Source organism: Copadichromis virginalis, linkage group LG18 (genome assembly GCF_057382275.1).
Source record: "Copadichromis virginalis isolate Kocher_CV1m ecotype Utaka linkage group LG18, C_Virginalis_male_GT1.1, whole genome shotgun sequence".
Taxonomy (NCBI): Eukaryota; Metazoa; Chordata; class Actinopteri; order Cichliformes; family Cichlidae; genus Copadichromis; species Copadichromis virginalis.
Genome location: NC_140635.1, coordinates 9,086,678 through 9,152,441, shown reverse-complemented (window position 1 = coordinate 9,152,441; position 65,764 = coordinate 9,086,678). Strand labels below are relative to the sequence as shown.

The window sequence follows — 65,764 nt, the reverse complement described above, 5'->3', positions numbered from 1 at the left end:
CATAGGTATAAATAGCTCTAACACTTTACTCCAGCCTGGCGTCCACACATGTGGACATCACATTTTGGGTTATTTAGACCAAAATACTAAATCTTGATCAACAAGTGCCTGATATACAGTTATGAGGACATTATACTGCAACTGTTCTATCGAAATTTCAAATTAATGTCCTCATATGTGGCTCTCATTTTTCTCAGAAACAAAAATTAGGTAAAAAAAAAACAAAACCTGGTAATTCTTTCTTTTTACATTCATCGGGTTCCAATCGGCCCAAATATCAAAGAGAAATTAAAAATGCATGCCATGGAAGATTTCGGGTCTTAGGGGGTTAAAATGACCAGACCCCTCCGGCCTGTTTTCCAGGCCACTAAATTAAACCCAGTCAATTACCAATTGAACAGAATAAAAACCTACGAGGTCCACTAATAGTCCAAAAGTCCAAATCTTTAATAGAAAAGACAGGCAGAACTCAAACAAACAATAATCCAAACGAGGAGCATATATACACACTGGAAAGTAAATAATTATAAGTTATTAAATCAGACTAATTAAATACAGTAAAACTAATAAGGGAAGACGAACACACGGGAAATAAAATTAACAGTGTAAACATACCAAAACTCAAAATAAAACAGGAAAGCTACTACAAACCGAGTGTGACACAATTACATTCATATTGAAACATATGTGATAATTTTCTTTCTTTGTAGCATTTTTAAGATATGTGTTAGAACAGTCATTATGCTGTTTGGATTAGGAACCAATCATTTTTGCCAAATAGTTAACACAAACTTAGAACAACAATGAACAATTTTCAAGATTCTGATTTACAGAACAAACAAAAGTCACAAAAGGTTTCATTATTTAAGAGACAAGATCAAGTTTTTCACACAGGAATGAAATGACAGAATCCAGTGCAGCGGGGCCAAAGGTGTGTGTCAGCAAACTGAAGGTTGAGGAATCAGTCAGCTCATGTTTAAGATTGTGTTGGATTTTGAGAAGAGTCTGTCTGTTATTAGAAAGTAAGATTAACAATGTTACACCAATAACCCAAATACGGGGAAATGACAAATAATACCAAAAAAGATACAACTTTCATATTGTTTTACTAACTTACTTTGTCATATCAGCACTTGAATGGTCGATGCCTTTACAGACCATGTCTGTTGTGACATCGCAGGCCAATCTTCCGGCAAACCCGAGGGCTAGCTCCCCAGCCTCCTCTTCACTCAGAACACTAAACACTGTTACTTTAGTTTTGGCCTTCTTAGGCCTGTCAAGAATCATTGCGGGCAGTTTGGCTTTACGGCCCTAAAAAAGAAAAAGTGCAAACACCAAAAGAGCAGAGAGAGACACACACATGCGCACAAAGTTAAATGCTTTTGTTTACATGGTGTAATTGTGTATATGTTGCAGCAAATGCACAATTTCCAGCCACATTGTCACTTCATTGATACGAGTAACCCGGATTTATTTCAGGTGACATCAAAATCACGAAATGTATACCTACCCCAATCAAACCTCTGAAAACATGAACTGACATGTTCTCTGCGTTGATTCTGCGCTTGATCTCGTCTTCTGTTATTGTGTAGGTTTTCTTTTTTGAGCTTGGTACAGATAAGCGACCATGCACTCTGTAAACTGTACTAGTTCCTTCTGAATCAGTTTGGAATTCTGTATCTGCATCGATCCTGTCAACATCATCAGCAGCAGCATTATCTGTACTCAGACTTGTGCCGTATACTTCTGCTTCTTTTTCGTTGTCTTCAGTCTGTGTACCTTCATCTCTTTCAGTCTGTGTACCTTCATCTCTGACTGTCAGTCTTCCTATCTCACTGTTACTTGTCGATTTGCTGCAGATGTTCTCTCCCTTAGGAACTTTTCCTTTGTCATTCGCTGCCTGATGCTTTCCCTGATGACATTCTTCACTGGCTACTTCTATTGCTCCTCCTGTATAGCCACCCACTATGCTGCACAACTCCTTTCCCTCTGCTGTGCTGCACTGTGCTGTTACATAAAGAAGAATGATATAAACAGCACTATATCAATTTAATTGTGAAGAGAAATCCCCACAATACGACACAGTTATGTCTAAAATAGTTTTGTGTAAAAACTGGATCTTGAAACGTCCACTTTAATTACACAGTCCTGGTGTGCAAAGGCAAAATTACGAAAAAAAATTTCACTTTAAACATTTTTGGACATTGTTTAGTTATATTGTGACTTACTCTCACAGAAGATACAGATGCCACAAACAGACTTTGAACAACGCATGTGCTTGTATGCACCACATTTCTGGCACTGCACCTGTGAATTAAAAAAAAAAAAAAAAAGAAGAAGAAATAAACAAACAAAAAACAAATGAACAAAGTCCATTAAATAAACAATCTATATGGCTAAGGACATGTCATAGTGTACCCGGTCTTTGGCTGCAATCACACACCAGCACTGACTGCACTTCCTAGTTCGATCTGCAAAATATAATTTGTTTAAGTACAAGTTACATTTTCCAATGTTAGAGAAAAAGAAGGCAGCTAATTTTATCTTTACCTATTGAGGAAAATAAGTAGTGGCAAAGTCGGGACCTGAGCTTTGTGATTTCAGTGTTGTACTCCTCCACTTGTGTTTTACCGTCAATGAGAGATTGGGCAAACTAATAATTGACGAAGAAGAAAAAAAAAAAAAAAGAACAAAAAGAATTAGATTAACAAAGAAATGTTTGTTTGTTTTTAACCCCCCCCCCCCCCCCCCCCCCGAGAAAAAAAAAACAAAACAGAGCAACCAAAGCAAAGCATTACTGCTGAAATGGTTCAATCTACAAAAAAAATTGAGATTTTACCATCCTGCCTCTAAGGCTTTAAAAACTGAATAGGCAAAAATGTAAACATTACTTATATAGGTTAAAGCTATAGTTTTCAGTACCATTATGACATGCACTCCACATGAGTTCCCATCCTGTTGATGTGGGTGGCTCACATGTGACAAGGTCCACTCTCCAGCGCAGCCTCTTGCTGAAGCAAATGAGCTGAGAGATCGCAGTTATTACAAATAAAAAGCATATAGAGAAATCAATAACCACGTTCGGTAATGATTTCAATTAAATTAAATATGTTATGTTAAATATGTTAATTAATTACCTCCAGTTTTTCAACACCGCACTTTTTCTGACCTCCGACTCGCCAAATGAATTCATATAGACTATGGTCCTCTTGGGTATGTCACAAAACTGTTTTGTAAAAAGATGGATATGGTAGGCTTGGGCCTTGAGCTTTCCTAATGAGGGACACTGAAAAGTATCATGCACTAGAGAGAGTGCAAAATCTGTGCAACTTACAAACAAGGTCCAGTGGCTGCCGTTTTCCAGACAGGCTCCAATCAATTTCTCATACATCTGAAAGATGTTTTTCTGGAAATAAAAATAATGTGACAAGTATGTTTTTCTGTCAAGAATGACACTGCAAAACTGCAAAAGCTTGTCAGGTGAGACTTGTAATTAATTCTGCAGATACACAAACATATAGAAAGTGTCATTTTTGGTTTACATTAATTAATTTCTATAGTGTGTACAAAACAAATCAAGACCACAGACTCAACACGCACCACTCAATTTTTGGTGTTCTTTATCAGTTGGCCAAGACAGAAATGTTTTAATCTGTGTGCATTGCTTTTGAACAAGTCTTTACACAGAAAAGGTTTCAGAAAGGTATTTTTCAGGTTCTTCTGACAAGGCTTCAATTTTGGAAAATGCTGTTTGTTTATAGTGGCAACTTATAAACCCTTTGTGATAAGAACATAGTTACCACAGTCCAAGTCATACCTTCAAAAAGTATGCACTTTGTGCTCTTGTGGACCCATCCAAAATTTTTCCAGTGATTTGGCTTGGTATTGGATAAATGTGAGGGAAATTCTATAAAAATAACATAAATACACCTATGTTTTCAAATACATTACAAAAAACGTAAACATGCTATGTCACTCCTTTGTCCCACACGCCATCAAACTGTTTAACTCCTCTCTGGAGGGGAGAGGGAGGGGAAACAGGAGGACAAAGGAGGGGGGAACAACTAAGCTGTAGTGCCTCTTCACCTCACTGTGCAATACCTTTTGTGCAATACTTTTGTAAATAGTCAACAGTGCAATAGACTCAATACTTGAAATGTGCAATTCACTTGTATTTTTATTTTTATTCCTATTTATTATATTTATCCCCTTCGTATATTTTATTTATATTGTCTCTGTATTTATATATATATGTGTGTGTGTATAACTCTGTAACTTCTGTCGGTGCTGTGCTTTTTTGGAAATCGAATTTCCCAGAGGAACCCACCCGAGGGATTAATAAAGTTCTATCTTATCTTATTATGATCAAACAAGCTTTTCAACATACCTCACACTGCAAATAGATTAGGCCATCTATTACCTTATAAAACAAATAAATAAATACATATAAATAAAAACAGAACTAAGGAATACGATTCATTAAGTAAATTGTACAATAAAGTGTATTTAAAGCAGAATTTAACATTAGTTTTATGACAACATAAAAGGATTTTTATGTCAAGAGGTACCTCATCTGAAATGTTAGTCTGGTCAAACAGGGATTTCAAACTTGAAATACCAATAGAGTTTGGTCCAGCTACTCCCACAAGGTAATCTGTGAGAAAGCATATGCTGTAGTCAACAGATATCATTTTCTTTTTGCATGCTGCAACCATCATCCATTTCAGTCTTCTAGGAGCTTTGTCTGGTTGTAGTTCTTTTTTCTCCTCCTCATCTATTAATTAAATTGTTTTCTGACCTTCCTAACTGTTTCCGACCTGTCTTCCCAATGTGATGTTTAAGCAATATATGTATGGTCAGAAGGGGGTGAAATTTTCATTGCAGTTGTACGTGTAACATTGCATGTGATAATAAAAGGCTTGATTGGTTGATTATTCAACATGAGTTGACATTTACCTGACATTGTGAAGGAGTCACAGTTTCTGTAAGGGTGTAAGAACATAACATGTGGATTTGTTACACTTCTTTTTCACAAGTTAATAACAATCAATAATTTTCATTCCATTATTTACAAGCTATCAAACGATGTCCCAGGGACAACATCTACACGATGTCCCAGGGACAACATTTACACGATGTCCCAGGGACAACATTTACACGATGTCCCAGGGACAACATCTACACGATGTCCCAGGGACAACATCTACACGATGTCCCAGGGCAAATTCTACATGATGTCCCAGGGACAACATTTACACAATGTCCCAGGGACAACATTTACGCGATGTCCCAGGGACAACATCTACACGATGTCCCAGGGCAAATTCTACATGATGTCCCAGGGACAACATTTACACAATGTCCCAGGGACAACATTTACGCGATGTACCAGGACAAATTTGTAAATTTCTGGATTACTGTTAATCTCCATAGAATCAAGAACTCGTGTCCAGTTTCACAGCTATGGACCAGTTAATTATGTTTCCAGGTGATAGTTTGATTCATAGATTCAGCACACAACCATAAGTCTAGGCCTTTTAGTCCAGATTCTCTTCACTTATGTTTGTAAAATGATCAGGGAAGCTACTGCAATTTTGCCTGACCCAACCCCCGGGCCACGAAACACCCAAAAAGTTGGGGAACGCTGGTCTAGAGAACACTGGTTAGCTAATGCTGTCGTCAAGTAGCCTATCGCTAGCAAACAAACAGCAAGCCAAGTGAGGAACATATGTATAATGCTTACCATTTATTAAAGGAAAGTATCCTAAATTGACTTCAAATTCGGCGGACAGGCGAATTGACTTCAAATTCGGCGGACAGGCGGCGGTTTTTCGCTTCTTCACTTGTATTTCGAAATAATCGAAGGCGGGTATTTCGAAGTCGCAAAGGAATTACGTCACAAGAAGGTGATTGGTCACTTGCAATGTTGAACCTGGAACAACATTAATTATGATGATGTGGGAACAATGCTGACACGAGGAAATCAGATCGTCCTTATTTTACCACTAGTTGACCTTTTAATGATGGAAGGCTTACCAGCCACATTTGAAACACTGTCCTCTGGATTAACACCATCATCAACACCAATATTTTAAATGCAAATGTTCGCAACCAGATAACCATTCACTCACTTCATAAATAAACTCATCATAACACATTGTTTTTGCTTTAAACCATGTTTCATGCTTTTCATTTTCATCATCTGGTAACACACAGATCAAAGAACCATGAATAGTTCTTGCTTCATTACACAAAGCAACAGAATCATTAGTTGAGGCTTGAACCATATAGATATAGATACTATTATCTATATCTAGTGATGTACTTACAATATAGATATTATTTTCATATACTCTCTTGTAGATGATTAGCTTTATTTAATTTAGCTTTTCTATCACATTGCAGTCTGTCCAGTTTCTCTGCAAGTGCTTTAGCAGTTATTTTCTGCGGGTCGCTTGGCTCGATAGTTCAAACGTTTGAATTTGGATATGGTAAGGATTTGTAGAAGAACAGAATGTGCCTTTGGTTTTCGGTTAAACATTTGCAACTCTGGTATAGATAAATGTGATATATTAACCTTGACACACTCCAATCCTTGCTATCCAAAAAGACTGTGTGGAAGAAAAAAATACAAATGAAAATTTCCCTTTAACGTTTTGTTTTAATGTTCAGTTTCATGCAGTTTGGTAATTTTAATTTCTCTTACCAAAACCATGATAATTTCATTTTCTATTCTAGATTTTCTAGTGCTGTCAGCGTTAGTCTCGTTAAAATCACGTTAACGCCATAACCGCATTAACTCGGCAAATCTCCGTTAGCGAGTTAATGCGGGTCGCCCGCTGCATGGGGCTGCATGGCGTCAACGCGTTACCGCAGTTAGCTCGGCCCAATAGATTTCATCTCATGATCTTACGTGATGTTACTAAATTACCAAGCCTTAAACTTGTAAATTCTAGATGGATGGATTTAAATTAAAGGTTTTTTATGTTTAATACAATTATTCCCTGGATTAGACAGTTTAATTCTTCTTTCTAGCTGTTTCAAAGCATGAACAACTACTTAAATGTTCAAGTTTCCACTTCATGTTAACGCTTAAATATTCTTTTACTCTCATTAAACCTAAATACATTCCTATAGAATGACAAGATCAGGAGAGATGACCGAAACCAAGGACATGAATGTACAGACAAAAGGAATCAAAAAAGGAATCCCCTCTCTCATGATACGTGAACAAGACCCTGAGATACATAAACTCTTTCACCTGGGTCAGCAACTCATCCCTAACTCGGAGTGGGCGCTCCACTTTTTTCTAGCTGAGGAACATGGCCTCAGACTTGGGGGTGCTGATTCTCATAAAAATCCTCCCTAGGGGTCCTCCCACCAAAGACTGCCTCAGTGCCCAGACTCATATACCTCATCCCCAGACTCTATTTCCTCTACAGAAGAAGTGTTAGTGTGATTGAGGAGGTCCTTGACGTATAAACTGACAACGGTCTCTAGTCTTGTCAGCCGAGGATCTTTATGGTCATGGTCGGCCTCCAGATCTGCTCCGTCTTTCTTTGCCAGCCTCCTGGTCAGCCCTCTTAACTGCTGTGTCTCTGCCGCTAGCCTCCTGAACTCTCACTTCTTTGTTTTGGATTTTTTTTTCTTAAATATGGTCCTTCTTTCCCTGTCAGTACTCTTACTGGAGCATTTTGGGTCACCTGAAGGTGTTTCAGGGAATTTTTACGACAGCCTGATAATAATGAATTACAGTAGTTCTGCCTAGAAGTAATAATGCATAAACTAGTTTTTCAACATCACTCTTAAACAGGATGTTTCTAATTTGAGAGATTTTGCACAAATGAAAGAAAGCAGTCCTACATATTTGTAGTCAGAAGAGAGTCAGACACACGAAAAAAGCTCTAGTCAGAAATGCATAAGAACAGGGGTCTCAAACTCAATTTAGCTGGGGGCCGCTGGAGGCAGAGTCTGGGTGAGGCTGGGCCGCATTAGGTTTTCCACAAGAAAGGCATGGTTAAAAAATTCCAATCTTCGCAAATCTCTTTATTTTTTTTTTTAACACAAAATATGAAAAATAAATAAGCAAATTAAGAATTAATAAGAAAATTAATCAATCTGTAATACAGATTGATATAGACTCAATACTTGAAATGTGCAATTCACTTGTATTTTTATTTTTATTCCTATTTATTCTATTTATCCCCTTCGTATATTTTATTTATATTGTCTCTGTATTTATATATATGTGTGTGTGTATAACTCTGTAACTTCTGTCGGTGCTGTGCTTTTTTGGAAATCGAATTTCCCAGAGGAACCCACCCGAGGGATTAATAAAGTTCTATCTTATCTTATCTCTCTTATCTTACATAAATAAAACAATAATAAGATATTTTTAGTCAGTGAACTTGTGTTTTTTTCAGTCTTCTATATCTGCTGTATTTAGATTGAAATGTCTGTATTAACAGTTCTATAACCTTCTTCTGAACATGAATGGAACACTGTAGAAAATGAACTGTTCTTCTGAACATGGCTTCTCTTGCCTACTCCTTGCTGCTAGAGACCTGGCAGGGTTTCCTCTCGCATAGCCGAGCCAGATTTGGCCTGAGGGAGGAAGCAGTTGCGACCCTCAGTATGTCTTGAAGATGATCATCCGTAAGTCTGGACCTGTACTTGGACTTATTGAAGTTCAAAGTGGAGAAGAGCTTTTCGCACAAGTATGTGCTACCAAAAAGGCACATGGTCCGCTTGAACATTCGGGAAAGCCGAGGGAAACTAGGGCTCAATTCTCTCAAAAATTGTCCAAGCTTTTCTGCTTTTCCACTCACCTCCCTGAACTTCGCTTTGAGTTCAGAGTTGCACTGCAGCTCAATGAGCTCCATTTGAAGCACAGAAGGGGCATCTTGCACATCAAAGGAGAAGAGGTCCGCAAAAATTTGAAAGGTGGCTCTGTGTGTCTTGAAGTCAGCAAATCTGTGATCAAATTCCTCCTGTAGCCTCAAAATGACATCAACATACTTGTCAGCACTGAATGGTGTGCCTGCATCCACGAGTGCCTTGCATGCTGGGAAATGGCAAAGGTTTGTCTGAGAGAGCTGAGCTTTCCAGAGCGCAAGTTTTGTGGAGAATGCTCTCACGTTGTCATAGGCAGCACTGACAAGTTGCCCCTGGCCTTGTAACTTCTTGTTCAGTACATTAAGCTCATGTGTTATATCAACAAGAAAAGCTAAGTCCATGAGCAATTTGGGATCAGTTAGCACAGGAACACTTACTCCATCCTTCTCCATGAAGGCACTATATTGTTTGGTATAAGAAATATTACATGGTTAATTCTTTTTCTGTTAATGGAGCTTCTAGCTCTTATCTGTACATCTGTCAAATGTAGTACATTTATATTATTAATATTAAACTTACTCCTTCAGTTTATAAATATGCTTACGATCCCCAGCCAAAATATCCCTAAATTTTTCTTAACCACTTATCCAATTCACTTAACACTTACCCAATAATTAAGGGGGCTGGAGCCTATCCTGTCCGACATTTAGAGAGAGGCAGGGTACACCCCAGAAAAGCTGCCAGTCAATATTTAATTAGACAAAATAATTCCTGATATTAAAGCACAAAAAGACACAGAATCACATCTACAACCAATTTAGAGCACCATCTATCCCAAACTTCATGTTGCTTCGCTGTGGGAGGAAGATAGAGTACCTGGAGAGCACCTGTTGGAGGTTATTACTAGGTGAAATGAATATATATGTTGGGGAAAGGACATGGCCACTACCAGTAGTCCTGTGGGGGTGGTCTTTTATCTGTGATCTATTATTGAGTGTTTGTTGTGTGATCCTGGACCAGTTCTTGACCTTACCCCCTTTGTCCCAGGGCCTGTTTTATAAAAAAAAATATATATATATATATAAAAATATTATAACTGACCATAAAACTCAACAAAGCTAGTCACCTCAAAGTAACTTTGGCAAGAAGACGAATTAAACAGGAAGCCGGGAACAAAACCTGACATACTGGTAACTACCTCCAACAAATCCAACATGTTCTATTGAATATGTTACTAAGTAGTAAGGTGGTCATCTCTTAATACCAGAAAAGCTGCAATTTTCAAATCACTATGTGCTTTGATGATTACATAAATGTGGAAATGAGGAACAGTTTCAGACAGATGCAGCATGAGGGGAGGAGTCAAACAAAAACTTAAGGTGTGTTGAAGAAAACCTGCCAGCCATTTAGGTAGCCCTCTATGTATAACACAAAACGTGGAATTTCCCTCATCTCACGATTAACAAATTCCGCATCTTTTCTTAACGTGGTTTCTGGAAAAAGCCCTGGACTCTCCAACAACTTTTTGTTTATTTTCCGGCAAGCTTCTGTTAATGCTTCTTGTAAGTACTTCTAAAATTTTCTTCTATTTCTGGTTCTGCCCTTAAATCCTGATGTTGGATACTGTGTTATAATCTTATTGTAGTCATATTGTAGTCTCATTGTAGTCAATGTGCGATTTCCCAGGCTTTTCAGCATTTATTAAACAAAAGGTTGTTATTACGGCGACCGTGGCTCAGGGGGTTGGGAAGCGTATCTGTGGTGTTGGCCAGAGGGGCCAACACCAGTAGGCGGCCTCGCTTCTGTCAGTCTGCCCCAGGGCAGCTGTGGCTGGCTACAACCGTAGCTTGCCTCCACCAGTGAGAATGCGAGAGTGAATGAATAGTGGCATTGGGTGCCTTGAAAAGCGCTACATAAATCCAATCCATCATTATTATTATTATCTTCAAGCAGTTTCCTTTTTTCTACATAAAAAAACACATACTGAAATTTCTAAGGTACTGTAGACAATGAAAAACATTGAATTTTTTGTTTAACTGTTCAGTTTTAATTTAGTTGTTTTTCTATTACTTAATTACTTTGATGTAGTATGATTGCAGATAAAGCTTTAAAACTTAAGAAAATACAATTAAAAGTCTGAATTTTGTGCACGCATTCACATTTTCCAAAGCCATGCAGTGGAGAGGAAGAGAGAGAGGGGAAGGGGGGTTGGGGGGCTATAATCGGTACCGAGCAGCTCTGCGTTTGTTTGCAGTTCAGGCTCTTATTGTGAAGGGATTAGTGATAACTTCCTGTTCACAAATATCCCTTTTTCACATCTGGGATCAAGTTTCTTGTGATCATGTATGTATGCATAACAGTCTGACCCAAATATCCACAGTTTTGAGAGATCTGGTCTTTTCCCTGTTAACATCTGATACGGTGTACTTTTAGTCCTGTTACTGTAGCATCTGTTGCGGGTGTGTGCTGCATTTTGGATGGCGTAAGGCCATAATTCTTTTGGCAGCTCTTTTTCTAGTAAAAGACACCTCCCCATTTCAAAGAGAGTTCTCCATTGCCTCTCAGCTGTGCCATTCTGATGGGGAGAATATGGCGCAGATGTCTCATGCTTTATACCCTTTTCCCTTAAAAGAGACTGGAAGGAACTGCTTGTGAACTCGGTGCCATTATCCGATCTAATGCACTTAACACTGCCGTATGGTGCACAGTCAGCTAGAAACTTTGCTGTGGCCTCTGTGGTGTCACTTTTCTGTTTTAGAAAGTAAACTGACACTGCCCCTGAAAAATCATCTGTAAATAATATAGCATATTTATGACCACTTTGGCCACTAGGTTCAATGGGGCCCGCTAGATCAGTGTGCACCAACTGTAATGGGTCACTCGCTTTTGGGTCGCTTTGTCTGTTTCTGTTGTTAGTGAATTTCCCTTCTGTACACACATTACAATCTAACATGCCACTGCCTGTGATTTTCATGCCATCTACAACATCGGGTAGCTTTAACACATCACTAACATTACAATGTCCTAAAATTTCGTGCCATGTTTTCACATCACAAGCCAGATTAACAGTATCACAGGACATCATGTCATTGTATGATGTTTCATTGTTTACCGTTTTCAAATAGTAGAGTCTGTTGTATTCTTCGATGGAGAAGACTGTCCCATCTTTGTTCACCAGTTCATTCTGTCCCTTCTTGAAGATCACCTGTGCTCCATAGTTTGTAGCTGCCTTCACTGAAAATATGCTCTGAGGGTAGGATGGGATGAACAGGGCGTCTCTCAGTGTGATGGTGGTACAGTGTCCTTGTATGTCCCGTAGAGAGACGTTGGCATCTCCCCTCTTGAGTGCGACGTTGTTTGTCCTGGATCCATCAGCGAGCTCCATGTAGTGTTTCTCAGGATCAAAAGTCTCATCAAACTTTATGAACTTGTTCTTCTCTGTAATGATGTGTGAAGTAGCACCACAGTCCACCATTAGTCCTTCTCTTATTATGTCAGTAGGCAGAAGTCTTTGACTAACTTTAAATACAAAAGTCTGCTCTTCTTTCTTGTCCTCTTGTTTTACTACAGTTAGTTTCGCATCATCTCTGTATTTGGTTTTTCTTCTACATGTCTCATCACTGTGTGTCGAGCTTCTATGGTAGCTACACCACTTAGGTGTTCCCTTTTGGCGACAATCTTTTACAAAATGTCCTCGGTTTCCACATCCATGGCAGGTGATTGATGTTAAATCAACCTTCATCACATTATCCGCTTTTACTTTGTTGTCGAATTTCTCGGTTTCCTCATAACTTCGTAGGTTGCTTTTGAACTGTGTGAATGTTAAATCTTCACTGCTTTGAGTTGTGTGAATAGCAAATGGCTTGTAAGCTTCAGGAAGCCCCTTTAGAATCATAGCAATAATAAGTCCATCACTGATGACTTCTTTTGCATTTCTTAGGGAGGTCACTGCTTTTTCAGCCCGGATAATATAATCTGTCACTGTCTCATCTGGTTTCTTCTGTAAAGACGTCAGCTCTGTGTACAGTGCGATGATTCTGGGCTTGCCTTTACTATCGTAGTGGTCACGTAGTATTTTTAAAGCTTTTCTTCCATCGTCAGTCGCATCTCTCATTACCAGTGAAAGGCTTTTATCATCAAGAAACTGTATCAGTTCAGCGTAGCATTCAGCGTTCTTCTCTGCATCTGGGTTAGTGGCTGATAATATAGTGTCCTTTAGACCAATGATCCGCATGTGGCCGAGAAACTTTGCCTCCCAAAGTTCGTAACTGTTTTCGTCTCCGTTGAACACTAACCTCTGCCATCTTCCTCCTGTTGTGTCACGCCTGGGCCCATAACCTGTTGAGCTCGAAGAGTTTTCTTCTTCTTCGGCCATGTTCTCTTAATAATGCACACACTTGGTGGTTGATTACTTTTCCCGTTTCTTTTATTGTTAACAACACAGGAGGGGAAAACCATACATTACTTCAGCAGTTCGCGCTTCGGAACAACAGGAACAGGAAGTGAAGTAGTCTATAATCACCAAAATAAAATCCTTTTCAAAATAAAATGACAATCAGAAAACTTCTTTCACAACATAAAATAAATTAATATATTTACTCATGAGAACACAAATCTAACAGTATGCCTCCACATTTGGAGGGTTAAGCGTCAGGTAAAGCTTTTGTTTTCAGGCTTAAGTCGTATGTTTAATGCTTAAATGTACTAGTTAGTGAAGCCAAAGTCTACGAAGCTTTTCTTGTACTCTGTCTTCCCTTGATCCTCGACAAAAGTCTAGGTGGTGAGGCTTCAGGCTTTTACAGAAATGTAAAAATATTTCCTGCTCTTTTACCCTTGGTGGGGGGAAGAAAAGATTTTTAGCTAGCGCTAATGCTTCTGTAGTTCTGTTACTGCAGGTCTGAGAGGGTTAGGGAAGTAGGAAGGAAGGCATCAAAATAAAAGCGCACAGGACCCTTGAAACTTGACAGTTCTGTTGAGCCAAACAAAGCTGGAAGACGTATATCACATCGTCGTTTACATCCACTTTGGATGCTAGAGTTGGAGTGAAATACAATAGGACTCTTTAACTTTACCACAAGGCCAGTGTGTACTCTAAAAGGCTAAAGTTCACAGCACCTCTTAGAGTAATAAAAATAACGTGTGCAGTAGCACTATTTTGTTTATTTTTCTATAGGGCAAAGTCTAAACGTGTAACTTAAAGGAAAGTTGCTGAAGACATGGCTTCCCAAATCAGGCTGAGGCTGCTCCCGAGTGCCAGGTGTCTGTTTGATGAGCCTATTCAGGTGAAGGTGGCCGGGCTGAGGTCGAGGCAGGTGGTCTCCCTGAGAGCCAGCTCAACCGACGACAAGGGAACTGTGTTCAGCTCTGCGGCCACCTACAGAGCCAATGGCAACGGGGAGATTGACTTGAAGAGAGACCCCTCACTCAGTGGGAGCTACGTTGGGGTTGAACCGATGGGTCTGCTTTGGTCAATGACACCGGACTCTTTGCATAAAAGACTTCAGAAGACAAATGCCCTTAATCCATCCATGGTAAAGTTCTCAGTGCACGAGGAGGCAGGTGAGGGCCGGATTCTGGCAGAGGCGACTAATGAGAGGATTCTAATGGGAGATGGGGTCATTCGGGTCCCCATCAAAGAGGGGAACATTCGAGGAGTCCTGTTTACTCCTCCAGGTTTGTCAGCATCATTTAGGAAAAAAAGTACATACTTGAAAATGTCCTAGTTACAGTTACTCATAATTTTAGCTCCATACAAAAATATGCTTGCTTTGCATGTATGTTTCATTCCAGGCAGGGGTCCCTTCCCAGCTGTGTTAGATTTGTACACTTTTGGTGGAGGTCTGTCAGAGAAAAGAGCCTCTCTGTTGGCCAGCAGAGGATTTTTGGTTCTGACTGTTGCCCTGTATGGCCACGATGACCTGCCTAAAAACATTAAGGAGATCCACCTGGATTATTTGGAAGAAGCTGTCGAGTTTCTAAAAAAACTAACTAAGGTGAGTTAATTTATTCTGGAAGACTCATAGTTGTTGAAGACAACTTTGATGGCTGTTCATTGACATGTTTTTCCACAGGGTTCCAGTAAAAAAGTTGGTGTAATATCCCTTTCCAAAAGTGGAGATCTTGCCTTATCAGTTGCTTCTTACCTACCAGATGTTGAGGCCACAGTGTGGATCAATGGCTGCTCTGCCAATGTAGTTTTCCCTCTCTACTATAAGAAAAGACAAATACATTCTGCATTAATGTTTGATTTAAAGAAAGTGATTCCCACTGAGTCAGGGGCCTTCAACACCAAATACGCTTTAAACAATCCTCTGGCGGAGGAGAACAAGGGCAGCCTGATTCCCATTGAACGAGCCAAAGGACATTTCCTCTTTGTGGCCTCTGAGGATGACCTTCAATGGGACAGCAAGGCTTACGTGGATGAGATGGTGGAGAGACTGAAGCGTCACGGGAAGGAGAAGTTTGAGAGTGTGTCATACCCTGGAGCTGGACACTACTTAGAGCCACCTTATGGACCCTACTGCCCTTCCAGCTTCCATGGGGTTTTAGGCAAGCCAGCCTTGTGGGGAGGTGAGCCCAAGTCCCACGCAGCAGCTGAGGTCCACATGTGGAAGAAGATCCAAGATTTCCTCAGAAATCATCTGAGCTCTGATGCTGCACAGAATAGGGCCAAGTTCTAGTTTCAAACTAGACAATGAATAACAAAAATTAAAGTCACGACTGCCATAAAACTGTGATAATCATGTCTGACCTGTTAAATGTGTTGATTAATGATTCACTATTTTAAACATTTAAAGTCTGTAATTTATCACAACAGGTAGAACGGGATCCTCCTTACCCTCAAGGTATAGCTATAATTTTGTGTTAATACTCCATAGTGTCATGTAAATGCTTGTAAGTTTTCTGTTTTCATCATTAAAGTTGGTAAAATTTGAAAAAGGTTTATTTGTATAAAACTTAAAAAGCGTATCCTGAATTCTTGACACGATGTAGATTCAGTCCTTCTGTCACACTGAGGTACTTTGATGTTGCGAGACGATCCAGTTGTCACAGGGTGATGTTGCTGCAGACTTTGTCTCATGTCTATTAAAATATCTATTAAAATTAAAGTTACTTTTGCTGCTGGACACTCTAAAGTCAACTTATTAATTCATCAAAACCAAAAAGACAAGACGTATTGACTGCCGTTTAACTCTAGAATAAATGTTCTTAAGTGTTGATTTCTGATGTATTATTTAATGTAATGAAAGATTGTGATTTATCATAAACTGGCATCTGTGGCTCACAAATTACCTTGAGGCATACTGACACATCCCATCTTCACACAGCAAACTAGACAGACTGGTGCCTATAACAAGCTAATGTTAACTGAATTTTGTTTTTCCTTAAAATTGTTGTTGCAACTGTTACAATAGACGTGTATTCAAAGGCAACAAATTTGGTCTTGTGTTTGTTGTTCATGGTTTCTCAATGAACTCCCAAACCAGTGGAACACGCCTGTGTCTCTCTTAGTCCTTGTTCTACCAGACGACCCTCCAGAAAAGGAAGTTCTGCTAATAGGGGATTGTGAACTTGGTGTTTCCTCTTTAATATTACGCAGTCTTTGCCTCCCATTATAAGATAGTTTGGGATGAACTATTGTGAAATGGTACTATATGAATGAAACAAGTGAGCCTGTCAGTCTTCACTACTGCCACAAGATGGCAGTATAAGCCTCTAAATAAACAGTCGTGCTCTGGCTAGTGCTCCCACACAGAAAGAAACAGAATCACATCTACAACGAATTTAGAGCATCATCTATCCCAACCTGCATGGTGCTGGACTGTGGGAGGAAGACCGAGTGTTGGAGATTACTGTTAAGTGAACAGAGTTTTGGGCAACATTACACTAAAGTCTTGAAAAAATATAATAACTCACCATAAAACTCAACCAAACTAATCACCTCAAAGCAACTTTGGCAGAGCGGAAGAGGAATTTAAACAAGAAATGGGAAGCGGGGAACAAAACCTGACGTACTAGTACCTACCTCAACCTCATTTTTCACCTCTGAGATGGGAGATAACATGCTTGCTACAGTGCAGGGAGTTCATGAAGACTGCAGAACCTTCATCTGCCTGTTTGATTTATTAAGCAGCATTGTTGAAAAGCTCCTTCTCTATCTCTCCTGTTCTTTGTGTTTCTGTATCTGACTGCTCCCTTTCTGTCATTTCAGCTCAGTGGAGCTCACGTCAGCTTCTGGCCTTTGAAAGGCATTATACCTGCACTAAGGGATGTATGTTCTGTGGGAACTTGAGATTGACTTTATGCTTCTGTGTTTATGAGTAAATGATGATTAATTCATTTGTGTATAGCCATTCAAATTTAAACTGCATGCAGATACCAGCAGATACCAGAACTGTAACTGAGATGTTAAAAGTATTTCACAAGTACAAGGTATAAAACATACAGGCTTTAGAGACAAGCAGAATAGGTGATCAGAGAAGTTAAGGCTGGGTTCTGAACACTATCCAATGTCCACTTGACATTAACTTTCTGTTGTTAATGGTGAGCTGTTTGTTGTGGCCCATTGTGGAGCCAAAACAGACAGGAGGCAGGTCATGATGCTCCAAAAGACTTTATCAGGGGTGAAGTTTTCAGGACTCCGTGAAACCTCACTGAATACTAGAGTTAACTCAAAACAACCCATAAAAACTGCTGGGGTTGAATTCTTTGCTGAATAATTGTATTGTTTTGGTGCTATTTAAAGAAGATTTAATCAAACTAAATGGAACTAAATAACATAAGATTTGAAGAGGTTAATCCTACTCTAGTCCAACATTTGTACTTTTGTTTATGTCACATTAAAAAACATTGAATTTGGAAAACATTTCCATTTCTGCAAAATCAGTTACACCTAAAAAATCTCACTGAATTAATTGAAGGTGATTTAAAGGATCTGGAGCAAGCTGGGGTATTTTACCTGGATATTAATACCCCTGGTTTTTGGCCTCTAACAATAACTTTTTGGGATTTTCCCTGTTTTTTTCCCTCTCACTCACTCTCTCTCAGTCCTTCTGTCCCTTTCATTCTTCTGTGACGCTTCCTTGTGGGTCCACCTGTGGATGGAGTTTCCTTTTCCTGTAGTTTCTCTCTCATCATCTAATCGCTTGTGGTATTTAATGAAGGACTGGAGCTGCTGCTCTCCCTTGGATTGTTGTTAACATCATGTTGGTAATTTGTGACGCTGAGAATTCAGTGAATAGTTTAAAAGATCGGCTTATAAAGTTCAAAGTTTCATTGACACAAACAAGCTTTCGGTCAGATTAGCAGCTGATTTCTTTCTTCAAGAAGTCCCCCGTACAGTAACAATTACAAATAATACTGTCTGTTTCAGGTGTTCACCTTTTTCTTCCAACTGATTAAAAAACAGTAAGAACGAGAATGGTTTTGGGCCAAGCTGCTGATCTGGTGAACCTTACAAGCCTGCCATGTCTGCACTGTGTATTATTAGGCCATGTTCATGTAGTCTGCACCGTGTAATTATCTCAGCAGGCTGCTGACAAGAGGAGCCAAGATCTCTGTCCCATGTGGTGCAGATGTATTTATTTTTAAGACTGTGTTGTATCTTTAGGACTTTAGTAACAAAGGACAGAGACAAAGACTGTTTTAAAGTCAGTTGAAGAAAACTTGAAAGCCAAAATTCTTCTTAGACTATTCTTACACTTTGCTCAATAATGCATCACATGATATCGGCTCCCCTTTCTTCACTATTTCATGCTGCTAGCTGCAAGCTTCTTTTTATTTATTTAGTCCATCTGGAAGCCATAATGAGATATTATCCAGTGTTTGAACCGTTTCAAAGTGTTGATTGCACTTTAAAAGCACATTTACTGGGTTTACAATAATGAAATCACTCAAATTTTTTGAGAAAGAGCTACAAATTTGAACCTAGAGGAAATGTGTGAAATAATTTGAAAGGTCCACTCTGTTTCTAAACATAATGGTAAATGGTCTGTATTTGTATAGTGCTTTACTTAGTCCCTATGGACCCCAAAGCACTTTACACTACATTCAGTCATTCACCCATTCACACACACATTCACACACTGGTGATGGCAAGCTACATTGTAGCCACAGCTGCCCTGGGGCGCACTGACAGAGGCGAGGCTGCCGGACACAGGCGCCACCGGGCCCTCTGACCACCACCAGTAGGCAACGGGTGAAGTGTCTTCCCAAGGACACAACGACCAAGACTGTCGGAGCCGGGGCTCAAACCGGCAACCTTCCGATTACAAGACGAACTCTTGAGCCACGATCGCACCCTACATTATGTTATTAATAAATCTTATTGATTGTAGCTGTAAGAGGTCAGTAAATAATTTTTATATATATATATATCTGTAGCACATGTCTCATACTATAATTTTTTTATGAAACTGGCAAAACAATCAAAAACCACAATCTGAGAGCTGCCTTGCTCTTGGAGCTTTCACGGGAAACTAAATCCTAGCAATAGTGATTGCGATTTGATTAACTGCAATGACTGGTGTAGAAAATTCCTTAGTTCTTGTACACTTTTTGTGTAGTTCTTGATTTTATCAACACACAAAGGAAAAAGTTGGTCTCCAAAGTCAAACAACTTTTGATTTACGCAAGAGCGCTTTTCTTTAGTCTTTGTCTCATTCCTTGCACAGTGCATCCAAAACAAGCAGAGCCACCATATCATCTCCTTTTAATTCATCTAAAAAGGACACGAGGAAACAGTGATTGTAGAAACATTTATTCAAATCCCTCTGCGGCCCTTGTGTTTGGCAGTGGTCCTCGGGCTCTTGCCAACATGCAGACAGCGAACGTGTTGGCCTGCTTTTGAAAACAGATGATCAAAGATTTCCACGTTTCTGGTAAAAGTATAACAATTACATGTTTATCCCACACATTTTGTGCTTTACATTGTTCCCAGTGAGGCCTGAATAGGCATAGACATCATGTCAGATTCTGTGTTGCAACACTACTGCATGGAAATCTGTATTTTCATAGTTTTTAGGAAAAAAAAATACATTTAATGTTTGGTATATGATACCGTACCGTGTATATTTATGTAGATTTTAAAAAAAAAAGCCCCCTGGCTTAACAGTGCAGTGGTTACACTGCATCAAGAGGGAGCAATAGGTTAACATCATGGGTGTTACTATTTCTGTTTTGAGAGTAATGCCTCCTGCAGGATTTGAAAAACTCTGTAAAACAATAGATAACTAATGAAAAGCTGAGATGTTCTATTAGGAATTTTCTGAGAGGCTTAAATGGGCTTTTTATTGTTAGTGTGTTCAAAACCATTATGAAATCCACTTGACTTTTTTTTGGTTGCTCAAACAAAAGTAAATGAAGTCATCAAACAAAGGAAAAGAACAAACTAACACTACTCAATCAAAACTTAAAACAATACACATTTAGTGTTGCACTTGCACAAGCTTGAGCAACATCCTAAAGCTTTTTTCTTTCATTTTTGTGCCATAATTGTGGTTTAAGATGGAGTACAATAAAAAAAAGCCATCTAAAAGGAGCTTTTAACATCATCTGTACACATGTAGAATTTAAAGACTTGCATATTTGCTTGTGCATATACTGTGCAGCAGTGGTGCTGCACATCATCATTGCAGAGATCAGTCATGATGTGACCCAAATATCTAACTTTAGGCACCACATTTAAAACCTAAAGCTTCCTGAGTGTCAAGCAGAGTGGACCAGTGATTTGTACTGAATATCAAAGCAACAAGGTTCTGAGTCTCAACCCAGTTTGTGTGTGCATGTTCTTTGCCTTTCTGGCTTCTTTGGACAGCCCAAAAACATGCATGCAATTAGGTTAATTAGTCATGCTAAATTGACTGTAGGTGTGAATGTGAGTGTGAATGGATGTGTTGCCCTGTGAGAGATTGGCAACCTGTCCATGGTGGAACCCAGCTTTCCCTATGACAGGTGGCATAGGCTCCCCCCGCCCCCTGTGACCCGGAATTAGGTAAGTGGAAGTAAATGAATGGATAGATTTCCCAAACAGAATGGATGAAAGATTTGTTTCCAATCCTTTGTAGTTAAGCAATCAATACTAAACTCTTTTTAGCATTGATGTAATAAATAATAAACTTGAATTAAAACATGTTATTTCACTCTATCACTCATACTTAAAAATAACAATGAAAAACAAACAAACAGAAAAACAGCCTGGTGTAAGCAGTGCGTTAGCAAGAGGATGTAGTTATCACCCAATGCTTCCAAGCTTGGTAAGCAAACTATATCAATACAATATATTGGTGTAACAAACTAAATACTTGAACATCACACACTAGAATTGGAGCACAAAGTTCTTGGACTAGCTGATGATTTGCATTTTTAAATAATACAAAACTTACCCAGTTACGTGGCTGAGAGGTCAATTTCGGTGAGGCCCACTAAAACAGTACTGACCTAGTTTCCACGCACCTGTCACTAAATGTGGCTACATCCACTTGCACACAATTTAAATGGGTAAGTTATATAAAATTCCACCCTGCATGAAGCTGTTACAAGTAGAAAATTAGCCATAGATACAAAAAACGGCTTTGGTCCAAGCTGTAAACAAGTGTATTCCTACTGCTGAGAGTTACTCACTTCTTTGGATATAGCCTCAGGTGCCCGTTAAAAGAATGGCAGTTTTTGGCATACTTTTCAGCCTCAGAGCACAAAAATCAGTTTATGTAAAGTTTACATCTACATCAGTATGAATTCAGCTTAAAGCCTTTTCATTTAGCTTGATATAGTGATTGAACTATAACTAGATTCTAGACCCTCACTTTCACCTTGTCAGTACATTTTTGCTGTTGTTATGATTATTTACATACTCCCACCGTCCATCTGTCACATCACAAGTAAAATAAATTAATGGGACATAAAGGCTTTTAGATGATTGTAAGTAACAGATCAGCAGAGTGAAGCTTTATTTCACATTCAGATGTTAGTGCAGAAATGATCATGGATTACAAATTAGTAAAAGTGTTCAAATGTCTGGAGGTTTAGGTTGACCTTTTATGCAGTTTTGTGCTTTTCTTCCATGTCTTATTGCCATAAACTGTAACATTTGGTGGAATGATGTGATAACTTTATCTGCATAAATTCTGTGCAAGAAAAATTGCAAACTACATTCAAATAAAACTGTTTGTGTGGACAAGATAACAAAAATCTGGTGACAGTTAAGAGAGAAAAGCTCAAGGGGAGAGAGAATACAGGGTTTATGTCATATAATGAAGCTGAATAATCAGCTGTTTTGAATTTGTGTTGTTAAATAAATTTGGAAAGGGATAAAAATCCTCAGGGGCAGTAAGATACCAGAATCCTTGCTTTTCACTTATTTTGGCAGCTTTTGTGTTGCGAGTCAGTCACGAGCGTCTCACCTGTACAGTGAGGAGCTTCTCTGGAGTACATCTCCTATAAAAAATTAAACAGGACTTTTCTGAATAAGCAGACAGTGACTTAAGATGAATTTTTAAATGGATTACGAAGTGCGCCCCAGGGTGGCTGTGGCTACGATGTAGTTTGCCATTACCGGTGTGTGAATGTGAATGGGTGGATGACTGGTTGTGTAAAGCGCTTTGGGGTCCTTAGGGACTAGTAAAGCGCTATACAAATACAGGCCATTTACTATTTTAATGGAAACATACATTTCCAGAAAAATGTTGATATATTTTTTTTCTTTGCTAATTTGAAAAATCTCTTGAGTCCTTGAATCTATATACAGCTGTCATGGTCTCGGTGTCTTAAGAGCTCATTTTGTCAAATGATTTATGTTCTCGCTGTGACCCTGGATTACATAAGCAGAAGAAGATGGATGGATTCATGTTGTGTCACATTTCCTGTTTTATTTTGGTAATGGATATGTAATGTGTTTTGTGTTGAGCTAACTTCCCCCGTCTCATTATACTGTATCTATATTGTCTTCATGTTGTCTCAGTCTCCCCTTGTTTATTGTTGTGTTGTCCCTCTGTGACATATGCATGGTTTGCATATGCAGGACTCTAAAGATATCCCCATGCCTAGATTAGAAGCTGGTGTTTTACACAGACAGTATGATTAATAATGAACAGAAAACAAAACAAATATCAAAAGTACACATACATAAGAAAAGAAGAAATTAATCCCATGAATTCAAATGTGCTTCAGAATAAAAGAATGAAACAACAGTTGAACTCGTTTTTAACCCTGTAAAGCCTGAACCATGAAATAACTACAAAATGGTTCATCTTTTTGACACAGGTATTTTTTTAACTTTAGACCCATAAAAAAAATTAAATATCAATGTGCATGTATGAGTCTTAATTTAATTTATTTTTTTATTTTTTTTACTTCAGCTGGCATTTTTGTGCAATTTATTGCTTGAAATTTTATTGTGCAATTTCTTCAGATTTCTCAGGGGGAAAATTCACACTAATAATGTGGAAGTCTCAAAAAAGTCATAAAAACTAATGTATTAAATATGATACACTTGGCATTTCAGCATTATGGGAAATATTCATATAAGATACGCTTTAGATCTCTGGAGTAATTTCAGCGATTACTCCAGAGCCAAGAGCCATTAGTGTCATTTCTTTAATCCATACAATTAACCAAAATTCCATAAACTTTAGGGATTTCAGTGTGTCATTAACTTTCAGTCCCCAACAACAACTTCCGTTTTCTCTTAAAAAAAGAAAACCTAGCGGGGCCCACCCAATCTGAAATCCTCCCTCTAATTAAAATACAAAAGAAATGTATATGTTTCCTTGAAAACAAAACAAACATAAACAACTCAGGCTATAATTTGCTATTGTTACCCAATCATATGCATAATGTTAAGGCCAGTGTGTGACCCCGCCTGCCACAGGGATACAAATTTAAATACATGAGCAGAAAATTAAGGTCACAGTAATGAATAATATCACAAACTAACCACCTCGTACTACCAGTTCGAATTCACTTTTTATATAAGTAAATTAACTTGTATGAACATGTAACTACACATACTTCCGAGTAATTCCAAACCGAATTTCTGTTAATACTGTGGTCCACCTGCAGTATCTTTACAGCCCACCAGAGGGCCCCAGCCCACACTTTGGGAATCCCTGCTTTAGAAAATTACTTTGGACACTAGAATGTAGGGAAAAAATGACCTTTCACATCCAGTAACTATGTGAAAGGTCATCAAAATGCACCTGTGAGAGTTTTCTCCAGTGACTGATCAGAGCAGGAAAAATACCCAGTGTATTATTGCTTGTTTCTTTTTCTCTGCATCATTGGCATTAAATTTATGAAGTTTTACTACTGAAAATTTTGATATATCCCAGTAGACAGCTGAATTAAAATTAAATAGGTTGCTGTTTGTAACAAAGCTGAAATGTAATTTTCAGCCTTTAAAATTTCATGTGGTTAAAAAGTTGTGAGATTTAAAAAATGCTGGGACATTAAAAAGTGCCACATTTTGACCTAACACTGTATACTTTCTGGTCTGTAACTCCAGTAATCTACATAGTATGTAGCATTGCGTCCTCAAATATATTGAAGTTAAAAAAAAAAAGATCTGATTCTGATGGTGTCGAGTGGGAAGCATTCCAAGAATGTTTCTTTTTTATTTTCCTTGCAATGACCCATTTGTCCAAATATTGAACATTCATGGAGTTCAGTCTTTGATCTTTCAGAAAAGATGTCCTCCCAAGTCAGGCTGAGGCTGCTGCCGAGCACCAGGTGTCTGTTTGATGAGCCCGTTCAGCTGAAAGTGGCCGGGCTGCGGTCAAGGCAGGTAGTCACAATCAGAGCCACATCGACCGACGAGAGAGAAGTGGTGTTCGGCTCTTCAGCCACTTACAGGGCAGATGATGGCGGAGAGGTCGACCTGAACCGAGACCCCTCACTCAACGGGAGCTACGTTGGAGTGCAGCCCATGGGTCTGCTGCAGTCACTGAAGGCAGACACTTTGCACAAGTACTTCTTCAAGAACAAAGCTCTGAACCCTCACGTGGTGAAGTTTTCTGTGCATGAGCAGGAGGCGGATGGCAGGATACTGGCAGAAGAGACAAACGAGAGGTTTTTGATGGGAGACGGGGTCAGTCGGGACCCAGTCAAAGAGGGGAACATACGAGGAGTCTTGTTTACACCCCCAGGTACTGTATGTGGTTTTCCACTTAGAAGTATTCACTATCATTACAGTGGGCCCCCTTTTTTTTTTCTTTTTTTTTTTTAACAGGTGGCGAAGGTATATTTTCTGCAAAGGGTACATCACTTTTCTTGATTCAATTTCAATTCAATTTTATTTATATAGCGCCAAATCACAACAACAGTCGCCTCAAAGTATTTATATTGTAAGGCAGACCCTACAATAATACATACAGAGAATAACCCAACAATCAAATGACCCCCTATGAGCAAGAACTTTGGCGACAGTGGGAAGGAAAAACTGCCTTTTAACAGGAAGAAACCTCCCGCAGAACCAGGCTCAGGGAGGGGCGGGGCCATCTGGGGTGAGAGAAGGAAGACAGGATAGAAGACATGTTGTGGAAGAGAGACAGAGATTAATAACAGATGTCTTAAAAGATGTCTCAGTTCCTAAAATGCATCTGGAGGACAGAGGAGGGGGTGGCTTGTCATATTAGCTGTAATCATATTTGCACAGCTGTATCCTTTGTAGAAGTACTTATTGTACTACTGTTCCAGTTTAAATGCCCAGCAGGTCACAACTTTTAATACTTTGGAATTGCCGGTTTCTGAGCTCTGTGTGTTATTTCACAGGCGGGCAGTAAAGGAGTCGGCATAATATCAAGATCAAAGGGAACAGATATCGCGCTCTCTCTTGCTGCATTCGTGCCCGGTGTGGAGGCCTTAGTTTGGATCAATGGCACCAGTGCCAGTGTGGGCACTCCCCTCTACTACAAGAAACAGCAGATCCTCTCACCCTTAATGTTTGACTTCAGCAAGGTGATTACCACCAAGTCTGGAGCAAACCTTATCAAGTATGCTACTGAAGATCCCCTGGAAGAGAAGAACAAAGGAAGCCTCGTCACCATTGAACGAGCCAAGAGCCAGTTTCTCTTTGTGGCTGCAGAGGATGACCTCAACTGGGACAGCAAGGCCTACATGGACCAGATGGTGGAGAGACTGAAGCGTCGTGGGAAGGAGAACTTTGAAACTGTTTTTTATCCTGGAGCTGGACATTTGCTGGAGCCACCCTATGGACCCTTCTGTTCCTCTGCTTTCCATGGGATGCTTAGCTTCTCAGTGGTGTGGGGAGGGGAGCCCAGGGCCCACGCAGCAGCAGAGATCCACCTGTGGAAGAAGATAGAGGAGTTCTTTAGAACTCACCTGAGTTGTGATGCTGCACAGGCTAAAGCCAATTTATAAACAGGATTTGAAAGATAAAACAAAAAACAACTATTGAATATATTATTTTATTTGCTTGTGAATATTTTCTGTTCTGTCTTTGAATGCATTTCATGTTTGATTTTAATATCAGAATACTTTAATAATTCCTCAGGGAATTATGTGGGTTACAGTTACTCCAGGACAACAGTAAATGGCCTGTATTTGTATAGCGCTTTTCTAGTCCCCAAGGACCCCAAAGCGCTTTATACATCCAGTCATTCGCCCATTCACACACACATTCACACACTGGTGATGGCAAGCTACACTGTAGCCACAGCCACCCTGGGGCGCACTGACAGAGGCAGTAACTTCTTCCTCACCTCATCAAGCTCTTCTGACTGCTGCTGAGCTCCAAAGCTTTTTACCTGCTTGGAATTTGTGTTGACTGAATACATAAATTCATAAATCAAGTTTAATACAATGGCAGCAAAGATTAAAAGAAATATTTGTGTTCAGCTTGTGAGTGACCATCCTACAGCTATCTGGGTGAGGTCACTACCAGAAAACAGCAAGGAAGGAGACCAAAGATGCCACCTGGGAGATATCGCTACAGAATAAATGTTACAATACAAATGCGAACACACAGGAAAAAAAGGTTAAACCATACAAGACCAACTCCAAGTTAAAGAACTGCATTATTATAGCACATTTCTAAAGTATATTTCACTACCACAGTAGTACAAGGATGAAAATGGCACCACAGAAAACTAGCACATTACTCATCAATGCTGCTCTTTTTTATGATAAATAACAATGTATTTTAAAATACTGATGTATTGAAAAACAAGACAAATTAAGTGTAAAAACCTTTGACTTGTGGTTGTGAAAGTATTTGCACCACTATCAACTACAGCAGACTCCAAATGCGATTTTGTCATCCTTTAATAGGTAGAAAATGGAGAAATTAAAGTAGAAATGACTAAGTCCTACATTTGTGAGTGTTAAACAAATGTATTCCTGCTTCAGCATTTAACTGTAATGACAGATTAACTGCTAACAGACATTATCTGTTTATTAAACTCAAGAATTAAACATAATTGAATTTATGACTGTTTTATAGGTTCACCTTATTTGTTTACCAATCTAATGTCAGTCATCTCAACTCTGTATTGTCTTTGGTTGCTAGACTAACAAGCCAGTCCAAAACACTCTTTTCTGCTTTGGGGCGGGACAAGTGGTAAAGGTTCAGGTGAACCTGTGGGACCTGACACAGAAGCTAAGTCCTAAGAATTAGTGATGGGAATTCCGGCTCTTTTTAGAGAACCGGCTCTTTCAGCTCGGCTCACTAAAAAGAGACGGCTCTTTCGGCTCTTCAGGTTGTTTTGTTGCTTTAATTAATTTATTATTAACAACAATATAAAATTATGCACAAAAGGAATTACTAATGTAAAAAAAAAAAAAAGTGGTTTTATTTATGTATGTTTATATATAAATATATACAGTGGCCCCTAGAGATAAAGCCCGTACAAACTCCAAAAAGCACGTACAAATTCTAAAGGACGTAGAAACGCCAAAACACATTTCTAGCGTTAACTGAACTTCCAAAACAGAGCTACCTAGATCACTTAAATTACACAATTGAAAGCATATGTGTATTGTTTGTGTATTTATACACAGGCACTCATATATATTCAAATAATTTAAAGAAAACGTTCATTTATCGATAAAACAGGCGGAGCGAGAACACATCCGGGACTTTTTCGCGTTCTCGGCTTGATGCATACTTTGAATTGGAACAGTACTTGGTCTCCGACTGATGATGTATCACGAGTACACGAGAACACAAGTACAAACAAGAGAAAGGGCCTATGCTTCAGGTTTAATATGGACAAGTAAATGTGTGTCTATGTGGGGGCCCACTAGTACAAATGTGGTTTAAGTTGACAATAACTGTTTTAGTTGTACCCTGGGGCATTTCAAAGGTGAAAGCCATTCCACTTTAAAGGTATAAGGTTTTATGAGTGAAACCAGAGTTAGGACTTAGGAGGCCTGGTGTTTTATTTTGAAAATCTTAATTTATATACCATGCAGTAATTGTTACAACATTGGGTTTTATTTTTGTTCATTTCATAAGAAAGTAACTGTTTTCAGTTCATTTTTTCCTTTCCCAAATAAATACCTAGTCATATACAGCAGTACAATGAACCCAGCCCAATCTCACGCTAGCTTTTACCATAGCTTTGTGGGAATGGGCAATTGTTTGCATCGTCTGTCACACCAACCCTCTGCATGTCCTCCTTCACTACATCCACAAACCTCCTCTGTGGCGTTTCTTCTTTGTAACATAAATCTGTAACATATTGTTAAATAGTCTAGTCCAGGGGTCGGCAACCAGCTGTGGCACGCGAAAGGTTGTTAAGGTTAAGGTTGTCTCCTTGACCTGGAGACAACATATAAGATGACACCGCCATGGACCTCAACCTGCAGGCTTTGTGTTACCTGCTTCTTTATACAGGAGCATGTAGGGGTGGACTGCCTTTTTATTTAATTACCCTTTTCTCATGTTTTTCTTAGTTAGGGACATTTTGGGGGACGTTATACTCTTACTTGTTAAACACATGCTCCCATCCACTCTCTTGGTCCAGAAGCTCCATAATCCAAGTGTCCCAACTCAGGTCTGATGGCATTTTTTCAGTGGTGCTTTTAACCTCTTGGGAACTTTCACTACATTCCTTACTTGATGCAGAAAGAAGAAACGAGTCAGGGATGCATAGCAAGCACAACAAGACACCAGCAGCCCAACCTTTCACCAACTGAAGACATTTGCAGCACCATAAAACATGACAGAGAAGAGCTGGGACTATGTGAAAGGGTGAAGTGCTGCAGTAAAGTTGCAATGGTCCTATCTTTTATACAGTCTATGGTTCACTCTATTAAGATGTGATTATTTCCAAGGTCCATTTAGTTTTAGTTAGCTGAAGCTAAACCAGAAGTTAAAACGAGATGGTGAAAAACATTTTTAGTTAATGTTACGACTGTTGTCGTAATGTTGTCTCATATGTAAATCTGAGTGTGCAGGTGCCTTTCCGTGATTGGTGCATCCATGGGACGGCCCATACAGATTGGCTAATGACCTGGAGACAACATATAAGATGACACCGCCATGGACCTCAACCGGCAGGCTTTGTGTTACCTGTTTCTTTATACAGGAGCATGTAGGGGTGGACTGCCTTTTTATTTGATTACCCTTTTCTCATGTTTTTCTTAGTTAGGGAGATAAGACATTGTCATTTGGTTTTATTCTTTTCATAAATAAGTTTTGTACATCCTTTAGATACGGTCCCTTTTGTTTGTTGTTTTGGGGTCCACCCCGAAGCTATAGTTCGCTCCTTTCCTTTGTTAGAATTCAATCACTGTGAAAAAAAATCACCATCAAAATTGTACTGGTTGTGTGATGTGCTGCTTGGGGTCAGACAGGGGTGGATTATGGTCTGGCCACCCTTAGAAAGGCCATAACACTAACTAAAATGAAAATTAAAACTAGACTTATAACTGGCTGGTGTCCTTACCAGTGACCTTGGGTCTGAACTGTGGGCTCCTCTTTCCAGGTGTTCGTACTGCCTGAGTGGGACCAAGATGTGCTATCTCGCCTCTTTTGGGTTTTCTGCATGTTTCTGGCTCAACATGCAAGTATCCACTTCTTGACGTTCGCTGTTGGTTGCAGCCACTTGAGGTTTTTGGGCTCATTTGGGTTCTCAACACTGGGTGACTTTGATGGGAGTGAAAGCATCCTCACAACATAAATCACCACACTACCTGCTTTTGTTTCAGATTTTTTCTTTATCCTTGTTAACATGTTTGGGTACTGGGTTTACCTGTAATGCATTTTGTGCTCCAAAAGCTGTTATTTTGTGCAGCTGTGCTCCAAAAGCTGTTAGCATGACCTTTTTTATCATTAGATTGTGCCACACCAGCATCTGAGAGAAAAGCTTTGAGTTTGATTTTGTGTTTGTTTTGCAGGCACTCAGGAGAATAAGTCATGATGTTTCTTGTGTTTGTCATGCTAGTATCTCAGTGCTTGTCAATCACCAGTCAACAGTGTCACCACTGTGAACAACATCCTTCGACTGTTCGAGCCAAAACCTTCGAGAAGTCCCTGCAGCCGCTTCAAAACTCATCACTGAGCTCGATCTCTCTTTTAACACGCTGGAGACAACAATGAAAGAGGACTTTCTTTCATATGCTGCTTTGAGGGCTTTGTTCGTGAATAACAACAGAATCAAAACCATCCATGAAGAGACATTTCACCCGCTGATTAATTTGGAGAAACTGGACTTCCACAAACCAGTTGGAGACTTTGTCTTCTGGATGGTTTCAGAAGCTGATTTCTCTCCACTATTTCAATCTTTTGGGAAAAAAATATACAACACTGAGTCCAGGAAACCTTTTCGTGCCACTGAGGAGCTTGAAGACCCTCTATTTTTGAGGAGCTTTCCTTCAGTCTGTCAGTGAAAGGGATTTTGTTGAACCTTGAAACTGCCGTGACCCTGTCCAAAGACCAGCTGGCCACCTGGCTGGGTCAGTCATGGATATTCACAAATACCCCATAGTACTGGTGAAAAAGAAATATTGAGGGAAAATCCATGTTCAGACCATGTTCAGTGTGTCGTGACACTTGCACGATGGAAGAACACACCCACTTGTTGGTGCCAGAAGAGCCACTGAGAAATTATTGTTTTAGCTGGCTCATTACAAGTCGATGGCTGGTCACCTGGAATAGCATAAAACTCTGGAGCGAATAATTGCCCGATTTTACTGGCCAGGAAACTGTTTTAGACTTAGAGCTTTTTATTGTCATTGTGCAGTTTCTTGCACAGTGAAATTGGGTAAGTGGAGAGCCGCTGTATCTGTGCGCACCACCATCTTGCATTTCTTGCATGTTTGGATATGCGCCGATGGTGTGCGTCCAATGGTGTCAGCTGGTGAACCAGCTGGTCATTCAAAAAGCAACCTTTATGCCCCTCACCATTAATGGAGGTCCCATTTGAGCGCATTGGCATGGACCTCATTTTATCGATGAGAAAAAGAAAGTCTTTAGTTCAGCTGTTGTTAACTGATCTTGACTTTGTTAATTAAACACTGCAAACCTGCCTTCAGTGTGTCCTGTACATGAGGTCATTTAGTACACCACAGCACGGTGAGTTTTTTTGAGCTGATGAAGTTCAGCCAAAACAGGAAACTTGCAGCAGGAGACAGCAACTTGTTAAAATGTTATAAGAGGTACAATGAAAGATTTTCACCCTACAGGGTTGTCAATGATCCAAGGATAAATGTCTAATTTGGTAAAAATTTTATAAGCCATTTCTGGAGAGACTGCAGTGGAAATGTTGTCACTTTTGGACTTTGCTACCTGCAGCTAAACATTTGCAGCTAAATCATTTATTTAAAAGCAGAAGCTGCAACTGATCGAGGGAATATTTGTCTGAAAACTTAAACTGAACTCCAAGGGTACCATTGCTCCAGCTTACCATCTTTACCTGAGTGAATCAGTTTGTTGAACAATCTAAATGATTCAGAAACTTCTGTGACATCAACTTAACTAAGGCTCATTACAAATTTCACAAAACACTGCTGAATACTTTTAATATTTTTTTATTAGTTATTTTTGTTTTTGTTGTTATTTTGATTTTAATAAAACAAAATAAAATAAAGAATTAAATCATTTCTTTGTTTTTTTAAATTTAATTTATTTTACAAATAAATTAATAATAATATTAATAACAACAATAAAATTAGTGCTGTCAGCGTAAACGTCATTAGGTAAAATGACGTTAACGCTGACAGCACTAATTTGTTGTTTCCAGAGAGCAAGCCAAACACTGGTCCAGAAAAGGACGATCTCTAGTAGATTTTGTTTTAACCTCCTAGGACCTGGTGTCCACATATGTAGACATAACATTTTGGGTTGTCTAGACCAAAATACAAAATTTTGCTCTTCAAAAACCTGATATCCACTTATGAGGGAGGACATTACACTGCCACTGTTCAATCGAAATTTAAAATGAATGTCCTCATATGTGGATCTCATTCTTTTGAGAAACAAAAAAAAGATAGTCCGAATCTGATGTCTTTGTTTTTACATTCATCAGGTCCCAATCAACCCAAATGGCACAGAGAAATTAAAAATGCATGCCATGAAAGTTCAGGTCTTAGGAGGTTAAAAATGTCCCTGCTGATGAGACCAGTGAATGTGGGGCGACGGTGGCAAGAAAAAACTCCCTCCTGGAGGAAGAAATCTTGGGAGGACCAGGCTCTCTGGGAGGACCCTCCCTCCTGAGGGCAATACTTACCTATACTTGTCCTCCAGTGTGCGATGGTGGGCTGGGACGACTGCTTTTCCTTCTCAGCATGACGATGACCTTAACTTCCTTCCTTCCTTCCACTTCCTGTTTCAGAACTGAGAATGAAGACAAAACTGGTTAACAAGGTAACAGGACATTTAAAAATTCTCTCACTTCAGGATGAGATGCTGTGTCTTCTTACGTTTCTCTTGTAAAACAGGATGTAGGCCGAGTGCTGCTGTTCCTCACAAACTACAGATCCAGTTGTGTGGAGCACCTGTGCGTCATTATAGGTGAGCCAGCGATCTGATGTAGAGTGCTGACTCTCCTCAGGATGGACAGAACTACAGATGTAGTGTCCTGAAATCACATTAAGACAAATGAATCCAACTTCTGGAAGTCAACTGATTCAAGCAAACAGTGATTTTGACTTAGTGCTTCTTAGAACATCAAAAGCTTTTGTGTGTGAGTCCTTCACTGAAAAGTAGCAAGTTTTCATTTTCTGTTTGTCACAAGTCTGTTGTTTTACCTGACTCTGTGCCTCCATAATGACTGATGATGCTGACAATACTATAACAGCCACCACCCTGAGAAGGAACAAATCCAAAGAGTGTTAGTTTCATAAAGTCTCACATCAGTGCCACAATTAAGCTGATTTGCTGAGGCTACGTCCACACTAATGCGTTTTCGTTTGAAAACACATCGTTTTCTCTCCGCTTTGACCTCCCGTCCACACTGAGACGGCGTTTTCCTCAAGGAAAAACACAGCATCTTGAAAACGCTCTCGAAAACGCATACATTTCAAAACGGAGTTGTCCCGTCGCAGTGTGGACACTCGAAAACGCAGACTTTCTAAAACGATGACGCATTTTAGTCATGTGATGCAGTCATGTGAGCAATTAAACAAAGATAAGCCGAGTGCATTATACAGCAGTTGTTTTGATTGCTCTCAACTTTGACAGCCCTAAAAACGATTAATATCAGTTTGTACATGCTCCGGATAGCTTTTCTTCAAATTCTGTAATTCTCACTCACTTTTGCGCATGCGCAGGACTGGAACATAGGCGTTTTCGGCCGTTTCAATGCAGACGCACAACTATTTGAAAATGACTGAAAACGCTAGTGTGGACACGGAGTTTTCAAATCTATCCGGGCTAGTGTGGACGTAGCCTGAGACGTTCTGCAGTCTGTTTTTACCTGATTGGATGGCACCACCAAGTCCCTCTGCAGCCTGACGGGGTCATCCACCTTCTGAATCTTGTAGGTTTGTGTAAAGCCAAACCTCTTCAGATGCAAGATCAGAACTCTGGCAGAAAAGAAAAAAAACACAAACAAGGCAGAAAATAAGAAGAATGAGTGTCAAACACAAACAGAAGATGGGAGAAAACGACTGCTCAAATATTGTCTCGAAAAACTCTGATATTTGATGCGCCACAGTTTGGAAACCTGGTCAGTCGATCAATTCTGATGTGACCTTACTCACCTTGGCAGTGTATCAAAAGACGACTTCAGTTCTGAGGCCGTCCCTCCACAATCACAGCGATATTCTATTTCTTCTTCCTGAACAACAGCACAGAGAAAACAGGCTTTATGGTAGAAAGAAATCTCAACATATGCACACACACGCATACACACAAACACTAACAAAAAAGGTGTGTTAAGATCGCTGATACGACAACTCTATTGGAATTTGTGATCTTACCTTCAAGTATGTCTCTAACATGTTTATCACAGACCCCTCTGGAACCAGGTCAAGAGACAAACTGGTGAATTCCTCTTGCTGTGATGAGTGGTGACCGCAGCTACACATTTCAGGAGTAACGTAGTTAAAGTAAAGATCAGGTACGTGGAAAAGAGGTATATGAAAATATTGCAACCAGCTCTGCGTTTCTGAAAGACAGGCTTACCTCTTGCATGTCCTTATGTTCTCCATTTTAAAAATGTGATGGTCTTCTACTGGGCAGGTATAACTTTGGCCCAGGAGAGCTGCGTTCCTCTCCAGGCGAGGTGTGAGCCTTTTGACCTCATTGAGGAACAATGTTAGGAATTCATGAGCGTCCTGAAAGAAAAGCAGAGAGATTTAAAACAGTACATCAAAATCAGAAGGTAAAGCAAAAAACGAAATGTCCAAATAGCTGACGCACTTTCTGTGCGCTGCCGGTGTATTCGGCAGCTTGCTTGCTGAATGCCTTCTTAAAAGCTCTTAGGTGGTGATCTTTAAGGCCATAATCTGTCGACTCATGACAGTCCCTGACATCAATAAGCCTTCTGTAGAAAGGAAGGGTAAACAGACATTTCTGCTGTTAGATCTCTTTGTTCTTCAGGTGTTTGAAGAAAGTAGAAGGTTGACGTAGCGCACCTTAAGAGCTGAGCTTCTGGATCTGTGCTCCACAAAACCCCCTGACGCCTGATGTCTCTTATGAACTCCTCAATGTTGAGGAGGCTCTGCAGGCAGGAGTTCATGTAGCAGGTGTTTCCGATGTTTGGAAACCTGACACACACGCGCAACGTTTACAGTATCAGTGTAAAATAATTCATTTTCTCCACTTTGACAAAGTGACCTTTGATCTTTGTGCACCACGTGTACTCACCCGAAGCGGTCTATAGTCCCAGTTTGACTTTTTATTTTTTTCCCACCGCGTGCTACACTGCTCCAAAAAGGTAAAAACACAAACACAAAATTAGGAAAGATGTCAAGATTCTGAGCAGTGTATGTGCATGTATGCATGAGCTTTGACGCTGAAACATTTTGGAGGACGTCCAAAAGTAGTAAAAAAGATGTAAATACACAAGGTGGAAGACAAATGCCAATAAAAGGGAAATAAAACAGCTCCAACTAAACCACTGCTATAAATATCTCCAGCAGCATTAAAGAGTGGCACATTTCTTTACCTCTGATGAGACGTAGAAGGAATTTCCTTCTCTGCCACGTTTTGTTTGTGTAATTTCTGTTTAGAAACAAGAAAACCAACATCAGTAATGGCATAAAACAAACATACCAAGGGAGTCTCTCCATGAAAAGTGTCCAGTTAGAAAATTTGGTATTATTTCATATTATTTATCACTTTAGTGAGCTGTCAGCTCATGAAGCAGATATATAGGAATATCTTTAAATAAAATAAAAACAATTTATTCATGCTTTAAATTGAGTTTTAAAGTTTGTCCTATGAAATACAAAATCCTTCATTTGGTTGTGATCAAAATTCAGTTTTTACAGAAATCATCCATGAAGCTTCATTAAAAGATTCAAAAATGCTTATTTACCATAAAAAATATTTAGAGAAACATCCTGCAAGTCCCTTCAAACTTACCTTTCTGTGAAAAAAAACCGTTTAAACATCTTTGAACTTAATTTGAGGACATAGATGTGCTAAATTGCTCTTAATTCTTCTCATTTAATGTGATGAGTAAATGCTTGATGACAGGGACTCTTTCCATAAAACATACCTTCCAGAATTTAAAAAGAAACCAGCGACACTTCTTTTGTGTCTTCACAGTGCTGCTCTCTGCCTCTGCATCGCTGTCAGTTTGCTGCAGAGGACGAACAAACATAAGTTTATTAAAAAAGTAAAGTCACTTTAAATTAACAAGTGCAATTTAAAGAGAAAGTGCATTTCACATGTTTTGAGTAAAAGCAAACCGAGGAACAGCAGAAGTGTCTCCATTTTCTCTTCTTCTTTTGACCATTTTCAGCAACAGAAGCATCCGGGATGCTGATGAGGACAAAAGTGTAAATGTTATTTTTCAAAGTGGAAAATTTTAACAAGGAGTACATGCTGGAGATTGCAGATAAAAATTAATAACTGTAATGGAACAAAATCATGTATTTTGTACATTTACACTCTACATTTTCAAACGCTAATCTCTGAATCAATATAAATTATAGACAAGACTAGAAGTAGTAAAAGATGTAATTACAAAACACCAATAAAAGGGAAATAAAACAGCTCCAACTAAACCACTGCTATAAATATCTCCAGCAGCATTAAAGAGTGACACATTTCTTTACCTCTGATGAGACGTAGAAGGACTTTCCGTCTCTGCCACGTTTTGTTTGTGTGATTTCTGTTTAGAAACAAGAAAAGCAACATCAGTAATGGCATAAAACAAAGTATATGGTAAGAAAATACAATATCCTTCATTTGGATTCAAAATTCAGTTTTTACAGAAATCATCCAAGAAGCTTCCTTAAAAGTTTCAAAAATGCTTATTTACCATAAGAAAATATTCAGAGAAACGTGCTGCGAGTCTCTTCAAACTTACCTTTCTGTGAAAAAGAAGTTTAAACATCTTTGGACTTGATGTGATCGCAGCCAAAATCTCCTCAGCTTTGCAAAAGTTCAACTGAAAACAAGCAGTCAGAGGTTGTATATTTATAAACTTTCAGCATAGAATGTTCATACCCTGAACAGCAAACATCATCATTATGATGTATGGGGCTAATTTGCATATTTTGGAATGTATGCTCATTTGAACTGTATGGCACTCGTCTCCAAGCAACTGCTACAAAATACAGGTCAAGTCAAGTGGCTTTTATTGTCATTTTAACCACGTGCAGAGGTACTGTACAGAGTGAAATGAGACAGCGTTCCTCCGAGACCCTGGTGCTATATATGACATATACGGACAAACCCAGGACTACATAAAGTGCAGTGTGCATAAATTGCAAAAATAAACAAGACAAAACAGTGCAAAACTAGACAGAACAGGACGATACAGACACAAGACAATGGAAATGTGCAAAATGCTGAGTATTGTGCAAAAGTAACTAACGTGTGTGAAGGTGTGCGTGTGCCAGTGCAGTCACTGAGTGTTCAGGGGTCTGACGGCTTGTGGGAAGAAACTTTTCCGTAGTTTGGTAGTGAGGGCCCGGATGTTCTGGGACCTCTTTCCAGAAGGCAGCAGGGTGAAGAGTGTGTTTGAAGGCTGTGTGGGGTCCTCCAGCGAGCGGGTGTTATAAGGAGGGGAGAGGGACTCCAATAATCTTCTCAGCTGCTCTCACAATCCGTTATAGAGTACTGCGATCTAATGCGCTGCAGTTACCATACCAGACAGTGATGCAGCTACTTAGGATGCTCTTGTTAGTCCCACTGTAAAAGGTGGTGAGAATGGATGGTGGGAGATGGGCTTTCCTCAGCTTCTGCTTGAAGTAGAGACGCTGCTGGGCCTTCTTGGTTATGGAGCTGGTGTTGAGGGAGCAGGAGAGGTTCTCCGCCAGGTGGACACCAAGAAATCTGGTGCTCTTGACGACCTCCACAGAGGATCCATTCATGTTAAGTGGGCAGTGATCCCACTGTGCTCTCCTGAAGTCAACAATCTCTTTTGTTTTGTCCACGTTCAGAGACAGGTTGTTGACTCTACACCTCTACAGATGGCCCGCAGTGCAACCCTTCAGCTTCCTAGTCCTATATACAAATTTAAAGACCTAGGAGACTTACTTCTCGTCACAGAGTTGTAGCATTCACAAGATTTTCAGAAAACTTGAACTCAAGGTCAAGGTCACTGATATTCAAACTGACCCCAGAACTTTAGTAGATGCACCAATGGTATCAATTCAAAATCCTACGCTTCTCGTTCTCGAATTATTGTCTTGACCAAGCTGAGTATACAATTATGAAACAATCATTTTCCATTTTTATTTCACTATCTGTAACTAAGACAAATAAACAGTATTTGGGACACAAGTCACTATTAAAGTGGTTAGTGAGACTCCACATCTGATAACAGTATAACACACTGCTTATTTATGTAAAATTGTCATCAATAAATGTGTTCAAAACAGAAGCTACACTGGCTTTAAAAGTTTTTGTTAACTCTGACTACCTGTCTGCTCTTACCTGTTTCTTTTGCTCTCTGCTGTCTTCATCCTCCATCCAACTCTACAGCTACATTTGATGCTTGGCAGCAGCTTCAGTCTCACTTGAGAGGACATCTTTTCTGAAAAAGAGAAAAAGATTGGACTTTATTAATGTAAGATAAAAAGTCCCCTTACACAATACTTTTTCTAAGAAGATTCAGAGACAGATTGATTCATATTACATATTGTTTTATGTTTTCAGACAAACAGAGAGACAGATAAAGACTGAAGGGTGCCATTGCTACCATGCAGTGTTTAAAATAATCCACTGTCCCAGTTTGTGCTCAGTGTGCATGAAATGCTTTACACCAAACTCCACTCAAAAAATTTGCCAATTTAAATACGTATCATTAGCAAGCAAGCAACCACACTATAAGTGCCCACTGTTAATTCAACAAGCTGTTAATTTCAGACAGTGGCAGTAATATTTTACACTGGGCAGCAAATCAGCACAGCAGGATCTTTCAGAGTGAGACAGAAACTCTGTGTCCTATTTTTTGTTAATTTTTAATAGCTCTTGCACAGCCACTGTTAATGTGATACCTTTGCACCAGATACCCTCCCATGCACCCATCAGTAAAGACTTCTTTTCTAAAGTATGAAGTACTCAGATACACCTTTCTGTACTCCTTACAGGACAATAAACCACTGATAAAAATTTCTGTAGTTAAAAAGGGATATTTGACATGAGAACACTCAACCGTTGGAGGTTATGTGAGGCCTGGAAGGTGGGACTGCTGGAAAATTAAAACGTTACGGCTTGAGTTCCACAAAGCTCAAGGTAAATAAAATACCTTTACAAATTTCTTCCATATTCTTAAAAAATTCTGATAATTTCTTTAATATCTTTTAAAAATTCTGATTGTAGCAGCCAAAAAGGAAATCACAAGGTATTGGCTCTTTCCCGGGCCGCTCAGGATATCAGAGTAGAAAAATATTGTGAATAAGATTTATGTGATGGAATCTACAGTTTACAGTTTCAGTACGACTTAAGTGTGCTTTTGTCAAATTATAGAGCAGATTTATTAAGCTCCCTGCGACCCTGGAAAGGATAAGCAGAAGCGAATGGATGGATGGATTTATCAAGCTTCTGCCGCCAGACTTTCCTGAAGTCTCTTCGGTTTAGAAATTTAGATTAAAATACTCTTAGAACTGCATATCTCTAAAAGTAAAATACAAAAAGAAACCCCCAAAACACTTTTGATGAGTTTAGAAAAACAACAGAACTACAGCTGGATATTTGAATTATTTTAAATTATAATACCAAGAAAATCACAACTAAATTAAAGGCTTGAGCAATGTGTGATGTGGTTAACTGTTGTTGTGGAAGTTTTCCATTTATATAAAGCCTGCAGACGAGCGGTGAGCGGTAGCTAACAGTCTTTAATCAAAACACACAAAGAACAGACAACCAGGCTTGGTGGAGAGCCTACATGACCGTGGGGCAGGTCAGCAGAGTCTCCCCTGAGTCTAACATGGCTCTCAGTTAAATACCTTCTCCAGGAACAAAAGGCAGTACACAGCTGTTTCACACCTTAACCTCCTAGGACCTGGCGTCCACATATGTGGACTTCCCATTTTGGGTTATTTAGACTAAAATACTCAATTTTGCTCTACAAGGGCCTGATATCCACTGATGAGGACATTATACTGCTACTGTTCTATCAAAATTTTAAACGAATATCCTTATATGTGGCTCTGATTTTTCATAAAAACAAAAATAAGGTAAAAAAAAATCTGGTAATTCTTTGTTTTTACATTCATTGGGCCCCAATATGCCCAAATATCAAAGAGAAATTAAAAATACATGCTGTGGAAGAGTTCGGGTCTTACGAGGTTAAGGTTCACACTCCCTTGCTACCTACCAGAGTCCTCAAAGAGACAAAAGTTTCTTCCTGTGGAGCTGTCTGCTTCCCCCAACTTCCTTACTACACCCCCACCATTTGTCTTATAGTATGAGTGTGAAACATGTTAAAATCCAGTGGCACCAAGGCATTATACAATAAAATAATGTGATTAATACATAAGTAAAAGAAATTCCTATACACTGTCAACTGTGATTGGTGTGTGCGAGTGTATTATGCTCAAGGAGCTTTTAACTGCACAAATGAGCAGATTTGTGAAGTTTAGCTTCAAAATGTGTTTTTATATGTTCATTATGATTTTGAAATATGCACTTGTAAATAGCTTTCTGTATGTTTACATTTCTGTGTGTTTGTGTGGAGCAGGGATTTGTGAGCACTCAAAATTCACACAGTGCACACATTTGTAAAATCTTTTTTTTTAGATCATTTTGAGATGTATTATTTCCATAAAATATGCAACAGCCCAAAGAGAGTTTTACATGCATGTTTTTTTCTTAAAACCAAAACTCACTGAAGAAAATGAGTCACTAGTCCGTGCTGTTTCTTGATGTACCCGTGATCTTGTGGACTTATGACGGACTTGAGTCGCAGACCAAATATGGTTCAATACAAAATATGCTCAAAGCAAGTGAATACCTTATTTCTAGTGACGACTTGTGTGGACTTAGTACCTTACTTACTACCTTAAAATACGAGTAAACCATTAAACAGGAGTAGCTACATTGTCTCACCTTGTTTTGTTTTTTCTTCTCACATAATAACAAACTGCTTCCACCTAAAGTTAAGAAATTAATCTGTGGGTTGGACCATATCAATAAAGCCATTTTTAGTTTCCCATTTACACATTATATATATTTGAATATTTTTAATATGTTATGTTTCATGGGTCATCTTTTTAATTTGCTGGTCTCTCAGAAAGGAAACTGTGTAAATTAAACTTTAAACTGAAGTCTATTTGTCAGCTCATTATTCTTTGTTGCGTTTTTTTTAGGCTTTAATAGTTTTAACACAATTGTTTTTTGTTGTTGTTTTTAATTACAACATAAAGATCAATTTACAAAAGATAAGTACAGTAATGTGGGATCAAATAACAAAATCAGCGTTACGCAAAAATTAAAAACATGTATCTACACTCATCATATAATGTTTTTGGCACTGTGATGATGGAACAAATAGCCAAAACAAATAAAAAGTAATTTCAATGAAACATTAAGAAAGGCCGACTGGAAATAAACCATAGCTGACTGTAGAGTCCAGGATAAGCAGACAGAAGATCAAGTGACAATCCCAAAAAATTATAAAGAAAAATGAAAAAAGAAACATGTGTACAGGGCTCAGGAGATACAGGAGGGGAAGACATGTGCGAATCATAATTTCACCTAAAATTTCAAACTGTCATATTAACAACTATTATATTAATTATAAAATGTGATTTTCATACAGTCAATTTGCTGTCATGATTTATGTTTCTGTAACTCAAGCTTTCTAATCATCCTGTTTGAATCTATAACTTGGCTTTAGTCTGTGCTGCATCACAACTCAGGTGAGTTTTGAAGAAATCCTGGATCTTCTTCCACAGGTGGATCTCAGCTGCTATGTGGGCCTTGGGCTCACCTCCCCACAGCACTCGTTTGCCTACACCTGCATTGAAGCTGGAGGGGCAGTGGGGTGCATAAGGTGGCTCCAACATGTGTCCAGCTCCAGGGTAAAAAACAGTCTCAAAGTTCTCCTTCCCATGATGCTTAAGTCTCACTACCATTTCATCCATGTAGGCTTCGCTGTCCCAGTTGAGGTCGTCTCCTACAACCGCAAAAAGAAAATGGCTCTTGGCTCGTTCAATGGGGATCAAGCTGCCCTTATTCTTCTCTGCCAGGGGATCTTCAAGAGCATCCTTTATGATGATTGCACCTGACTCGGTGGGAATAAACTTGCTTTCGTCAAACAGTATTGATGACAGGATCTGCCGTTTCTTGTAGTAGAGAGGCGTGACCACATTGGCGTTACAGGCATTCATGCACACTATGGCCTCGACACCTGGCACAAAAGCAGCGAGTGCCAGTCCGATATTTGCTCCCTTGCATCTTGACATTATGCCAACTCCTTTACTGCCCACCTGTGAAATAACACAGAAATTAAAAGGCGATGCAAATCTATAAAACATTTGGAGCGCAGGGCTGACTCTACCTGTCATTATTTTCATTTTTGTGGACTACATATGCATATTACCATTACTAAATAAATAAACACATTCATATATGCACAGTGAAGCTATCATGATCCGGGTGAGTGGCTGGAAACTTCTACCAGGGTCTTGAGTCTCCTTGGTATCTGGCCCTGGGCAGGGCCGTCATATCTCCAACAGCTTCACTCACCTGGAGCTGAGTTGAGGCAATCAGGCTAAAGAGATTTAAGCCTTACACTGATATTCCCTCTCCAACAGTTTGTCAACTACTTCATGTTGGTAGCTGGCTCTAATGCTCCATGTTATTTGCCAAGTGCTTTTCTTACCTTGTTCTCTTGTGCCCTAGCTTTTCCCGGAACCTCCAAAACCCTTACCCCCAAATTAAGCTAATCTCTTGAACCTCGGATAACCCAGCTCTTCTCTGGAAATCTCTCCGTGCTTCACCTGCCTGCCCTCCTGCCATCACACTCCTTCGGAACCTACGGAACTCAGGTCAGCCATCTCACACCGTCTAACTCACGCCCCCTCTCCCTCCAAGCATCTTTCACTCCACCTGCAAGTAAGCAAGACATATAGCCATGCTCACCTTTTCTAGTACTCCCCTTTTACCACAGTTCTAACTCCACGCTCCTCAGTGTGATCGCTCTATGTACCAAGCCATGCTACAGTTACCCCTTCAAGCCCAATTTCCCCCACTTGGCCCCATTACCACGTTATCACGCTACGCAGAGCCGCTGTTACATTCTACAGTCTATTCCTCTTTTGGCAAATCTCTCAAGCTCATCCAGATTTTATTGGCTTCTAGCATGGACCTTGGTTCACTTCACACTGCAAATTTTTGTTTGTTCTCGTGATTGTCCTTTTTGAGACTACAATTCTAGATTCTAGTGTCTTGGCAGTAGTACTGGGGTCTTTAGACACATCTATCACTAGTTTTCTTTCTAGAGTGTTTGAAATCTTTTGCTTCCTACCCTGCCAAGCTTGTTCTGTACTGTGTGACTCTCTTGGCTGAATTTCTTAACTTTGCATATTGAAACTTGGAAATGCTGTGATAACTTTGTATATCTATTTCTTGCTTAGAGATCTTCAACATTTCTTATTCTATAAAATTATAAAAGGATTTCTTCTGTTTTTGGGGTGATGCGTTCTCAAGTGACAGCTCAAACATTGCACAGCAGTGGCTTCTACTATCAATAAAAAGGTCAATTTTTCAGGGGGCTGATAATGTTGATCTTGAAAATTATTATATGTTAGAAATTATTATGTTATTGTGTGATAATAGAAACAATTCATGTTTTCTCAAGAAGATTTGTGCGATTACAAAAAATATGTCGTAAAGCTGAGGCTTTATGCTCTCTGAAATTTATTCAATTATCTGAATGAATGTAAATGAGAGTATTTCTGAAACTCCACTTAAGCTAATTAAGATCCCCATTAGCTACAGGAATACAGCAGATATTCCACCTGGGATCTACAAATTTACTCTCCTCTCTGAGAATGCACAGAGTATAGAAACATAAACTTTCCTTCAGTATGAAACATCTTTCTGCTGTCTGTGCGCACTAGAGCAACTCACCTTTGGTTGCTGTTTTAAGAAATTCATTGCTTCTTCAAAGTGGTCCAGATGTGTCTCTGTGATATTGTCACCCTTCTTATTGTACACCGCCACTGAGAGAACCACAAAGCCTTTGTTAGCCAGTAGACTGGGTCTTGCCTCAGATACTGAGGTGGGCAAATCCAACACAGCAGGAAAAGGACCTTTTCCTGGAAGAAAGAAAAAAGATTCTAATCAGCAGCAAGTCATATTTTAAATTTTATTCTTAATTTCTCTGGAAGCCAGTGAAGGGACGCAAGAATAGGTGTAATATGTGACAGTCAGCTATTTTTTGTTAGCAGTCTTTCAAACAAAGGTCTTGCTGCATTCTGTACTAACTGGACATGAGTTGTGGAGGACTGAGAAACGCACCTGAAATGTGAACTACAGTAAGCAAGGTGGGAGAAAATTAAAATTTGAACTAGAAGTTTCAGATGACTGAATGACAGTTAAAGTTTAATTTCAACAATGTTGATTTAAAAGCTGGTTAATGTTAAATGAACTAAAATGAACATAGAAACCTAGGAACCACCTCCAGTACCTGGAGGAGTGAAAAGGACTCCACGGATGTTCCCTTCATTGACGGGAACCCTGGTGACCCCATCTCTCATCAGAAGCCTCTCATTCATCATCTCTGCCAGTAATCTGCCCTCCTCCTCATGCACAGAAAACTTCACCACCTGGGGGTTTATGGCATTTGTCTTTAGATATATTTTGTGCATGGTATGTGGCCTCATGGAACACAGCAGACCCATGGGTTCTACTCCAACGTAGCTCCCACCTAGCGAGGGGTCTCTTTTCAGGTCGACCTCCCCACTGCCATCAGCCCTGTAGGTGGCCGAGGAGCTGAACACCACTCCCTTGTCATCAGTTAATTTGGCTCTCATGTTGACAACCTGCCTTGGCCTCAGCCCGGCCACCTTCACCTGAATGGGCTCATCAAACATACATTTGATGCTTGGCAGCAGCTTCAGTCTCACTTGAGAGGACATCTTTTCTGAAAAAGAGAAAAAGATTGGACTTTATGAATGTAAGATAAAAAGTCCCCTTACACAATACTTTTTGTAAGAAATTTCAGAGACAGATCGATCCATATTACATTACATTATGTTTATTAATTACACCAACAACCCACTGTCCCAGTTTGGTCTCTGAGTGCAGGAAACCCAAATCCAAACTCCACTCAAAAAATGTGCCAGTTTAAATATGTATCATTAGCAAGCAACCACATTACAAGTGCCCACTGTACTCTCTGTCAATAATGTTAATACTAGATCCATTTCAGACAGTGGCAGTAATATTTTACACTGGGCAGCAAATCAGCACAGCAGGATCTTCCAGAGCGAGACAGAAACTCTGACTATTTTTTGTTAATATTTAACAGCTCTTGCACAGCCACTGTTAGTGTGATACCTTTGCACCAGATACCCTCCCATGCACCCATCAGTAAAGACTTCTTTCTAGTTAAGTAAATGGTTTGCATGGATTTCCATTAAAGGTTTTTTTTATGTTCAGTACAATTATTCAGTCACTCGTTGCACTTCAGGCAGTTTTGATTCCCGTTTTCATGATCACACAGCCACTTCAAAAGGTAAACACCAACTTCAAAGTGATATTTCTCTTCCATTGTTTACAATTAAACTTTTAAAAACAAAAAATTTGAATAGATGTTGATTAGGACAAAAGGTCCCAAATCCATGCCATCAATGCATAGTCACAATTAATTAAAAGTTAATAAGACTTGCAAGGTGGTAACACAAGCTGACTGGAAATAACAGAGGCACAAAGAGTCCAGGATAATCAGGAAAAAGTGATCCAGTGATACAGTCCTGCCTGGCAGGATGATGTGTTCACAGAATTTGATATATATTCTGTCATGCAATCAGTTAAACCAGGGATAGGCAACTCCAGGCCTCGAGTGCCAGTGTCCTGCAGGGTTTAGATCTCACCCTGGGTCTCGCACCTGAATCAAATGATTAGTTCATTACCAGTCTTCTGGAGAATGTCAAGACACGTTTAGGAGATAATTTAGCAATTTGAATGAGCTAAAACCTGCAGGACACCGGCACTTGAGGCCTGGAGTTGCCTACCCCTGGGTTAAACTGTTATTGATTTCTCAATGTTGTTCACAAATTACATTCTCTATACCCTCAAAGCAGTCCTGCAGCTTTGAGGGTATTCACAAGACCGCCTTGTGAATATGGGTCTTTTAACAAGAGGAATATATCTCCACGTTGGGTGAGTGTTGAGTAATTACATATGAGAGCATGAGGGTGGGAATGGATGTTTGTATCTGGTCGGGTATCAGACGCCACCTCTCTGGGGGCATCTCGGGCCCTCCAAGGTATGGAGGCCTATCTCCCCCCACCACTTCCCCTGCCAGTGACAGACGCCCTCAGACATCGGTGCGTTGGTGGTTCTTTGTGTCCGGGGATGGGCGCCCAGGTACACACCGACTCACTCCTTGGTGGCTGCTTGTCGGGGCCTGGAGCCTGGGGCTCGCTCGGACCACTTCGGGGGTGGGGTGCCCTCAGCCTCTCGGCCTGGGGCTCGGTCACTCAGGCACAGCTGGCTGCCAGCGGAGCTCACGGGCACGTCACTGCAACCCCCCCGGCTTCTGCTCCGCGGCTGCTGAGTGACCCCTCATCTGGGACTCTCGTCAGCTCTTTCTGGGATAGTGGCGCGGCTGCCCCTCTGTTGGTCTTCCTTGGTCTCTTGTGTTCTGGGGGCCTCTGGATGTTTGGAGTTTTGATCTCCTCCATACCTGCTTCATGCCCTGGTGGATGGGGCTGTGGCTCCCCACACCCTCTAGCACAGCGGTCCCCAATCCCCGGACCGGTACCGGTCCGTGAGTCGTTTGGTACCGGGCCGCGAGAGTTGAGGCTCAGGTGTGAAATGTATGGTTTTCAGGGTTTTTATCGTTTTTCAGCGTTATTTTGTTATCGTTTTTATCGTTTTTATCGTTAACTCGGTTTTCCTGGGTCTTTTCACGTGTGTTATGAATAAATCTTCTTTTTTTCGGTACCGGTACTAGTTTTATTATGTTGTATTTATCCGCAACACCTTAAAGGTCCGTGAAAATGTTTTTGGGCATAAACCGGTTCGTGGGGCAAAAAAGGTTGGGGACCGCTGCTCTAGCAGATCATTACATGAAGGAACCTTTTAAAAACAAGCGCGTTCATGCTTACAGGTGTACACACGGGTGCTCACACACACAAACTACACCCTTTTTGGCTCCTACCTCAAAGCACACTGTGCGCTGTCGATCTTACGTGCTGCACAATAATGTTTAATATTTAGTATTTACCGTTATATTCCCATAGATCATCGTGATGTTGTTTATTCTATTGCTCTCGTTTTCTTCTGCTTGTTTTCTTTTTTCATTCCCAACAGGTGAAATTTAAAAAAAGTATCTACTGTTATCTATTGTTAGCTAGTTTATTGTGAGGGTGTTGTTTTTAGATTAGATTGGATTAGATTAGATAGAACTTTATTAATCCCTCGGGTGGGTTCCTCTGGGAAATTCGATTTCCAAAAAAGCACAGCACCGACAGAAGTTACAGAGTTACAGAATATTATATATATATATATACACACACACACACACACACACACACACACACACACACACACACACACACACACATATATAAATACAGAGACAATATAAATAAAATATACGAAGGGGATAAATAGAATAAATAGGAATAAAAAATAAAAATACAAGTGAATTGCACATTTCAAGTATTGAGGTCTATTGCACTGTTGACTATTTACAAAAGTATTGCACAAAAGGTATTGTACAGTGAGGTGAAGAGGCACTACAGCTTAGTTGTTCCCCCCTCCTTTGTCCTCCTGTTTCCCCTCCCTCTCCCCTCCAGAGAGGAGTTAAACAGTTTGATGGCGTGTGGGACAAAGGAGTTTTTAAGTCTGTTAGTTCTTGTCTTGGGGAGAAGCAACCTGTCACTGAATAGACTCTTCTGGTTGTTAATGGCCGTGTGCAGAGGATGCCTGGCATTGTCCATAATGTCCATCAGTTTCTTTAATGTCCTTTTCTCTGCCACTGTCACCAGAGTGTCCAGCTTCATGCCGACCACAGAGCTAGCCCTCCTGATCAGTTTCTGCAGCCTGGATGAGCCTGGATTTCTCCAGCCTGGATTTATTATGTTGCTCTTTGTTTTTTTTTCTTCCCCCCTTTCTCACCATCTCTTCTCCCCTCTATTTTTCTTTCTTTCTCACCCTCTCTTTCTTTCACCCTGTCCTATCCCCCAGTCATGTCTGTCCCATCTTTAAAAAATGAAAATAAAATAAATACATAATTATAATAAAGGTCAGTTAAATGGACCAATATGGCAAAGCCACGATGATCCACTTGGTAAAGTAAATCCACTTGGCATCTTTCTTGGCCTTCAGACAACAATTCTGATGGCTAAAAATCCAAACGGGACAGGCAAAAATAAATAAATAAATAAAATAAAATAAAATTATATATATATATATATACATATATATATATATATATATATATATATATATATATATATATATATATATATATATATATACACACACACACACACACACACACACACACACATATTTATATATAGTCATATATTTATAGTGGCTAACCTGTTAGAACTGCATGTCTTTAAAAGTGAAAGAAAAAAAATGAAACAAACGAAAAAAACAAACACAGAAGCTCAGAAAAACAATAGAACTAGAGCTAAAAAAAATTTTAATTAACACAACTGAATTAAAGGCTTGAGCAATGTGTGACATGGTTGACTGTAAATAAATATATATTTTTATAAAAAAGACTACACACACACACACACACACACACACACATAAAATAAAATAAAATAAAATATGCGCTCAATGCTCAGTGACATTTTTAACAAGAGAAATGGGAGATTTGTGATGTTCAAATTTTTAATTACGTTTGAATTACGTAAATTATCACTGTACTGTAACATGTACAGTACTTGCAAAATAGTTTTCCATATGTTTACATTGCTGTGTATCTATGTGGACTGGAGCACGGATTTGTGAGCACTCAAAATTAACTCAGTCCGCACATTTGTATATCGTAGATTATTTTCAACCTTTCGAGACAAATGTATCTCCATATATGTGCAACAGCCGAGAGTTTTACAAGGATGTTTTTTTTTTCTTAAAACCAAAACTCACCGAAGCGAATGAGTCTGGTGGTTGGTTTTGTTTCTCGAAGTACCCGTGATCACGCGGACTTAAGACAGACTTGAGTCGCAGCCCAAATATGTTTTAAATTCAAAATACGCTCAAAGTACGCTTCTGGTGACGACTTGTTTGGACTTCGCCTTAGCCAAGTATCCCAGAATGCATTTCAAACGAAATTCAGAACTGGAAGTAAAGTTCTGAAAAAGCACTGTTTCTAGTGCATAAAATAGTGCGACGATTTCGGCGAGAATGTAGCAACATTAAATATCCGGCCAAATTATCAAAATATTACCTATTTGCAAAAGTTAAGCACAAGATATATAATTTTTTAGGATATATTATATATATATATAATGGGTGACGTTTGCTTTTCTGCAGTGGTTTATTCTTGAGAAAATCGGTTTTGCAGAGTTTAAAGTCAGCCTGCAAAAAGTGTCTGATTTTATTTCACTTTAATGTGTTGACATCGGTGTTTTTACCCACCACAGTCAAGCCAGCCGCCGCTTGTTAACCGCTTAAACGTTCGTGCGCTTCTACACTGAGTTTTAGGGTAGTATGTAACATGTCGATCTGTTCCTGGATATCCTGAAAGCCGATGTCAAATCAGCTCCAGAAATGATCATATTATATTTCAGCTGTTTTCAAAACAAACGGTCTGTAGGTACGTTTGTAGATTATTTTAGAATGCAGAAAACAGGTCATTTTAACATCTGACTTGATTGTTTTTGTTGAGTTAGCAGCATGATCCTTGAATACATGTACAAGAGTAACATAATATTTTTTAATATTATAGTTCATACAGCACACACATGTTACTGAAAGGTTACAAGTCTGTTGATTGTTCAGTCATTGACTAATCAGTCACCACACTGAAGTTCTTAACAACTGATTTGTTAAGAAGTCAGTCCACCGTTTGCTCCAGTCTTTCCAGAGTGCTTCACACTGATGGTCCCTTTAAAGTCGAGCATTGTGCAAGAATGAACTTTGCATGCCCTGGACTTTCAAACTATAGTCGGGTTCCTGATAAGTGGATACAAACAACTCAAAACGGTGAACTGTAATTGTCGCTTAACAGTAAAACTGGGTTGCAGTGTTTGTGAATGCAGCTTTATTGAAACTGTAAATGATGTCTGACAGAGGGCGCTCGAATAGAAGGTGTGAGAAGTTATTATAGAATATTACTGCTTACCTGTACTAAAAGAATGGAGCCGGTATATTTCGCTCTCAGATTGCTGCTTTACTTGAGGTTCATAGGATATTTAAAAGTAGAAGGCAACACTGGTTGGTGATGGAGATTGTTGGTCAGACCTAGAAACTGTATGTGTGTTACAGAGCTTTTTCTGGCTTTTCTTTTATTCTTGCAGAGGATGTTGTGCTTATTTTACCACTAGTTGACCTTTTAATGATGGAAGGCTTACCAGCCACATTTGAAACACTGTCCTCTGGATTAACACCATCATCAACACCAATATTTGAAATGCAAATGTTCGCAACCAGATAACCATTCACTCACTTCATAAATAAACTCATCATAACACATTGTTTTTGCTTTAAACCATGTTTCATGCTTTTCATTTTCATCATCTGGTAACACACAGATCAAAGAACCATGAATAGTTCTTGCTTCATTACACAAAGCAACAGAATCATTAGTTGAGGCTTGAACCATATAGATATAGATACTATTATCTATATCTAGTGATGTACTTACAATATAGATATTATTTTCATATACTCTCTTGTAGATGATTAGCTTTATTTAATTTAGCTTTTCTATCACATTGCAGTCTGTCCAGTTTCTCTGCAAGTGCTTTAGCAGTTATTTTCTGCGGGTCGCTTGGCTCGATAGTTCAAACGTTTGAATTTGGATATGGTAAGGATTTGTAGAAGAACAGAATGTGCCTTTGGTTTTCGGTTAAACATTTGCAACTCTGGTATAGATAAATGTGATATATTAACCTTGACACACTCCAATCCTTGCTATCCAAAAAGACTGTGTGGAAGAAAAAAATACAAATGAAAATTTCCCTTTAACGTTTTGTTTTAATGTTCAGTTTCATGCAGTTTGGTAATTTTAATTTCTCTTACCAAAACCATGATAATTTCATTTTCTATTCTAGATTTTCTAGTGCTGTCAGCGTTAGTCTCGTTAAAATCACGTTAACGCCATAACCGCATTAACTCGGCAAATCTCCGTTAGCGAGTTAATGCGGGTCGCCCGCTGCATGGGGCTGCATGGCGTCAACGCGTTACCGCAGTTAGCTCGGCCCAATAGATTTCATCTCATGATCTTACGTGATGTTACTAAATTACCAAGCCTTAAACTTGTAAATTCTAGATGGATGGATTTAAATTAAAGGTTTTTTATGTTTAATACAATTATTCCCTGGATTAGACAGTTTAATTCTTCTTTCTAGCTGTTTCAAAGCATGAACAACTACTTAAATGTTCAAGTTTCCACTTCATGTTAACGCTTAAATATTCTTTTACTCTCATTAAACCTAAATACATTCCTATAGAATGACAAGATCAGGAGAGATGACCGAAACCAAGGACATGAATGTACAGACAAAAGGAATCAAAAAAGGAATCCCCTCTCTCATGATACGTGAACAAGACCCTGAGATACATAAACTCTTTCACCTGGGTCAGCAACTCATCCCTAACTCGGAGTGGGCGCTCCACTTTTTTCCAGCTGAGGAACATGGCCTCAGACTTGGGGGTGCTGATTCTCATAAAAATCCTCCCTAGGGGTCCTCCCACCAAAGACTGCCTCAGTGCCCAGACTCATATACCTCATCCCCAGACTCTATTTCCTCTACAGAAGAAGTGTTAGTGTGATTGAGGAGGTCCTTGACGTATAAACTGACAACGGTCTCTAGTCTTGTCAGCCGAGGATCTTTATGGTCATGGTCGGCCTCCAGATCTGCTCCGTCTTTCTTTGCCAGCCTCCTGGTCAGCCCTCTTAACTGCTGTGTCTCTGCCGCTAGCCTCCTGAACTCTCACTTCTTTGTTTTGGATTTTTTTTTCTTAAATATGGTCCTTCTTTCCCTGTCAGTACTCTTACTGGAGCATTTTGGGTCACCTGAAGGTGTTTCAGGGAATTTTTACGACAGCCTGATAATAATGAATTACAGTAGTTCTGCCTAGAAGTAATAATGCATAAACTAGTTTTTCAACATCACTCTTAAACAGGATGTTTCTAATTTGAGAGATTTTGCGCAAATGAAAGAAAGCAGTCCTACATATTTGTAGTCAGAAGAGAGTCAGACACACGAAAAAAGCTCTAGTCAGAAATGCATAAGAACAGGGGTCTCAAACTCAATTTAGCTGGGGGCCGCTGGAGGCAGAGTCTGGGTGAGGCTGGGCCGCATTAGGTTTTCCACAAGAAAGGCATGGTTAAAAAATTCCAATCTTCGCAAATCTCTTTATTTTTATTTTTTAACACAAAATATGAAAAATAAATAAGCAAATTAAGAATTAATAAGAAAATTAATCAATCTGTAATACATAAATAAAACAATAATAAGATATTTTTAGTCAGTGAACTTGTGTTTTTTTCAGTCTTCTATATCTGCTGTATTTAGATTGAAATGTCTGTATTAACAGTTCTATAACCTTCTTCTGAACATGAATGGAACACTGTAGAAAATTAACTGTTCTTCTGAACATGGCTTCTCTTGCCTACTCCTTGCTGCTAGAGACCTGGCAGGGTTTCCTCTCGCATAGCCGAGCCAGATTTGGCCTGAGGGAGGAAGCAGTTGCGACCCTCAGTATGTCTTGAAGATGATCATCCGTAAGTCTGGACCTGTACTTGGACTTATTGAAGTTCAAAGTGGAGAAGAGCTTTTCGCACAAGTATGTGCTACCAAAAAGGCACATGGTCCGCTTGAACATTCGGGAAAGCCGAGGGAAACTAGGGCTCAATTCTCTCAAAAATTGTCCAAGCTTTTCTGCTTTTCCACTCACCTCCCTGAACTTCGCTTTGAGTTCAGAGTTGCACTGCAGCTCAATGAGCTCCATTTGAAGCACAGAAGGGGCATCTTGCACATCAAAGGAGAAGAGGTCTGCAAAAATTTGAAAGGTGGCTCTGTGTGTCTTGAAGTCAGCAAATCTGTGATCAAATTCCTCCTGTAGCCTCAAAATGACATCAACATACTTGTCAGCACTGAATGGTGTGCCTGCATCCACGAGTGCCTTGCATGCTGGGAAATGGCAAAGGTTTGTCTGAGAGAGCTGAGCTTTCCAGAGCGCAAGTTTTGTGGAGAATGCTCTCACGTTGTCATAGGCAGCACTGACAAGTTGCCCCTGGCCTTGTAACTTCTTGTTCAGTACATTAAGCTCATGTGTTATATCAACAAGAAAAGCTAAGTCCATGAGCAATTTGGGATCAGTTAGCACAGGAACACTTACTCCATCCTTCTCCATGAAGGCTTTCACTTCTGTTCTCAACTCAAAAAATCTCTTTAATACATTTCCCCTGCTGAGCCAACATACCTCAGTGAAGTAGAGCACACCCCCATATTCTGACTCCATTTCCTCTAAAAAAGCATGGAACCTTCGGTGCTTTAAGCCCCTGGATCTGATTTGGTTGATGCATTTCACAACAATAGACATCACATTGTCAAACTTCAGGCATTTGCTGCAAAGGACCTGCTGATGGATAATGCAGTGCAGAGCAATGGCCTCCTCCACGCCTTCCTCTTCCAGTTTTTTTTGAACAAGTGCCACCAGTCCATTTTTCCTACCTGTCATTGATGGCGCTCCATCTGTTGTTATTCCAACAAACCTCTTCCATGGCAAACCAACATTCTCAATGGCATCACACAGCTTGTGAAATATCTCCTGAGTGGTGGTCTGGCCATGCATTGGAATTACTGTGAGCAGCTTCTCCATCGCTTCAAAACTGTCATCAACACCACGGACATACATTGCGAGCTGGGCAGTGTCGGTGATGTCTGTTGTGTCATCAAGAGCGACTGAGTATACACTGAAACATTTGGCTTTCTCACACAGTTGGTCGTAAATGTCACTTGACAGGTCAGAAATGCGATCTGCTACGGTGTTGGCAGAAAGGCTGATGTTGCTAAACTGACCTTTCTTTTCCGGACAGACTATATTTGCAGCCTGCAATATGGACTTTTTGACAAATTCACCTTCTGTGAATGGCTTCCCTGCTTTAGCAATCATCTCACTAACCACGTAGCTAGCTTCGACTGCTGCATTATTCTCTTTGGTTGCTTTCTTGAAGAAATCTTGCTGCCTCAGTAGATCTGTTTTAAGACTGGCAACCCGGTTCGCTCTCTCATCTCCCTGGTATTTTGCATACACCTCAGCATGTCTAGTTGTGTAATGACGTTTCAAATTGTATTCCTTGTGCACCGCAACTTTCTCTGTGCAAATAAGACACGTCGGGGTGCCCCTGTGCTCAACAAAGAAATATTGCATTTCCTATAAAAATAGATCATTATTTTTTTCTAGGTGGGTTGAGAAATGGATTGTTTTAGTGAATTAGCTGTTTAATCCTAATGGGCAGCTTATGTCCTATTCAGAATTCTTAAACACCTATAAATTTCCAGCCACACCCAAAGAATATGCCATATTATTTGATGCAATACCTACGGGTATTATAATGCTTTTTAAAGGTATTCAACCTTGCATATCATCTGTTTCTCTCCCCAACCCTTTAGATTCACACATAGGAAGAATCTGTCTAACAAACCATAGTAAAAGTAATAAGAATATTCGTGCTTTGTTCCAGACAGAATCTCTAACTATTCCACATGTGGTCTCTTACTGGAATTTCTTTGTCAGTGACATTAACTGGAAAAGAGTATGGACAATTCCTAACAAGTATCTGGTAACGAATAAAGTGAAGGAAGTCTCATTTAAAATACTGCATAAATTTTATCCTGCTAATTATATGACAAAGTTCAAAAGGGACATAAATGTGAACTGTGGATTTTGTGGAAGCCATCCTGAGACTGTGCAACACCTCTTCTGGATCTGTTCATACACTAGAACATTTTGGAAAGACTTCAGTAGATTCATTGCTGGACATCTCTATAAAGACTTTACTGTGAAATGGGAAAACGTTGTATTTTGTTTCTTTCGAAGGCAAAAAAAAAGAAGATGTTTACTTTATAATAAACTTGTTAGTTATCTTAGCAAAATTTTATTTTCACAAATGCAAATACAGTAACAAAAAGCCTAATTTTAAACATTACTATAATGATGTTTTATGTTACATAAAATTGATTCGTGGATCACTTGACAAAAAGGCTATGAAAACTATTACTATTTGTAGTAATTACAAATTATTTGAATTACACCCCCTGGCATATGTTAATTTTGTTCTGGTTGTATACATGTTCTGTATATTGTTTCTTAATAAAGTTTAATAAATAATAATAATGTCGGATTGAAGTTTCAATCAAGCATTTAGCCGACGGACGGAGAACGTCTCAACGCATAGAGAACGTCATTTCCCCCTTCTTCTTCTTGCAACCGTATCACGGCGATCGGAAGATAAAAAGCCGGTAGCAGTCTCCTTTGTTTTTACGCTCGATGTTCATGTCTTTCACGATGACACGAACACCGTGGCATTTGCAGATGGTAGAAAGTACAGGGAGCGCAAAAAAGGCGACTGCTCACGGACTGTTATCCGCCGGGCTGTTGTTACAGGAGAAAGAAGCGGAAATGACACCGTGACATATAACAAATAACATCACCTGTTTCTGATGTTAGTTGTTTTGACTGCTTTTACATTATATTGAAATATATGTAATGTTCATGTATGCTGCAATGCAAACGGAGTGATGCAAATAAAAAACATCGACCGACAAATTACGGTGCGACTCTATAATTAGTCCGGGTTACCGGGGACTGTTATTGCCGATGAACAGGTGTCGCTATGTGACTGCAGACTAAATTGGGCTGCATTGAGTTCATTACTTTTCTTTTATCCCGCCGCCTACGCATCACTTTGAGAGTTAATATGAGATCTCTCTCTGTGAAAAAATAACTAAAAATCCCACTGACGTGTGTATAAATCTATATACGTATAATGTCCCGCTGGGCAGCAACTTAAAAAAAAAAACTTTTTTTGAAGTGTTGTGAACGCAGCGCGCTGGGGCGAATGTCCGCGTTTGCCCAAAGGAGGAAGCCAGCCAGGTACAGAAAAGAAAGAAACACTCCATACGTCATACATTAAAATACATTATCAAACTCGCGGGTCGCACTAACATTAAATTTTCATATTAAGGTGGGGGCCAAAAACTATCGTCCTGCGGGCCGCGAGTTTGAGACCCCTGGCATAGAGGATTGCACTGTTGTTAAGCGTTGTTTTGGGTGTTCTGCGTGTACACGAATAGCTTTTCATGATGTACTTTCTGGATAGCAGGAATGGTATCTGGAGCAAAGTTCACATAGCAACATTGGCTCCATTAGAGTTAACCTCTAAGTAAAATGGGACGTGCTTGCCACACTGGCAAATACTATTATACTCATTTAGTACAGGTCAAATATTACAGGTCTGCCACTGACTGAAACTGTATTTAAGTTGACATTAAATCCAAAGGTTAAATTCAAAAGAGAGATTATTAAAAAAAACATATCCAGCAGCTCTGCATTTGTTTGCAACTCAGGTTCTTATTCCAAAGGGATCAGTGGTAACTTTTTGTTTTGGTAAGCACTCCAGTCTGTCATGGCTCTCTGCACAAATGTCTTTACAAAGCTTTTCCTAACGGCTTCCTGTTGAAGCCGTTAAATCCAAAAGTCTAGGTGTATTGTTTGGGGAGTGTCTGTGTTTGATAAAACCAGTTTGATCCAGGTGAATTATGGATGAGATGACTTTCTCAATTCTGATTGTTACTGCCTTGGTTATAATTTTCATATCTGTATTAATTAGTGAGAGTGATCAATAACTACATGTGACAGTGGGATCCCTGCAAGGTTTAAGAAGAACTGTGATAGCAGCTGTGTTTAAATCACAGGGAATAATACCAGTTTGTTTTATTCCTTGGATACATTTTAAATATATTGGGCTGAGCATATCCCAGAAAAGCTTATAGAACTCAGCCGGGAAGCCATCCAGCCCTGGCACTATATTGTTTGGTATAAGAAATATTACATGGTTAATTCTTTTTCTGTTAATGGAGCTTCTAGCTCTTATCTGTACATCTGTCAAATGTAGTACATTTATATTATTAATATTAAACTTACTCCTTCAGTTTATAAATATGCTTACGATCCCCAGCCAAAATATCCCTAAATTTTTCTTAACCACTTATCCAATTCACTTAACACTTACCCAATAATTAAGGGGGCTGGAGCCTATCCTGTCCGACATTTAGAGAGAGGCAGGGTACACCCCAGAAAAGCTGCCAGTCAATATTTAATTAGACAAAATAATTCCTGATATTAAAGCACAAAAAGACACAGAATCACATCTACAACCAATTTAGAGCACCATCTATCCCAAACTTCATGTTGCTTCGCTGTGGGAGGAAGATAGAGTACCTGGAGAGCACCTGTTGGAGGTTATTACTAGGTGAAATGAATATATATGTTGGGGAAAGGACATGGCCACTACCAGTAGTCCTGTGGGGGTGGTCTTTTATCTGTGATCTATTATTGAGTGTTTGTTGTGTGATCCTGGACCAGTTCTTGACCTTACCCCCTTTGTCCCAGGGCCTGTTTTATAAAAAAAAAAATATATATATATATATATAAAAATATTATAACTGACCATAAAACTCAACAAAGCTAGTCACCTCAAAGTAACTTTGGCAAGAAGACGAATTAAACAGGAAGCCGGGAACAAAACCTGACATACTGGTAACTACCTCCAACAAATCCAACATGTTCTATTGAATATGTTACTAAGTAGTAAGGTGGTCATCTCTTAATACCAGAAAAGCTGCAATTTTCAAATCACTATGTGCTTTGATGATTACATAAATGTGGAAATGAGGAACAGTTTCAGACAGATGCAGCATGAGGGGAGGAGTCAAACAAAAACTTAAGGTGTGCTGAAGAAAACCTGCCAGCCATTTAGGTAGCCCTCTATGTATAACACAAAACGTGGAATTTCCCTCATCTCACGATTAACAAATTCCGCATCTTTTCTTAACGTGGTTTCTGGAAAAAGCCCTGGACTCTCCAACAACTTTTTGTTTATTTTCCGGCAAGCTTCTGTTAATGCTTCTTGTAAGTACTTCTAAAATTTTCTTCTATTTCTGGTTCTGCCCTTAAATCCTGATGTTGGATACTGTGTTATAATCTTATTGTAGTCATATTGTAGTCTCATTGTAGTCAATGTGCGATTTCCCAGGCTTTTCAGCATTTATTAAACAAAAGGTTGTTATTACGGCGACCGTGGCTCAGGGGGTTGGGAAGCGTATCTGTGGTGTTGGCCAGAGGGGCCAACACCAGTAGGCGGCCTCGCTTCTGTCAGTCTGCCCCAGGGCAGCTGTGGCTGGCTACAACCGTAGCTTGCCTCCACCAGTGAGAATGCGAGAGTGAATGAATAGTGGCATTGGGTGCCTTGAAAAGCGCTACATAAATCCAATCCATCATTATTATTATTATCTTCAAGCAGTTTCCTTTTTTCTACATAAAAAAACACATACTGAAATTTCTAAGGTACTGTAGACAATGAAAAACATTGAATTTTTTGTTTAACTGTTCAGTTTTAATTTAGTTGTTTTTCTATTACTTAATTACTTTGATGTAGTATGATTGCAGATAAAGCTTTAAAACTTAAGAAAATACAATTAAAAGTCTGAATTTTGTGCACGCATTCACATTTTCCAAAGCCATGCAGTGGAGAGGAAGAGAGAGAGGGGAAGGGGGGTTGGGGGGCTATAATCGGTACCGAGCAGCTCTGCGTTTGTTTGCAGTTCAGGCTCTTATTGTGAAGGGATTAGTGATAACTTCCTGTTTTGATAAGCGCTCGAGTTTGTCGTGGCTCTCTGCACACTTTTTGCTCGTTTGCCAGTAGTGGTGGGAGATTTCGTGAGTGTATGCCTCCACATTTGGAGGGTTAAGCGTCAGGTAAAGCTTTTGTTTTCAGGCTTAAGTCGTATGTTTAATGCTTAAATGTACTAGTTAGTGAAGCCAAAGTCTTTACGAAGCTTTTCTTGTACTCTGTCTTCCCTTGATCCTCGACAAAAGTCTAGGTGGTGAGGCTTCAGGCTTTTACAGAAATGTAAAAATATTTCCTGCTCTTTTACCCTTGGTGGGGGGAAGAAAAGATTTTTAGCTAGCGCTAATGCTTCTGTAGTTCTGTTACTGCAGGTCTGAGAGGGTTAGGGAAGTAGGAAGGAAGGCATCAAAATAAAAGCGCACAGGACCCTTGAAACTTGACAGTTCTGTTGAGCCAAACAAAGCTGGAAGACGTATATCACATCGTCGTTTACATCCACTTTGGATGCTAGAGTTGGAGTGAAATACAATAGGACTCTTTAACTTTACCACAAGGCCAGTGTGTACTCTAAAAGGCTAAAGTTCACAGCACCTCTTAGAGTAATAAAAATAACGTGTGCAGTAGCACTATTTTGTTTATTTTTCTATAGGGCAAAGTCTAAACGTGTAACTTAAAGGAAAGTTGCTGAAGACATGGCTTCCCAAGTCAGGCTGAGGCTGCTCCCGAGTGCCAGGTGTCTGTTTGATGAGCCTATTCAGGTGAAGGTGGCCGGGCTGAGGTCGAGGCAGGTGGTCTCCCTGAGAGCCAGCTCAACCGACGACAAGGGAACTGTGTTCAGCTCTGCGGCCACCTACAGAGCCAATGGCAACGGGGAGATTGACTTGAAGAGAGACCCCTCACTCAGTGGGAGCTACGTTGGGGTTGAACCGATGGGTCTGCTTTGGTCAATGACACCGGACTCTTTGCATAAAAGACTTCAGAAGACAAATGCCCTTAATCCATCCATGGTAAAGTTCTCAGTGCACGAGGAGGCAGGTGAGGGCCGGATTCTGGCAGAGGCGACTAATGAGAGGATTCTAATGGGAGATGGGGTCATTCGGGTCCCCATCAAAGAGGGGAACATTCGAGGAGTCCTGTTTACTCCTCCAGGTTTGTCAGCATCATTTAGGAAAAAAAGTACATACTTGAAAATGTCCTAGTTACAGTTACTCATAATTTTAGCTCCATACAAAAATATGCTTGCTTTGCATGTATGTTTCATTCCAGGCAGGGGTCCCTTCCCAGCTGTGTTAGATTTGTACACTTTTGGTGGAGGTCTGTCAGAGAAAAGAGCCTCTCTGTTGGCCAGCAGAGGATTTTTGGTTCTGACTGTTGCCCTGTATGGCCACGATGACCTGCCTAAAAACATTAAGGAGATCCACCTGGATTATTTGGAAGAAGCTGTCGAGTTTCTAAAAAAACTAACTAAGGTGAGTTAATTTATTCTGGAAGACTCATAGTTGTTGAAGACAACTTTGATGGCTGTTCATTGACATGTTTTTCCACAGGGTTCCAGTAAAAAAGTTGGTGTAATATCCCTTTCCAAAAGTGGAGATCTTGCCTTATCAGTTGCTTCTTACCTACCAGATGTTGAGGCCACAGTGTGGATCAATGGCTGCTCTGCCAATGTAGCTTTGCCTCTCTACTATAAGAAAAGACAAATACATTCTGCATTAATGTTTGATTTAAAGAAATTGATTCCCACTGAGTCAGGGGCCTTCAACACCAAATACGTTTTAAACAATCCTCTGGCGGAGGAGAACAAGGGCAGCCTGATTCCCATTGAACGAGCCAAAGGACATTTCCTCTTTGTGGCCTCTGAGGATGACCTTAACTGGGACAGCAAGGCTTACGTGGATGAGATGGTGGAGAGACTGAAGCGTCACGGGAAGGAGAAGTTTGAGAGTGTGTCATACCCTGGAGCTGGACACTACTTAGAGCCACCTTATGGACCCTACTGCCCTTCCAGCTTCCATGGGGTTTTAGGCAAGCCAGTCTTGTGGGGAGGTGAGCCCAAGTCCCACGCAGCAGCTGAGGTCCACATGTGGAAGAAGATCCAAGATTTCCTCAGAAATCATCTGAGCTCTGATGCTGCACAGAATAGGGCCAAGTTATAGTTTCAAACTAGACAATGAATAACAAAAATTAAAGTCACGACTGCCATAAAACTGTGATAATCATGTCTGACCTGTTAAATGTGTTGATTAATGATTCACTATTTTAAACATTTAAAGTCTGTAATTTATCACAACAGGTAGAACGGGATCCTCCTTACCCTCAAGGTATAGCTATAATTTTGTGTTAATACTCCATAGTGTCATGTAAATGCTTGTAAGTTTTCTGTTTTCATCATTAAAGTTGGTAAAATTTGAAAAAGGTTTATTTGTATAAAACTTAAAAAGCGTATCCTGAATTCTTGACACGATGTAGATTCAGTCCTTCTGTCACACTGAGGTACTTTGATGTTGCGAGACGATCCAGTTGTCACAGGGTGATGTTGCTGCAGACTTTGTCTCATGTCTATTAAAATATCTATTAAAATTAAAGTTACTTTTGCTGCTGGACACTCTAAAGTCAACTTATTAATTCATCAAAACCAAAAAGACAAGACGTATTGACTGCCGTTTAACTCTAGAATAAATGTTCTTAAGTGTTGATTTCTGATGTATTATTTAATGTAATGAAAGATTGTGATTTATCATAAACTGGCATCTGTGGCTCACAAATTACCTTGAGGCATACTGACACATCCCATCTTCACACAGCAAACTAGACAGACTGGTGCCTATTACCTTACAAGCTAATGTTAACTGAATTTTGTTTTTCCTTAAAATTGTTGTTGCAACTGTTACAATAGACGTGTATTCAAAGGCAACGAATTTGGTCTTGTGTTTGTTGTTCATGGTTTCTCAATGAACTCCCAAACCAGTGGAACACGCCTGTGTCTCTCTTAGTCCTTGTTCTACCAGACGACCCTCCAGAAAAGGAAGTTCTGCTAATAGGGGATTGTGAACTTGGTGTTTCCTCTTTAATATTACGCAGTCTTTGCCTCCCATTATAAGATAGTTTGGGATGAACTATTGTGAAATGGTACTATATGAATGAAACAAGTGAGCCTGTCAGTCTTCACTACTGCCACAAGATGGCAGTATAAGCCTCTAAATAAACAGTCGTGCTCTGGCTAGTGCTCCCACACAGAAAGAAACAGAATCACATCTACAACGAATTTAGAGCATCATCTATCCCAACCTGCATGGTGCTGGACTGTGGGAGGAAGACCGAGTGTTGGAGATTACTGTTAAGTGAACAGAGTTTTGGGCAACATTACGCTAAAGTCTTGAAAAAATATAATAACTCACCATAAAACTCAACCAAACTAATCACCTCAAAGCAACTTTGGCAGAGCGGAAGAGGAATTTAAACAAGAAATGGGAAGCGGGGAACAAAACCTGACGTACTAGTACCTACCTCAACCTCATTTTTCACCTCTGAGATGGGAGATAACATGCTTGCTACAGTGCAGGGAGTTCATGAAGACTGCAGAACCTTCATCTGCCTGTTTGATTTATTAAGCAGCATTGTTGAAAAGCTCCTTCTCTATCTCTCCTGTTCTTTGTGTTTCTGTATCTGACTGCTCCCTTTCTGTCATTTCAGCTCAGTGGAGCTCACGTCAGCTTCTGGCCTTTGAAAGGCATTATACCTGCACTAAGGGATGTATGTTCTGTGGGAACTTGAGATTGACTTTATGCTTCTGTGTTTATGAGTAAATGATGATTAATTCATTTGTGTATAGCCATTCAAATTTAAACTGCATGCAGATACCAGCAGATACCAGAACTGTAACTGAGATGTTAAAAGTATTTCACAAGTACAAGGTATAAAACATACAGGCTTTAGAGACAAGCAGAATAGGTGATCAGAGAAGTTAAGGCTGGGTTCTGAACACTATCCAATGTCCACTTGACATTAACTTGCTGTTGTTAATGGTGAGCTGTTTGTTGTGGCCCATTGTGGAGCCAAAACAGACAGGAGGCAGGTCATGATGCTCCAAAAGACTTTATCAGGGGTGAAGTTTTCAGGACTCCGTGAAACCTCACTGAATACTAGAGTCTGCACTGTGTATTATTAGGCCATGTTCATGTAGTCTGCACCGTGTAATTATCTCAGCAGGCTGCTGACAAGAGGAGCCAAGATCTCTGTCCCATGTGGTGCAGATGTATTTATTTTTAAGACTGTGTTGTATCTTTAGGACTTTAGTAACAAAGGACAGAGACAAAGACTGTTTTAAAGTCAGTTGAAGAAAACTTGAAAGCCAAAATTCTTCTTAGACTATTCTTACACTTTGCTCAATAATGCATCACATGATATCGGCTCCCCTTTCTTCACTATTTCATGCTGCTAGCTGCAAGCTTCTTTTTATTTATTTAGTCCATCTGGAAGCCATAATGAGATATTATCCAGTGTTTGAACCGTTTCAAAGTGTTGATTGCACTTTAAAAGCACATTTACTGGGTTTACAATAATGAAATCACTCAAATTTTTTGAGAAAGAGCTACAAATTTGAACCTAGAGGAAATGTGTGAAATAATTTGAAAGGTCCACTCTGTTTCTAAACATAATGGTAAATGGTCTGTATTTGTATAGTGCTTTACTTAGTCCCTATGGACCCCAAAGCACTTTACACTACATTCAGTCATCCACCCATTCACATACACATTCACACACTGGTGATGGCAAGCTACATTGTAGCCACAGCTGCCCTGGGGCGCACTGACAGAGGCGAGGCTGCCGGACACAGGCGCCACCGGGCCCTCTGACCACCACCAGTAGGCAACGGGTGAAGTGTCTTCCCAAGGACACAACGACCAAGACTGTCGGAGCCGGGGCTCAAACCGGCAACCTTCCGATTACAAGACGAACTCTTGAGCCACGATCGCACCCTACATTATGTTATTAATAAATCTTATTGATTGTAGCTGTAAGAGGTCAGTAAATAATTTTTTTATATATATATATCTGTAGCACATGTCTCATACTATAATTTTTTTATGAAACTGGCAAAACAATCAAAAACCACAATCTGAGAGCTGCCTTGCTCTTGGAGCTTTCACGGGAAACTAAATCCTAGCAATAGTGATTGTGATTTGATTAACTGCAATGACTGGTGTAGAAAATTCCTTAGTTCTTGTACACTTTTTGTGTAGTTCTTGATTTTATCAACACACAAAGGAAAAAGTTGGTCTCCAAAGTCAAACAACTTTTGATTTACGCAAGAGCGCTTTTCTTTAGTCTTTGTCTCATTCCTTGCACAGTGCATCCAAAACAAGCAGAGCCACCATATCATCTCCTTTTAATTCATCTAAAAAGGACACGAGGAAACAGTGATTGTAGAAACATTTATTCAAATCCCTCTGCGGCCCTTGTGTTTGGCAGTGGTCCTCGGGCTCTTGCCAACATGCAGACAGCGAACGTGTTGGCCTGCTTTTGAAAACAGATGATCAAAGATTTCCACGTTTCTGGTAAAAGTATAACAATTACATGTTTATCCCACACATTTTGTGCTTTACATTGTTCCCAGTGAGGCCTGAATAGGCATAGACATCATGTCAGATTCTGTGTTGCAACACTACTGCATGGAAATCTGTATTTTCATAGTTTTTAGGAAAAAAAATACATTTAATGTTTGGTATATGATACCGTACCGTGTATATTTATGTAGATTTAAAAAAAAAAGCCCCCTGGCTTAACAGTGCAGTGGTTACACTGCATCAAGAGGGAGCAATAGGTTAACATCATGGGTGTTACTATTTCTGTTTTGAGAGTAATGCCTCCTGCAGGATTTGAAAAACTCTGTAAAACAATAGATAACTAATGAAAAGCTGAGATGTTCTATTAGGAATTTTCTGAGAGGCTTAAATGGGCTTTTTATTGTTAGTGTGTTCAAAACCATTATGAAATCCACTTGACTTTTTTTTTGGTTGCTCAAACAAAAGTAAATGAAGTCATCAAACAAAGGAAAAGAACAAACTAACACTACTCAATCAAAACTTAAAACAATACACATTTAGTGTTGCACTTGCACAAGCTTGAGCAACATCCTAAAGCTTTTTTCTTTTATTTTTGTGCCATAATTGTGGTTTAAGATGGAGTACAATAAAAAAAGCCATCTAAAAGGAGCTTTTAACATCATCTGTACACATGTAGAATTTAAAGACTTGCATATTTGCTTGTGCATATACTGTGCAGCAGTGGTGCTGCACATCATCATTGCAGAGATCAGTCATGATGTGACCCAAATATCTAACTTTAGGCACCACATTTAAAACCTAAAGCTTCCTGAGTGTCAAGCAGAGTGGACCAGTGATTTGTACTGAATATCAAAGCAACAAGGTTCTGAGTCTCAACCCAGTTTGTGTGTGCATGTTCTTTGCCTTTCTGGCTTCTTTGGACAGCCCAAAAACATGCATGCAATTAGGTTAATTAGTCATGCTAAATTGACTGTAGGTGTGAATGTGAGTGTGAATGGATGTGTTGCCCTGTGAGAGATTGGCAACCTGTCCATGGTGGAACCCAGCTTTCCCTATGAC

General features: G+C 39.6%; 5 protein-coding genes and 1 pseudogene across 8 annotated transcripts; 3 read left to right on the top strand and 3 right to left on the bottom strand.

The window, feature by feature from the left end:
- Positions 1 to 423: 423 nt before the first annotated feature.
- LOC146687232 (uncharacterized) lies at positions 424 to 5,065 on the bottom strand. The gene is made up of 10 exons (XM_085438091.1): positions 4,569 to 5,065; positions 4,388 to 4,420; positions 3,818 to 3,907; positions 3,138 to 3,406; positions 2,923 to 3,025; positions 2,551 to 2,653; positions 2,419 to 2,471; positions 2,229 to 2,307; positions 1,118 to 2,007; positions 424 to 1,009 (listed from the first exon to the last, which is right to left on the bottom strand). The coding sequence occupies exons 1-9, from the start codon at positions 4,716 to 4,718 to the stop codon at positions 1,448 to 1,450; spliced, it is 1,440 nt and encodes a 479-aa protein (XP_085294217.1). The 5' UTR covers positions 4,719 to 5,065; the 3' UTR covers positions 424 to 1,009; positions 1,118 to 1,447.
- A 5,058-nt stretch (positions 5,066 to 10,123) lies between these two features.
- LOC146687231 (acyl-coenzyme A thioesterase 5-like) lies at positions 10,124 to 15,962 on the top strand. Of its 2 annotated transcripts, none has more exons than XM_085438087.1 (4): positions 10,124 to 10,397; positions 14,009 to 14,508; positions 14,626 to 14,828; positions 14,907 to 15,962. In XM_085438087.1, the coding sequence occupies exons 2-4, from the start codon at positions 14,052 to 14,054 to the stop codon at positions 15,513 to 15,515; spliced, it is 1,269 nt and encodes a 422-aa protein (XP_085294213.1). In that variant the 5' UTR covers positions 10,124 to 10,397; positions 14,009 to 14,051; the 3' UTR covers positions 15,516 to 15,962. The 2 variants fall into 2 exon arrangements, with proteins under 2 accessions (XP_085294213.1, XP_085294214.1); XM_085438088.1 differs by lacking the exon at positions 10,124 to 10,397 and adding an exon at positions 13,472 to 13,489.
- An 8,555-nt stretch (positions 15,963 to 24,517) lies between these two features.
- LOC146687230 (acyl-coenzyme A thioesterase 2, mitochondrial pseudogene) lies at positions 24,518 to 27,275 on the top strand (annotated as a pseudogene).
- A 4,706-nt stretch (positions 27,276 to 31,981) lies between these two features.
- On the bottom strand, positions 31,982 to 36,843 carry LOC146687229 (ubiquitin carboxyl-terminal hydrolase 37-like). The gene is made up of 15 exons (XM_085439587.1): positions 36,774 to 36,843; positions 36,520 to 36,575; positions 36,151 to 36,223; positions 35,958 to 36,041; positions 35,403 to 35,458; positions 35,102 to 35,158; positions 34,870 to 35,001; positions 34,655 to 34,778; positions 34,418 to 34,569; positions 34,213 to 34,312; positions 33,994 to 34,070; positions 33,708 to 33,816; positions 33,040 to 33,097; positions 32,713 to 32,870; positions 31,982 to 32,626 (listed from the first exon to the last, which is right to left on the bottom strand). Exons 1-15 carry the CDS (start codon positions 36,798 to 36,800, stop codon positions 32,621 to 32,623), a joined length of 1,269 nt encoding a protein of 422 aa, XP_085295713.1. The 5' UTR covers positions 36,801 to 36,843; the 3' UTR covers positions 31,982 to 32,620.
- A 3,145-nt stretch (positions 36,844 to 39,988) lies between these two features.
- LOC146687228 (acyl-coenzyme A thioesterase 2, mitochondrial-like) lies at positions 39,989 to 49,494 on the bottom strand. The gene is made up of 4 exons (XM_085439649.1): positions 49,202 to 49,494; positions 44,550 to 45,005; positions 43,991 to 44,178; positions 39,989 to 42,345 (listed from the first exon to the last, which is right to left on the bottom strand). The coding sequence occupies exons 2-4, from the start codon at positions 44,998 to 45,000 to the stop codon at positions 41,737 to 41,739; spliced, it is 1,248 nt and encodes a 415-aa protein (XP_085295775.1). The 5' UTR covers positions 45,001 to 45,005; positions 49,202 to 49,494; the 3' UTR covers positions 39,989 to 41,736.
- Positions 49,495 to 56,367: 6,873 nt separating this feature from the next.
- LOC146687227 (acyl-coenzyme A thioesterase 5-like) lies at positions 56,368 to 61,741 on the top strand. 3 transcript variants are annotated; one of them, XM_085439646.1, is made up of 4 exons: positions 56,368 to 56,383; positions 59,788 to 60,287; positions 60,405 to 60,607; positions 60,686 to 61,741. In XM_085439646.1, the coding sequence occupies exons 2-4, from the start codon at positions 59,831 to 59,833 to the stop codon at positions 61,292 to 61,294; spliced, it is 1,269 nt and encodes a 422-aa protein (XP_085295772.1). In that variant the 5' UTR covers positions 56,368 to 56,383; positions 59,788 to 59,830; the 3' UTR covers positions 61,295 to 61,741. The 3 variants fall into 3 exon arrangements, with proteins under 3 accessions (XP_085295772.1, XP_085295770.1, XP_085295771.1); XM_085439644.1 differs by lacking the exon at positions 56,368 to 56,383 and adding an exon at positions 58,241 to 58,420; XM_085439645.1 differs by lacking the exon at positions 56,368 to 56,383 and adding an exon at positions 58,434 to 59,266.
- Positions 61,742 to 65,764: the final 4,023 nt, after the last annotated feature.

Excerpts from the sequence above, each read along its gene's own strand:
- LOC146687228 (XM_085439649.1), bottom strand. The coding sequence starts at position 45,000 with ATGTCCTCTCAAGTGAGACTGAAGCTGCTGCCAAGCATCAAATGTATG. Across the intron at positions 44,179-44,549 it reads AGTCCTTTTCACTCCTCCAG|GAAAAGGTCCTTTTCCTGCT; the intron begins GTACTGGAGGTG and ends TCTTTCTTCCAG. Across the intron at positions 42,346-43,990 it reads TCTTAAAACAGCAACCAAAG|GTGGGCAGTAAAGGAGTTGG; the intron begins GTGAGTTGCTCT and ends GTTATTTCACAG.
- LOC146687231 (XM_085438087.1), top strand. The coding sequence starts at position 14,052 with ATGGCTTCCCAAATCAGGCTGAGGCTGCTCCCGAGTGCCAGGTGTCTG. Across the intron at positions 14,509-14,625 it reads AGTCCTGTTTACTCCTCCAG|GCAGGGGTCCCTTCCCAGCT; the intron begins GTTTGTCAGCAT and ends GTTTCATTCCAG. Across the intron at positions 14,829-14,906 it reads TTCTAAAAAAACTAACTAAG|GGTTCCAGTAAAAAAGTTGG; the intron begins GTGAGTTAATTT and ends GTTTTTCCACAG.
- LOC146687232 (XM_085438091.1), bottom strand. The coding sequence starts at position 4,718 with ATGATGGTTGCAGCATGCAAAAAGAAAATGATATCTGTTGACTACAGC. Across the intron at positions 3,908-4,387 it reads TAATCTATTTGCAGTGTGAG|AATTTCCCTCACATTTATCC; the intron begins GTATGTTGAAAA and ends TTATTTTTATAG. Across the intron at positions 2,472-2,550 it reads CTACTTATTTTCCTCAATAG|ATCGAACTAGGAAGTGCAGT; the intron begins GTAAAGATAAAA and ends TATATTTTGCAG.
- LOC146687229 (XM_085439587.1), bottom strand. The coding sequence starts at position 36,800 with ATGTTTAAACTTCTTTTTCACAGAAAG. Across the intron at positions 35,159-35,402 it reads CCTTCTACGTCTCATCAGAG|TGTAGCACGCGGTGGGAAAA; the intron begins GTAAAGAAATGT and ends TTTTTGGAGCAG. Across the intron at positions 32,871-33,039 it reads TTATGGAGGCACAGAGTCAG|GACACTACATCTGTAGTTCT; the intron begins GTAAAACAACAG and ends ATGTGATTTCAG.
- LOC146687227 (XM_085439646.1), top strand. The coding sequence starts at position 59,831 with ATGGCTTCCCAAGTCAGGCTGAGGCTGCTCCCGAGTGCCAGGTGTCTG. Across the intron at positions 60,288-60,404 it reads AGTCCTGTTTACTCCTCCAG|GCAGGGGTCCCTTCCCAGCT; the intron begins GTTTGTCAGCAT and ends GTTTCATTCCAG. Across the intron at positions 60,608-60,685 it reads TTCTAAAAAAACTAACTAAG|GGTTCCAGTAAAAAAGTTGG; the intron begins GTGAGTTAATTT and ends GTTTTTCCACAG.